At 43.2% G+C, this 71,686-nt stretch overlaps 4 protein-coding genes across 4 annotated transcripts; 2 read left to right on the top strand and 2 right to left on the bottom strand.

The window, feature by feature from the left end:
• Positions 1-22,716: 22,716 nt before the first annotated feature.
• Positions 22,717-27,112, bottom strand: LOC120057582 (wiskott-Aldrich syndrome protein family member 3-like). Its single transcript, XM_039006159.1, has 8 exons — positions 26,977-27,112; positions 24,882-25,016; positions 24,527-24,680; positions 24,327-24,444; positions 23,862-24,043; positions 23,500-23,739; positions 23,050-23,351; positions 22,717-22,931 (listed from the first exon to the last, which is right to left on the bottom strand). The coding sequence occupies exons 1-8, from the start codon at positions 27,107-27,109 to the stop codon at positions 22,774-22,776; spliced, it is 1,422 nt and encodes a 473-aa protein (XP_038862087.1). The 5' UTR covers positions 27,110-27,112; the 3' UTR covers positions 22,717-22,773.
• Positions 27,113-33,898: 6,786 nt separating this feature from the next.
• LOC120057295 (V-type proton ATPase catalytic subunit A-like) lies at positions 33,899-40,136 on the top strand. The gene is made up of 15 exons (XM_039005862.1): positions 33,899-34,009; positions 34,575-34,656; positions 35,347-35,475; positions 35,646-35,860; positions 35,979-36,116; positions 36,233-36,384; positions 36,519-36,681; positions 36,833-36,941; positions 37,495-37,617; positions 37,725-37,839; positions 38,045-38,108; positions 38,200-38,403; positions 38,528-38,622; positions 38,721-38,892; positions 39,052-40,136. The coding sequence occupies exons 2-15, from the start codon at positions 34,575-34,577 to the stop codon at positions 39,142-39,144; spliced, it is 1,854 nt and encodes a 617-aa protein (XP_038861790.1). The 5' UTR covers positions 33,899-34,009; the 3' UTR covers positions 39,145-40,136.
• Positions 40,137-49,791: 9,655 nt separating this feature from the next.
• On the top strand, positions 49,792-52,835 carry LOC120056625 (palmitoyltransferase ZDHHC23-A-like). Its single transcript, XM_039004826.1, has 4 exons — positions 49,792-50,301; positions 50,422-51,093; positions 51,617-51,784; positions 52,128-52,835. The coding sequence occupies exons 1-4, from the start codon at positions 50,183-50,185 to the stop codon at positions 52,399-52,401; spliced, it is 1,233 nt and encodes a 410-aa protein (XP_038860754.1). The 5' UTR covers positions 49,792-50,182; the 3' UTR covers positions 52,402-52,835.
• A 1,911-nt stretch (positions 52,836-54,746) lies between these two features.
• Positions 54,747-68,695, bottom strand: LOC120056624 (thiosulfate:glutathione sulfurtransferase-like). Its single transcript, XM_039004825.1, has 4 exons — positions 68,394-68,695; positions 55,815-55,937; positions 55,454-55,616; positions 54,747-55,339 (listed from the first exon to the last, which is right to left on the bottom strand). The coding sequence occupies exons 1-4, from the start codon at positions 68,518-68,520 to the stop codon at positions 55,276-55,278; spliced, it is 477 nt and encodes a 158-aa protein (XP_038860753.1). The 5' UTR covers positions 68,521-68,695; the 3' UTR covers positions 54,747-55,275.
• Between the last annotated feature and the right edge of the window lie 2,991 nt (positions 68,696-71,686).

Genomic DNA, 71,686 nt, shown 5'->3' with positions numbered 1-71,686 from the left:
GAGTGCGATTGAGATTGCGTCATCTGTGGATTTGTTGGGGTGGTATGCAAATTGGAGTGGGTCTCGGGTTTCCAGGATGATGGTGTTGATGTGAGCCATGACCAGTCTTTTAAAGCACTTTATTGCTACCGACGTGAGTGCTACGGGGCGGTAGTCATTTAGGCAGGTCACCTTTGCTTTCTTGGGCACAGGGACTATGGTGGTCTGTTTGAAATATGCAGGTATTACAGACTGGATCAGGCAGAGGTTGAAAATGTCAGTCAAGACACTTGCCAGTTGGTCTGCCCATGCTCCGAGTATGCGTCCTGGTAATCCGTCTGGCCCTGCGGCCTTGTGAATGTTGACCTGTTTTAAGGTCTTGCTCACATCAGCTTTCCACAGAACAGCTGGTGCTCTCATGCATGCTTCAGTGTTGCTTGCCTCGAAGCAAGCATAAAAGGCATTTAGCCCGTCTGGTAGGCTCGCGTCACTGGGCAGCTCGCGGCTGAGTTTCCCTTTGTAGCCCGTAATAGTTTGCAAGCCCTGCCACATCCGACGAGCGTCAGAGACGGTGTAGTAGGATTCAATCTTAGTCCTGTCTTGATGCTTTTCCTGTTTGATGGTTTATCTAAGGGCATTCAGACTTTTAAGAGTCCGGATTATTGTCCCGCTCCTTGAAAGCGGCAGCTCTAGCCTTTAGCTTGGTGCGGATGTTGCCTGTAATCCATGGCTTCTGGTTTGGATATGTACTTACGGTCACTGTGGGGACAACGTCGTCGATGCACTTATTGATGAAGCTGGTGACTGAGGTGGTATACTCCTCAATGCCATTGGATGAATCCCGGGAACATATTCCAGTCTGTTTTAGCAAAACAGTCCTGTAGCGTAGCATCCATGTCATCTGACCACTTCTGTATTGAGCGAGTCACTGGTACTTCCTGTTTTAGTTTTTGCTTGTAAGCAGGAATCAGGAGGATAGAATTAAGATCAGATTTACCAAATGGAGGGCGAGGGAGAGCTTTGTATGCTTCTCTGTGTGTGGAGTAAAGGTGGTCTAGAGTTTTTTTCCCTCTGGTTGCACATGTGACATGCTGGTAGAAATTAGGTAATATGGATTTGTTGCCCTGCATTAAAGTCCCCGGACACTAGGAGCGCCGCTTCTTGTTTGCTTATGGCCTTATACAGTTCGTTGAGAGCGGTCTTAGTGCCAGCATCGGTTTGTGGTGATAAATAGACAGCTACGAAAAATATAGATGAGAACTCTCTTGGTAGATAGTGTAGTCTACAGCTTATCATGAAGTACTCTACCTTAGGCGAGCAATAAGACTTCCTTAACATTAGACATCGCGCACCAGATGTTATTGACAAATAGACACACACCACCCCTCGTCTTACCGGACGTAGCAGTTCTGTCCTGACGATGCACGGAAAACCCAGCCAACTGTATATTGTCTGTGTCGTTGTTCAGCCACGACTCGGTGAAACATAAGATTTTACCGTTTTTAATGTCCCATTGGTCGGATAGTCTTGAACAGAGCTCATCCAGTTTATTCTCCAGTGATTGCACATTGGCCAATAGAACGGATGGTAGAGGCGGGTTACCCACTCGCCGACAAATTCTCACAAGGCTCCCCAATCTCCGCCCTCTGTACCTCTGTATTTTCTTCACGCGAATGACAGGGATTTGGGCCTGGTCTCAGAGAAACAGTATAACCTTAAAGAAATAAACTTTGTTCAGTTTTAGGTGAGTAATCACTGTTCTGATATTCAGAAGCTCTTCTCGGTCATAAGAGACGGTAGCAGCAACATTATGTACAAATAAGTTAAACAATGCGAAAAAACACAAAATAGCACAGCTGGTTAGAAGCCCGTAAAACGGCAGCCATTCCTCTGGCGCCATTATGGTTATCCATATACTTATACACATACTATTCTAAAAGCAATCTGCCAATCATGAGGTATGAGACGGCATACATTTCTGTAGTTCTCTCCTATGCTTAGTATACTCCGTCCAGGGCATTCCAATGAAAGAACAGCCATCTTCTTCACAGGGGTAGCCTGTGTGAGATAAAACAACAATTTAGCAGTTTGTCTCCTACAGGGCTCAGTGTCACTCCCAGACAAGCCAGCTGCAGGATCAGGAGATACATCTTACCTCTGTGCACTTTCTCATGAAGCCAGAGTTTATTGGGGAAGTGAATTGTTTCTCGCATCCCTCAAAGGTGCATTTATAAAGCCAATGAGTGAGAAAGACGAAAAGGCAGATATTAGTATCAAAATCTTGCACTGATCCCTCTGAAAGTGTTCTTCTCTAGACCACAAAGCTAGGAGTACCAGGCATGTTCTGTACTTGGTTAAAATATGCATCGATATTCAGTTCACAGGGCTCAAATCTGTCATATTTAAAAGGAATATTTATTCACTCCAGGACATCCCTGTTTAACCAACAACATGGGATAATACCATTAGTAAACCAATCTCCTTCATTTACTCACTGAAAAGAAGGTAGTTTGGTCTGTTGCTGGCACTCGTGACTTGAGCTGAATGCTTTTCCTGAATGCCCAGAGTGACCAGGAGTGGGCTTGTTCTGATTAATTTTGTTTCTGAAGAACAGAAGAAGAGTGCATTGGGCATCACAAAAATCTTGACATCCGAAGTAACGTGCTTTGAACTTCGGAGTAGGGCGCCTGTTAAAGGAGTAATCTCCGGGTTGTCGTAGAAGTTAAGGCTGAATACATCAAGAATCATGTCCCAGATGTGGTTGGTGCCTGTCGCCTTACCTGCATGGTGAATGGAGAAAGGGAGGAAAGTTTGTCGGGTCTGTTTTTAGATTAAGAGAACCTCCCTACACGTGTAAAGATAGGCTATGTAAGGCATTATGTAAGAGAATTGGTCCCCAAACCACTACAATTTAAACTATAAATGATTTGGCCATGTTTCAAATGTTTGCAGACGGATGGAGTATGATGTAGATCGGAGTGAAGAAGGTCAGTGTTGTACTTGTGATGGGGATCATGACCCAGAGTCCCTGGTGTGCCCTGTAAGGGCCCTACTGAAAGAAAACAGCATACATTGACTGTACAAAACATTTAGGACACCTCCCCCCATGTGGACTCTGCAAGGTGTTGAAAGTGTTCCACAGCAATGTTGGCCCATGTTGACTGAATGCTTCCCACAGTTGTGTCAAGTTGGCTAGATGTCCTTTGGGTGGTGGGCCATTTTTGATAGACACGGAAACTGTTGAGCGTGAAAAACCCAGCAGCATTGCAGTTCTTGACATAAATAGGTGCGCCTGGCATTTACTACTGTTGTGAAAATTCTTACACAGGGACACTCAAAGTCAATCTTAATTGAATAATTGTTTATTATCAGCACACTGGAGAGGTTACAACAAATTTGATGCACCATAGTGAACGTCTGTCAGGAGCTCTAATGGGGCAGTCCCGTTAGTTCCCTTATATACTGACAAGTTATATTTGCATGATTTAGCTTATTCATCATTCATAATGAATGTTTGCTTCATTCATATGACGACCAAGACTGGGTCATGCATGTGACAGACCAATACCTCACAAGGCTTCTTCTCTCTCAGCTGAGCCCTTGAAACTGAGATATCCCTTTCTTCCCAATAGAAGACCTTCTCAATCTTCTACTACTAATACACATGGATCACTCTCAAACAACATTCTGCTTTTCCCCCTATTGCAAGTTTTAAAACAAAACTAACAAACATGATAACTTTCTCCATATTGGAAGGCACTGTTTTCATTTTAGTCTACCCTAACAATGTTACTCTTAATATTTTTTTCAAATTTCTGTTGGATATTCACTTTCTGCTTCACACTTATTAAATGTCTATTTTAAGATTCATATGTAATGTGCCAAAATTATTAAATACATTGGTCAATTCAGAAGGGGAGAGATAGGCAGTGCTAGCCCAGTTATAATAACTGTTTATCAGTCCACTGTCATTGGAATGTTCTATCCGTAAGGTTCCTGGCGCCTGAGACAAAATAAACTGGGAAGCAGTGTCAGACCCCCACTCCTCCTGGAGGAGTGGTTCAATTTTCCTGCTTACTCATTGGTTTAATATTTTATTTATCCAGGTAAGTTGACTGAGAACACATTCTCATTTACAGCAACAACCTGGGGAATAGTTACAGGGGATGGGGGATGAATGAGCCAATAGTAAACTGGGGATTATTAGGTGACTGTGATGGAATTTAGCCAGGGTTAACACCCCTACTCTTACAATAAGTGCCATGAGATCTTTAATGACATCAGAGAGTCAGGACACCCATTTAACATCCCATCCTAAAGACAGCACCCTACACAGGGCAGGGGAACTGCCCTGGGGAATTGGGATATGTTTTTAGACCAGAGGAAAGAGTGCCTCCTACTGGCCCTCCAACACCACTTCCAGCAGCACCTGGTCTCCCATCCAGGGACTGACCAGGACCAACCCTGCTCAGCTTCAGAAGCAAGCCAGCAGTGGTATGCAGGGTTGTATGCTGCTGGCAATAATATTTCATTAATATCTCATCATTTGGGATATCAACGAAAACTCCATCAGGAGTACAATAAATTGTACCCTTAAGTTTACTTAACAGAAAATCATGTTCAACATTCATTGTATATATAGTATTTATAGTTGTATTGGTTAGGGGTAAGTCAAGTCCCGTACAATGCTTTAACCTTATCAAACCTCAAATGATCCATAAAGAGACCACTCTGAACATTTCTCAGAATACTTTTTACACCACTTATGTACATGTATGTGTGAGTGTGCAAGTTGTATTTATATATATTTTCTATTGTTACTTCATCAGATCTCTAGTAACCCATTATACAAATGTTATGTTACTTTATCTCTAGTAACCCATTATACACTTGTGTTACATCACAAATTCCTCCTCAACACCAGTGTTCTATTCATACAGGGGTTTGAATATTCACTCTAGTGTTCTATTTAACAGCATATTCGGGAATAGTACTTTCTCCTTTCATTTCTCCACATACATAATAACGTTATACCATCAAACTCCACTGATGTTATCCTCATGTAATCTAAAGTCATGTTACCCTCAGAGATATTTTATCCTCGTTACTAATAAGACACATGTTATCATGTTATCTCTAATGAGACGTGATCATGTTATCCTCATTACTAACGAGACATGTTATCCTCTACCTGTAGATCCAACGGCGGTGTTGGACAGACCCTAGATATCGTTACAGATCGAAAAACTCAGCTCACAGAAGTGTTTGGGGCATTCATTCACCTATTTCACACGTGAGCTGACAGCTCTTATTCGCTCAGCAATTTATAGCTACATTTCAATCAGCAATCACACGTGAGCTAGTCCCCTAACAGCTCTCATTCACTCAATAATTTATAGCAAAATTATAGCTATCTCTTATTATCCAAATTTCAATCAGCTTATTATCCATATTTCAATCGTTATAGCAAAATTTCAATCACTTTAATATCAACATTTCAATCAAAATTTCAATCTTAATAGTACTAATTTCAATCCATTTATTATCCAAATTTCAATCAGCTAAATTTCAATCAGCTTAATATATCATATCTCACAACTTTCACATCCACATTCACTTAGTACTATTCCCAAACACACTTGGTAATCTCCCTTATTACCCATGTGCATCTTCAACGATTCTGTTGTTGTTACTTGCAATCTCCTGTACATATTTAATAACACCACGTATTCAAAAACACCTTGTGTTATTTGTAGTGGCTGCAGACCACGTAGACATTTCTTATAAATGCCTACAGACAGCTGTCAGCGGGGCTTTCCATGGTACCGTTATGCCCTCGCTCTAGTCTTCTCATAAAACTAGTGAATAGCCTTTTCTCTATAAGACTACGGGTAACGTTTTAATGCGTTTCTCTCGCCTTGATGACATTTTTTATCATTTTTATACAGATTCATTTAAATTGACTTACTGAAATCAGTTGCCGTCCCTCAATTGTTCGCAGATGATTTGTCTCCTCCTGGGCAGCTCACAGTAAGGGTCTGGTCTGGGCGGGTCTCGTCTTTTGGTCAGACGATAATTTCCCTCACGCTTTATAAAATGCGCCACCGGTTTACCTCGCAAACCCCCACTGGAAAGCTCTGCAGGCAAAATCAATCATCCAGTTCGTAACGACAAAATGTTGTGGAAATTCTTACACAGGGACACTCGTAGTCAATCTTAAATGAATCAGCGCGCTGGAGAGGTTCCGACAAACTTGATGCACCATAGTGAACGGGGCAGTCCCGTTAGTTCCCTTATATACTGACAAGTTATATTTGCATGATTTAACTTTTTCATCATTCTTAATGAATGTTTGCTTCATTAATGTGTTGACCAATATTGGGTCATACATGTGACAGACTAATACCTTACAATGCTTTTCTCTCTAAGCTGAGACCTTGAGACCTTGAAACTGAGATATCCCTTTCTCTAAACAAGGTTCTGGGTGTACTGCCAAATTGCAGATATTGTAAGGTAGTTGTAAGGTTCTGTGTTTATTTTCTTAGTCAACCTTGCATTCTGTTTCTTTGTGTTCTTATCCCCTATCTATCCCGGAAAATGAGGGAATGGAGAACTACATTGATGAAACACTCAAACAGTTTAATTCGTCCTTCTTCTCCCCCGGCTGCGTCCAGCTTCTTCTTCGTTGTAAAAAAGGACGGTGGTCTCCGTCCATGTATTGATTACCATTCCCTGAATGACGTCACAGTCAAGAACTGTTTTCCTCTGATCCCAGCGACCCTTGAACAAGTGGGCCACGCCAACGTCTATATTAAACTCGACCTGTGAAGTGAATATAACCTTGTCCGTATACGTGAAGGCGACGAATGGAAGACAGCCTTTATCATCGCACGAGGGCACTGCAAATACCTGGTCATGCCCTACGGCCTTACTAACGCCCCCGCCGTCTTCCAATCCGTTATGAACAAGGTTTTCCAGGAAATGATCAACCGCTTTCTCATCGTCTACATTGATGACATCCTGATTTTCTCCCACTCCCTGAAGGAACACATACAGCATGTGCAAAAGGTTCTTCAACGGCTCCTTGACCATATCCTTTATGTGAAGACTGAAAAGAGCACCTTCCATGTAACCTCAGTAAACTTCCTCGGTTTCATACTGACACCTGGAGGGGTCAGCATGGATGAGAACAAAGTCACCGCCGTCGTAACTGGCCCAAACCCACCACCGTTAAGGAACGTTTCATTGGGTTCTCCAACTACTATCGCCGGTTCTTTCAGAACTTCAGTTCTAATGCCGCTCCCCTCACTGCCCTTACCAGCCAAAAGACCCGGACCCTTCAATGGACTGATACCGCCCTGACTGCTTTCAACAACTTGAAACGCCTCTTCACCTCAGCTCCTGTCCTTCGCCAACCTGATCCGACCATTCCTTTCACCCTGGAGGTGAATGCCTCCGAAGTAGGAGCCATACTCTCTCAGCGGGTGGGAACACCTCCAAAATCACATCCCTGTGCCTTCTTCTCCAGGAAGTTATCCTCTGCTGAGAGGAATTACGATGTGGGGAACAGAACTCTTCGCCATCTAGCTGACCCTTGAGGAGTGGCACCACTGGTTGGAGGGTGCACAACATCCCTTTCTCGTCCTAACAGATCATCGTAATCTGGAATATATCAGAGGGGCCAAGAGGTTAAACTCCAGACAAGCCTGCTGGGCTCTCTTCTTCACATGTTTCCATTTTGATCGTACTTACATCCCTGGAAAGAAAACCGTAAAAGCTGATGCTCTCTCCCGCCAGTTTGACCTTCCGACCAGTAACTCAGACCCTACACCCATTCTTCCTTCCTCTTGTATTATGGGACCGGTACAGTGGGAGGTTCACTCTGCCGTACAAGAAGCCCTAACCTCAGACCCAGCTCCTCCTGAGACACCAGCTGGGAAGAGTTACGTACCAGCCGCTGTTAGACCCCAACTGATGGAATGGTGTCACACGTCCTTGAGGTCAGAACATCTGCGCATGACACAAACCACCGAACATCTAGCCCGTACGTTCTGGTGGTCCTCACTGGCATCCAACGTAAGGGATTACATACTCTCCTGTCCAGTCTGCGCCTGAACCAAAAGCCCTCGTCATCTCCCTTCCGATAAGCTTCAACCTTTGCCAATCCCTCACAGACCCTTGTCCCACACAGCTGTTGACTTCATCACAGACATTTCTGAATCCTCTGGTAACACCACCATCCTTGTCATAGTAGACCATTTTTCAAAAATGTGTCATCAGGTTCCTCGTCCTCATTTACCTACAGTTGAAGTCGGGAGTTTACATATACCTTAGCCAAATACATTTCAACTCAGTTTTTCACAATTCCTGACATTTAATCCTAGTAAAAATTCACTGTCTTAGGTCAGTTAGCATCACCACTATATTTTAAGAATGTGAAATGTCAGAATAATAGTAGAAAGAATAATTTCTTTCAGCTTTTATTTCTTTCATCACATTCCCAGTGGGTCAGAAGTTTACATACACTCAATTAGTATTTGGTAGCATTGCCTTTAAATTGTTTAACTTGGGTCAAACGTTTCAGGTAGCCTTCCACAATCTTCCCACAATAAGTTGGGTGAATGTTGGCCCATTCCCCCTGACAGAGCTGGTGTAACTGAGTCAGGTTTGTAGGCCTCCTTGCTCGCACACACTTTTTCAGTTCTGCTCACACATTCTCTATAGGATTGAGGTCGGGGCTTTGTGATGGCCACTCCAATACCTTGACTTTCTCCTTAAGTCATTTTGCTACAACTTTGAAAGTATGCTTGGGGTCATTGTCTATTTGGAAGACCCATTTGCCACCAAGCTTTAACTTCCTGATTGATGTCTTGAGATGTTGCTTCAATATATCCACATAATTGTCCTTCCTCTTGATGCCATCTATTTGGTGAAGTGCACCAGTCCCTCCTGCAGCAAAGCACCCCCACAACATGATGCTGCCACCCCCGTGCTTCACGGTTGGGATGGTGTTCTTCGGCTTGCAAGCATCTCCCTTTTTCCTCCCAACATACCAATGGTCATTATGGACAAACAGTTCTATTTTTGTTTCATCAGACCAGAGGACATTTCTCCAAAAAGCACGATCTTTGTCCCCATGTGCAGTTGCAAACCATAGTCTGGCTTTTTTTATGGTGGTTTTGGAGCAGTGGCTTCTTCCTTGCTGAGCGGCCTTTCAGCTTATCTTGATATAGGACTCGTTTTACTGTGGAGATACTTTTGTACCTGTTTCCTCTAGCATCTTCACAACATTTCCACGTGAATTCACATTTTGAGAGTGTGTTGAATAATGGTCTGAAATAGGGATGTGACAAATGGAAAATATTTCTTAACGTTTAAACGTCCATTTTTTAAGTTGGTTTTCTGTTAAAACTATACGAAAATGTATACATTTCCACGTGAATTCACAACCAGCTATTGTGTTTTGCTGTATGTTACAAGCTACTCATTTGCAGTAACAATACAGGTGTTGAGTAAATGAGGGATACAAAGTGTATTGAAAGCAGATGCTTCCACACACGTGTGGTTCCTGAGTTATTTAAGCAATTAACATCCCATCTTTCTTACGGTCATGTATAAAAATGCCAAGTTGCCCATTATTTTGGCTACCATGGCTAGAAAAGGATGTCTCAGTGACTTTGAAAGAGGGATGTCAAAGGAGCAGAGTGAGTTTAAAAGGGTTGTGTGTGTGTTTCAGTCACCAGATCTCAACCCAATTGAACACTTACAGGAGATTGGTAATAAATATGTACCTGGTGGCACTGCTGAAACATGAATGCACTTTGGGAAAAAATGCAAGTCCAATTCAAGACCATGATTGTAATTGTGTCAAATTGCCACCCTAATAAGAGTTCAAGATGTCCAGTATTTCTGTGTTCATATTTCAGAAGAACATATGGATTCTTTAGACCAGGGGTTTGTAAACCTTTTCAGTCTGGGACCCAAATGAGAAATTCAGTGTTTTCCTGGGACCCAAGCTCATGAACACATACCCCCTTTTGGGGTTCCTAAGTGAGATCTGGTTGGGGGGCCCCCCCCCACCTTGCGGGCAAAACATTTTAGTGGCTCCCCTATTGACAGTGGAGAAAGAATGTTTTAAGTACATTTCCTGCAATTCTACACATTTTACCATGCCTTATGCTATGTTAATATGATATCTGAGTTAGAGTGACTAACAAAATCAATGTGGGACCCCTGGAGGTCACAGCCCCTGTGCACGTGCGGTGCTTACCCAGTCGGTGTTCGTCCATGATAACTACAAGTTTAGATAGCTGGCAAGACCAACTTATCAATCTAAAAATTGTTAGCTAACATGGTTAATTGAGTGGCTGTCAGTGACTGACATAAGAGAAAAACTACTGCTGCACAACCATATTCTACCTACGGTTCTAGGTGAAGTGTGTGGTCCTTTGTAGCTCAGTTGGTAGAGCATGGTGCTTGTAGTATCCTGGTAGTGGGTTTGATTCCCGGGACCACCCATATGTATGTACGCATGACTGTAAGTTGCTTTGGAGAAATGGTATATATTCTAACTCTCAACAGTAATTTGAGACCCCAACTGTTTAAAAAAAAAACATATCTGCGACCCATACTTTAAGAAAGGCTGCTTTAGACATTCTAAATGGTGATAAAATGCATGCTGAGGGCTATTAGAGAGCCACTCTACAACTGATCACTAACCCAAACAGGTCTATAATAGATAAAAAGACAAAATATGTTACAACTTCCCCGGTCTCCCCTTACTAATAGTGAGCACTCAACTTTCCAGCAATTTCCCCCACTCTTCACTACCAGCGAATTAAGGAAGTTCTGACGAGGGCGACAAAGTTTGAGGATATTTTAAAACTAAAGTAAAGAACATTAATGTTACGAGTAAAGTAGGAAGCCCAGGTTTCGATAGGCGATAACTTATTAATGTGTCATGAATAGAGTGTGGATATTTGTCAAGGCAGTTTTATGCACTGAATGAATGGGAGCTGATAATTATGAGGTTTTTACTCCGCTGGTCTCGGGAAGAAATTCCTCATTGTCCGAGCCCGAGTCATGACCAAGTAAAAATGTATCCGACAACCGAGACACTCAATATGTCGTCTCGAGACCGGACTCGAGACTGAGAATACTCTGCTACAACGAAGGCTGGTCAACAGCAAAAACACAACGAAGGCTGGTCTATGCTGTGTTTTTTTTCTCCAGCAGGGGGTGAAGGAGATTGAAGTGGCAAAAGTCAGGGCAGTCCATTGGATCTCCTTTGCAGAGGCAATCAAAAGAATTTAGAAATAAAATTATGCTAGTGTTGAAGATATGGTCATGGATGCACCACAGCCATTAGTGAATGTTTGTCAATCAAAAGAACCGGACACACTGTGTGAAAAATAAGAAAACCAAATACCATTCCATTCACCAATCCCGTCTCTAAAATGTATGTTTTTGTTAAGAAATTGTTTTACTATGTTGAAATTGACACGTTGTTGCTGTGTTTTATTGACACTTAGGTATTTTTTTTCAATGTTTAAAGTCTATTGATCCAGCAAAAACACAGCCCACGCCAGTGCGCTTGTTTAGCCAGACGGTGTGCCCTGTTTTTGACCCGGCATTCTCGGCGCCTGTGGCTACATGGAGTGACTTGCTCAGTATTTATTTTAACCCAACTAAAAAAGCAGAACGCATTGTTGAGACAAACATATATTGTTGCTCAAAAAAGTCATATTGTTGCTGATCATTCATAATGCAGGCTAGACCAATGATGTAAACATGTTATGCTTTTTGTGTAAATTATTTATTAGTAGACTAGAGACAGCCTACTCATACAGACATCTACAGCAGCACTCGAAAATCTTTCTTCTCCGTATTAGGTAGTGTTTTCAGTGGTTACATTTGCCAACGCTTGGTTCCCTGTGAACTACAATTTTGACGCTGTGTTTTAACGTTTAAAAACGTCAATAATCCTCGCTTTGAAATGGCTTTCGAACATATGCTGATATGCCCCTATTCTTTCATGTCAGCAAGAAATAATCTTTCAAATAAAAAAGATACACTTAGTGTAGCAGTTTTACACAGATCCATACACAGTGTGTGTGCCTCCAGTTGACCAACCACACTTCCTCCACAGGTGTGGCATGTCAAGAAGCTGATTAAACAGTATGATCATTACACAGGTGCACCTTGTGCTGGGGACAATAAAAGGCCACTCTAAAATGTGCAGTTCTGTCACAAAACACAATGCCACAGATGTTAATTTCTCTACCATAAGCCTTCAACATATTTGTAGAGAATTTGCCAGTATTCAACGTATTTGTAGAGAATATGGCAGTACGTCCAACCGACCTCACAACCGTAGATCACCTATAACCACGCCTCCACATCCAGCTTCTTCACCGGCTGTCTGACACCAGCCACCCGGACAGCTGATCCACCCGGACAGCTGATGAAACTGTGAAGTATTTCTGTCTGTAATAAAGCCCGTTTGTGGGGAAAAACTCATTCTGATTGGCTGGGCCTGGCTCCCCAGAGCCCAGTCATGTGAAATCCATAAAATAGTGTTACTATTATATCAAATATGAATAGGTTAATAGTTTTGTCACACAAAACACAAAAATCAAGTAGATATGTGCCGCTGCCTGCTGATATAAGGCTATGGAATCAGGCCTACTCAACACTGCCATCAAGTGGCTAATTTGGGCAAGTTATAATGGCAAGGACATATTCTCGAGGCAAAACCAGAACTGCAGGCCTATGTATTTTTCAATCTCTCACACTTGTTCATTCTATTGAAAGTGTGTGGGTATATCAGATTGATGATCTCCATATTGTAACTCTGTTGTGTAATGGGCTCCCGAGTGGCGCAGCGGTCTAAGGCACTGCCATATGGCAGCGCTCAGTGTTGTCTGGCGTAGGCCGTCATTGTAAATAAGGATTTGTTCTTAACTGACTTGTGTAGTTAAATAAAAACTGTATAACATCATTTTGATAAATGATGTTCGCATAAAAAAATACAGAATGAATTAGTTGTTTTGCATAGCAGCCACTAGTCAGTTTCCCATATGCAAATGTGTATTACTGGAATTTTGCTTTGCCAAATTCCATGGCTATGAAGCTCATTTCTCTTTGAAATGAGTAACAGAACACTTTTTGAGTAATATCTTTTTCATTATGCCTGGATCCCATTATATACCGTGTACACCAATATAGTGTACACTGAGTGTACAAACCATTATGAACACCTGCTCTTTCCATGACATAGACTGACCAGGTAAATCCAGGTGAAAGTTATGATCCCTTATTGATGTCACTTGTTAAATCCACTTCAATCAGTGTAGATAAAGGGGAGGAGACAGGTTAAAGAATGATTTTTAAGCCTTGAGACAATTGAGACATAGATTGTGTATGTGTGACATTCAGTGAATGAATGGGCAAGACAAAAGATTTAATTGCCTTTGAACAGGGTATGGTAGTAGGTGTTAGGTGCACCGTTTTGTGTCAAGAACTGCAACGATGCTGGGTCTTTCACGCTCAACAGTTTTCAGTGTGTATCAAGAATGGTCCACCACCCAAAGGACATTCAGCCAACTTGACACAACTGTGGGAAGCACTGGAATCAACATGGGCCAGCAACCCAAGTGGAACACTTTCGACACCTTGTAGAGTCCATGCCCCGACAAATGTATGCTTTTCTGAGGGCGAAAATTGTGAGAGGGGGGGGGGGGGGGGGGGGGGGGGGGCAACACAGTATTAGGAAGGTGTCCTTAATGTTTTGTACACTCGGTGTATGCTGTGTTAATATAGCTATTTGTCTTCTCCAACCCCCACACTTACGCACACGATGAGATTCCTCAAAGCACACGGTCACAGGCTTTTAGACACTCATTAGCCCATATTAATACAATAAGTGTCAGCTCCCATTACACGGTGTTGTGTTTTATTTTGGGATTGGGACACTCCCTAACTCTATACATGGGGTGTTACCCTCTTCCCACACAGCACTGCTTCTCACAGACACAATATATGGATTATTTTCTCTCACTGTTGCCTTTGTCTCACACTGACGTACACACACTGACATTTAAACTCATATATACACACACTCTCTCTCTCTGTTTTGCTCTCTCTCAAGTCCACAAACAAGAATCCCAGACTGCATATATTCACAGACTGCATTTGAACACAACCCCCCAAGGTTCCATCATGACATGGACATGCAGAGACATAGACATGACATAGACATACAGAGACATAGACATGCAGAGGATCATCAGAGGTTGGTGCGGGACAGGCAGCTGTTTAAGGAACCTCCCTACCCCACTCTGTCCCCGTTGCGTTGTCTCGTATATAGACAGCACACGCTGAGTTGTTACAAAATCTTAATTAAGGCTCTTAATCCTCCGTGCCATCGCCTGGCCAATGCTGTGCACTCACGTGAAATACTGCAAAACCCAGCATGGGGGGGGTGGGTCGAACATAGCTGTCCTCTTCTGCATTGGCATTCAGTTGGGTAGGGGTAGAGGGTGTCTTTTGTCCAGACTAGTCTTCAAAAACACAAATAAAATTCAACAGGCTAGGTCTAGTAGAAATGTGTTACTGTTACAGCATTGCCACATTCTAGAGCAGTCCAAAATATTTACTGTTGGTTTAGTTTAGTTCCAGAACAACATTTTATAATGCAGGGATGAAAATGTAGACACAGGTTCTGCAACACTCAGAACCTGTGCCACATTCTGTAAAATATCTGACAGTACAACCGTGAATATCTCCTTGTGTCAGGCGTCTTGACAGCTTGCCACACACATATGTTTGTATGTTGTAGGCGAAACAAGGGTCTTGACTGAAAATGCCCACCCAGCGACATCCTCAGTCAATTGCGCAACTTTTTTTAGTTATCAAAGTTAGTCACTGTCCATGAAGCATTATTTTTGGCTGGTACAGACAAGCATACACATTTGGTTTGAAATGCATTCATATAGAGATAGGTTGTGATATACTTTTGTAGGACTGCATAAGGAGACTTTACAAATTGGGCAGACATCTTAGAGATATCAGCAAACATTTGATTTCAAGTGTGATATGGGTTTAGGGGACAACCTTGTGGTACTCCACAATCAACTGCTACTGCTATGGGTTCTGAGTACTGACCACTGACACAACAGACTTCTGTCCACCAGTGAGGTAACTTTCAAACCAAGATATGTGTAACACCCTGATCAGTTTCACCTATCCTCGCTATTGTCTCCACCCCCTCCAGGTGTCGCTTGTTTTCCCCAGTGTATTTATCCCTGTGTTTTCTGTCTCTCTGTGCCAGTTCGTCTTGTATGTTCCAAGTCTACCAGTATTTTTTCCTGTATGCCTGCCTTCACTATTCTCTTTTTTCTAGTCCTCCCGGTTTTGACCCTTTCCTGTTCTGGACTCTGTACCTGCCTGCCTTGACCACGAGCCTTTCTGCCACTCTGTACCTCCTGGACTCTGATCTGGTTTTGACCTTTTGCCTGTCCACGACCATTCTCTTGCCTACTCCTTTTGGATTATTAAACATTAAGACTCCAACCATCTGCCTCCTGTTTCTGCATCTGGGTCTCGCCTTGTGTCATGATAGTACGAACTGGCCATGACCGACCCAGCAGACTTGGACCAGCTCCGCCATGCTGTCTCCCTGCAGAGAGCCACCATTGGGAGACATGAGGAGTTGTTACAGGGCCTTCTGGAAGGGCTCAGTTCCTTGACGGAACGCCACGAACATGGGTTGAAGGCTATTATGGAGCAAATCAGGGAGTTAGCTCAGAGGCTGCCTGCCACCTCTGGGGGAAAAAACAATCACCCAGTAATTTGTTTTCCCTCTCTGTGGTGAGTTGGTACAGCCTATCCCGGCTCCCCAAGAACCCCGCTTACCACCTCTGGAGCGATATTCAGGGAATCCTGGTGCCTGCCGGGGTTTTCTTTCTCAGTGCTCGCTTATTTTTGAGCTACAGCCATCTTCGTTTCCTTCAGACCGATCAAAGATGGTGTATATCATTACGCTAATGTCGGGAAGGGTGCTCTCCTGGGCTACGGCAGTTTGGGAACAACAATCTGCAATTTGGAGGAATTTATGGCAGAGGTGAGAAAGGTATTTGAGTATCTGAGAGAAAGGGGGCCAGTAAACTGCTTGACTTACGTCAACTCCTGTAGTGTGGCTGACTACGTGGTTGATTTTCGCACATTGGCTGCCGAGAGTGTCTGGAATCCGTAGTCTCTTTTCGATACTTTTCTGTACGGATTATCTGAGGATGTAAAGGATGACCTAGCTGCTCGGGAATTACCGGTGGACCTTGACTCCCTAATTGCCCTAATGATCAAAATCAATGGACGCTTAAGGGAACGTAGGAGTGAGGAGGTCTGGTCTTGTGCACACTTGTGGATGCGCTATGGCTCGTTCACCTTCGAGGGAATCCGTAAGTTTCCAAAGGCAGCTTTTCCGAGAGGATTCGAAGCCACCTGAGCCCTCTCGTGAATCTACGATGGGTTAGTTGGATATTCCTGAGCCTATGCAGTTGGGAAGAGCTAGGTTGTCAGTTGGGGAACGCTCACGGAGGATGAACAGTAACTGTTGTCTGTACTTTGGAGGGGCAGGACATTTTATAGCTACCTGTCCTATTAGGAAACCCTTGTCTCTAGTGGGTACCAGCACCAAGGTGAGTCAAACTGGGAGTTCCCTAATTCCCATCACCTGCACACCCTTGTTTGTACTTGTGCTGTGGGGAGACCAATCCAAGTTTCTCCGAGTGCTCATTGACTCTGGGGCTGATGAATGTCCACGATAACTTGGTATTCCCACTCAGCCTCTGTTCCCATGGATGCTAGGGCACTGGACGGCCGCTCTATATGGGAAGTCACCCATAGTACTGTGCCCATTCAATTACGGGTTTCTGGTAACCACAGTGAGACCATACAGTTCCTCCTCATTGCATCTCCCCATGTTCCAGTCGTTTTGGGATTTTCCTGGCTACAAAAACACAATCCTGTGATTGACTGGATCACAAGCTCCATCCTGGGTTGGAGCCCATTTTTGCCATTCCCACTGCCTTCAAGCAGCACAGCCTTCCCCAAGTCATCTTCCTCAGGACGTTAGCAAGACTGTGGATCTCTCTGCCATTCCCACGGAGTATCATAACCTCCTGGAGGTCTTCAGTAAGGCACGTGCTACTTCCCTTCCCCCACACCGTCCTTATGACTGCCATTGATCTTCTCCCAGGCACTACACCACCTCAGGGTCGGTTGTATTCTCTGTCCGGACCAGAGACCAAAGCTATGGAGGAGTCTCTGGCCACTGGGGCCGTCCATCCGTCTGCATCTCCTGCCGGAACAAGGTTTTTCTTGGTGGAGACGGTCAAGATCCTGTGTCCGTGCATTGACTACTGGGGACTTAACGACATTACTTTCAAGAATCGTTACCCCCCTACCTCTCCTTTCTTCAGCGTTTGAACCTCTCCAGGGGGCCACCATATTTTCAAGATGGACCTTCTGAATGCCTACCACCTGGCTCAGATACACGAGGGGGATGAGTGGAAGACAGCCTTCAACACAGCAAGTGGTCATTATGAGTACCAGGTCATGCCATTTGGACTCACCAACGCCCCTGCTGTTTTCCAGGCTTTGGTCAATGATGTGCTTCGGGACATGCTAAACAGGTTTGTGTTCGTGTACCTTGACGACATCCTGTCCCCCCCCCCCCCCCCCCCCCAATCTGCACAAGAAAATGTTCTTCATGTCAGACAGGTCCTTCAGCTCCTCCTGGAGAACAAACTGTTTGTGAAAGCTGAGAAGTGAGTTCCACCGCTCTACTATCACCTTTCTGGGATATGCCATTGCTGAGGACGATGTTCAGATGGATCCTGGAACGGTGAAAGCAGTGGTGGATTGGCCTCAACCAACATCCAGGGTGCAGTTGCAATGGTTTCTTGGTTTTGTTAACTTCTACCGCTGTTTCATTTGGGACTACAGCACCCTGGCGGCCCCCCTCTCGGCACTCACCTCTCCCAAGGTACGTTCAAATGATCTCCAGCTGTCGACAAAGTATTTGACCTGAAGCATCGGTTCACAACCGCACCCATCCTCATCCATCCGGACCCCTCGCGTCAATTTGTGGTGGAAGTTGATGCTTCGGCTGTTGGAGTGGGGGCCATCCTGTCCCAGCGATCTGCCCAGGACCAAAAGCTTCATCCCTGTGCCTTCCTGTCCCATCGTCTCAATCCTGTAGAGAGGAACTATGATGTCGGCAACCGAGAACTCCTGGCGGTTAAGATGGCGTTGGAAGAGTGGAGGAACTGGCTGGAAGGAGCAGAACAGCCATTCTTGGTCAGGACCGACCATAACTTGGAATATCTCTGTACAGCCAAGCGCCTCAACTCCAGGCAGGCCCGGTGGGCCCTCCTGTTTACCAGATTCAACTTCACCATTTCCTACCACCCAGGGTAAAAAAAATGTGAAGCTTGACGCTCTCTCCCGCCTATACAGTTCCTCTGCCACACCCTCGACCTCCAAAACCCTTCTCCCTACCTCATGCCTTGCTGCCACTGTGAATTGAGAACCTGGTTCGCGAGGCACAACACTCGCAGCCTGGACCTGAAGGTGGCCCGGCTAACCGGCTGTTTGTCCCTAACCCAGTCCGGTCCCGGGTCCTGGAATGGGCTCTGTCATCCAGGGTCCCGTCGTACACTAGCCTTCCTCCGACAACATTTCTGGTGGCTCACCATGGCTCCTGATGTCTCTGCCTTCTTCGCCGCGTGCACAGTATGTGCTCAGAACAAGACTCCACGGCAAGCTCCTTCTGGCCTCCTTCAGCCTCTACAGGTCCCTGGTCTCATAGATCACTGGGCTCCCTCTGTCTGGTGGCAACACTGTCATTCTGACAGTGGCCCCTTCGGGTAGTGTCCTGCAAACTGTCCCCTCGTTTCATTGGTCCTTTTCCCATCTCCGGAGTCCCGAGTTCCACTGCTGTCCATCTTGTTACCCAGTACCCTCCGTATTCACCCTACTTTCCATGTGTCTAGGATTTAAGCCCGTGTCTCACTGTTCTTTGTCTTCTGCCCCCTCTCCCCGTGTCACTGATGGCCATCTGGCCTACACGGTAAAACGTCTCCTGGGTGTTTGACCACGGGGCAGGGGTTTCCAGTACCTGGTTGACTGGGAGGGTTACGGCCCGGAGGAGAGGTGCTGGGTTCCCACTAGAGGCATCCTGGATCCAGCTCTCATCACCGACTTCCACCGCCGACACCCTGGTCAACCAGGTATGCACCCAGGTAGGATGCCAGGTGGCGTCCCTAGGGAGGGGGGGGGGGGGGGTACTGTCACACCCTGATCAGTTTCACCTGTCCTCGTTATTGTCTCCACCCCCTCCAGGTGTTGCTTGTTTTCCCCAGTGTATTTATTCCTGTTTTCTGTCTCTCTGTGCCAGTTCGTCTTGTATGTTCCAAGTCAACCAGCTTTTTTTATTTTAGATTTTTTCCCCCCCGTATTCCTGCCTATGCTATTCTCTTTTCTAGTCCTCCCGGTTTTGACCCTTGCCTGTTCTGGACTCTTTTGCCTGTCCACGACCATTCTCTTGCCTACCCCTTTAGGACTACTAAACATTAAGAATCCAACCATCTGCCTCCTGTGTCTGGGTCTCGCCTTGTGTCATGATAATATGGGGCAAATACTGAAACAATGGCTTTCAACACCAAAGGCTATTTTCTCTAAACAGAAAGGTGTTTGATGCTCTGAGTATTTACTTTTGTCCTTGGGAAGGCGTTTATTCATCAGATAAGCTTTTTATTCAGTGGGGTGGTAAAGGCCATGTGGTTAGGGAGACCTAGTGCCCCACCTATTTTTAAGGAACAGATGCCATGATGGAAAACTTGTGACAGACAAGTCGAACATGAGCGTGACATGTGTTAAACAGGCGCATTCACATAACGCTGAGGTCTGACAAGATGATGGGCAGAATCAATCATTACTACTTTCACTTAAGCCTGTGATGAATATTCAGTACTGCTTTTTTTAAAAGACATCTATAAATGTCAGGATGCAAATGGTTTGAACAGATTGTCAGTAGTCGACACATCAATGGTATAATAATCTGCATTCCATTGTCAAGTATTTATAAGCTTTTACTGAGATTTGATAATCGCTATAATCGGCTTGATAGATATCTGAGAGGAAAGATCACTTAGACTATTCCTAGTAGACTAAGCATGGACCAAATGCATGCAAATTTTAAATGACTCATTTCCAACAATGTATGTTATCACAAGCTCCGAGCTGGGTGAGGATTACATGATACATCTATATGTGGACGTGTATCAGATTAAATGGATACCAAAATTAATTGAATCATTCATGAATTCTACACACTTTCAGAAAGTTCTTTCAGTCACTGGTACTTCTCACTTTCATACACACCAGCCCATCCAATCTTACAAAGGTGCCAAAGACAGCGAGTAAGGCCTGGGGAGGGACATGCCAGGGAGGTGCCCCCCCCCCCCCCCCCCCCCCCCCTTAATTACCCTCCAGAACTGTGCGGACCACAGGGGCTGGGTTAATCACATTAGAGGCCCGGGGGAGAGATGGGAAGTAGACAGTACCGTGACAGCCGGGGGAGCACTGGCACGACTAATCCCGTTAGACCAGGGAAAAAGGGGGACGCCATCACTCCTACTAGGCTGAGAAAAAAACGTTTTTCCCAGGAATGAGTTCACCTGTATGGTAACACAGAAAAGTTGGCCTTTTGATGCCTACTAGAATGAGACAATTACACTTGGCACATACAAATGTTTTTTTATCCTGGGCATCACTTATTGATGATGCATGAAAAGAAATCGGCGACAGTGGCATTGCATGAGATCCTCTTTCATGCCATAGTAAAGCAGCCCTTTTAAACCCAGCATAACCAGCCTCTCTAACAGTGAGAAGATGGGAAGGGCTGCTGTTAGAAGGATAGAGCTTACTTCATCTGCTATTGTAAGTGCACCCGAGTTCAACCTTAATGTAAACCTTTGCAGGCGGGATAAGAATGGGATGCTCTCTATGAAAATATAGCCTGCTGGGTAATCCGGCAGATGGCCACAACAGCGGACACTAATAGAGCGGCTGGCTACTGCAGAGGCAACTGGGAACGTCCGATCACCAGCCACTCTCCGGCCTGGGAGGTTTGAAATCAAGATTCCTCACTCCCCTTAGCAACACTGGGAAACTGAGCCGTCAATTTGCATCCATCAAGTTTCTACTTAAATCTCACACTCCACTTCTCTCCATTTTGTATCTTTCTCTTTGTTGTGGAGATTAAGCTGAGTGGTAAAACAGTGATTTGATGATCTTTCCATGGCTGTGTGCACCACTTAAACCATGAGACAAAAAAGCTGAGGCATTCTGGGAGTCACCCTCTCTGAAGACAGCGCTTGGGGAACTGTGTGAGACTTTTGATACAGTTGAAGCTCTGGGGGATTTTATTCCATCTATGGTCTGGTTTGCTCTGAACTGGTCTGGGAAAAAAATTACTTGGTAAATAATGAATTATGCACCAGGTTTATAAGGCTTTTACTTTTTTGTGTAAAAGCACAGAGAGCTAACATTTAATTACAGGTATGAATGTTTTTGTATAATAATAAACATTGGTTATCCAATGGTTGTCTTTTGCCATCGTACAATTTTTTAACCAAATTCAGTTATTCAATATAAGAATTTACTAAATATAAAATTGTTTCTGACATTCTTACTGAATTTGAATCAATTCAGAGTTATCGGTTTTGTGGGTTGCAATAGCACAGAAATGGGGCTATTATGCAAACATCAAAATTTGCCCTTGTTAACTATTGTTTTTCACTGCAAACAAACATTTATTCCCACTATTCCATTTGTACGTATGGAATTCATGCACAGGTGTCACAGCAGTACATCTAGTCAAATAGGAGCCTGTCCATACAGTATATTAGAGACCTCATCAGTTTGAGGTCTATTTAAGGTCATCTACTCACATTGTCACCCTGTCACTCTTCACTCAACATTTCAGCATGATGCAAACATTTGCAGTTTGTTGATAGCTAGTCATCTAGAATTATTTTTAAATTTTTAATTGTCGAATCTCAAAAAGAAATCATTCAAATAGTGAGCATTAAACGTGAGCACAGTGCCACTCAGTGGTCAGCTTGCTGATCTGCATATCATATCAAATGTATTTCTAGAATACATGTGAAGAGACATGTTTACATTGACAAGCAATTCATAATTATTGTCACTGGTTGCACTGCACCCCATCTTAAACACAGTCGGGCTGGAACGTACCCGCTATGTCTGTTCAGAGCCAGTCTATGCTACAGAGAGAACCTCGAGCCTTTCTAGTGGTTTCTAAATCCAGATCAAATCATACATGAGGTTAGTGACATTGAGAAGACAGTGTTGGTGATCTGTGTCAGATGAAATGGTAACGTTGTTGTCTGATAAAGAGAGATTAGACAGCTCTGTAGGGAAAAGGGAAATGCACTACTTGGTTATTTGGTCCGTATACCTTTGAGTGATTTCAGCTGAATCTCAGTTCATCAGGAACACTAATTTGCCTTCATTTTAAGTCCAGTCCACTCACCTACAGGACTTACACTAAAATGCAAGTGGGTTCTCAGCCTATACCCGTTTAATGCATACTGAAAATATGACTCCCATAATTCATCTGTACTGCATCATCACCATTGTGGGATAGTTGGGCTGGAGGAGTGATGTGTCCATGGTGTGAGGTCACTGTGAAGGATGGGGTCAGGGTCAGTCGGACCAGTCGTTCTCTTCCAGTTCGGAGTCGTCCTCCGAGTCGCTGTACTCCACTGCGATGCGACGGGACAGGATGGTGGCCACGTCATTCCCCACAGGCTCCCGCTTGGCCTGCTGCTCCTGCTGCTCCTGCACCTTCTTCAACTGGATACCTGAGGAACACAAACACACACAGACACATTCACACACAGTCTAAACTCATTTATACTGTATAAAACAACTCTGCCATCTCCAGAAGAAGAGTAAACGTCTGACTGCAGCAAAACTCACCCATGCGAATAGCTGACAGAAGGTCACTTCGAGGCTGGATGTCCTGTCTCTTCCTGTCACCGAGTCTTGCCAGTTGGGGGGGGGCAGGGGGTACTGGTGGTGGAGGGGGACCTGGGGGAGGTGGAATCATGCGAGGTCCTGGGGGAGGTAGAGGTGGGAGACCATAGCCTGTGGCCCCTGGCCTAGGTCCAGTAAGGGGGGTGGGGGATACCACGGGAGAGCCAAAGGCTGTCTGTGCGGATGGGATAAGAGGGGCTGGGGGAGGGGGTGGTGGTCCAGAACTGGCATAGTACTCCATTATACTGAGAGAGAGAGAGAGAGAAAGTCAGAGAGAAGGTTTTCAGTTTCTGAACGCAGAATTTAAGCTAACAACACATTAGTATTTACAAATCAGAGTTACCAATCTACATTCCAGATTTCTTGTACTGAGAGTTGTTACAATAACAGTACCTGTAGTCCGCAGGTGGAAGCGTCATAGTGCCATTTATTCTCTCAGTGGAGCGATGCAGAGGTGGGGAGTGGTGTGTGCGGTTGAGAGTCCCTTCTCTGTAACTGACTCCGATGCTGTGGTACTCATGCTCTACAGACTCTTGAATGTCTGCAGGCGGGTAGGGGTGAGCCAGGGCATGGTTGGATGCAGAATGTGGAAGACCTGGAGCAGTTGGGTAGTCTGGCAGGTCATGACCATATCTAAACAACAACAAAAAGTCATTGTGATTAACTCTTTACACTAACACGACAAGTTAATATGCCATCTGCAAAACAAATGGTGAAGGAAGCTGATTCAGACGACAATGGTCCTAATCACTGACCTGCTCTCTGGGGAGAGGGAGCCCTCAGACGACGCCCCCCGGTGGAGAGAGTGAGGGTGGCGGTGGTCTGGGCGGAGCTCTTTGTCGAACGCCATCATGTTCCACTCCTGACGGCGGTTTCTGGCTTTACGAACCTTCTTCACCTCGCGCTGAAGTGTGCCGTCAACACATCGCTTCTGCTCCTGAGAGAGGAAGAGAAAGAGAGAGAGAGAGAGAGAGAGAGAGAGAGAAAGAAAGAAAGAGAAAAAGAGAGAGAGAGGGGGATAGAGAGAGAAAGAAAGAGAGAGAGAGGAAAAGACAGAGGAAGGGAGAGAGAGAGGAAAAGAGAGGGGGTCATTTTGCTGATACTGTAGATGTAGAGTTATACAGGATATTGTATACACAAGTTGCACCAAAGAAATGAGTTGTTATTAAGAAGCAAAATGCATGAGGCTTTCTGAAAGGGTGACATTAAAAGGCTCTCACGCGTTGTCTTCTTCTCTCCTTCCTCTTGTCCTCCGTGTCCTGCAGCATCTTCTCCTTCCACAGGTCAAAGAAGTAGGACGGGTCCGTGTAGAACTTCATCCCATCGGTATGGTCATCTCTGTGTCAAAAGAGAGACTAGTTAGCTAGATGTCACAACTGCAGGTTAATGCTCGTCTGATGGGTGTATCTGTGCAGTGTACCTGTAAGCAGAGAGGATGCTGAGAGAAGGAGGCTTGTCGCTGGTGTTGTACATGTCCTCCACAGGGTTGGACGTGCTGCTCTTGGACACCACCTGCTGGTCCTGGACTGTAGAGCTTTTAAACGCCTTGCGCATGTTGATGTCCTGCAGAGAGACTGGAAAGCATTACAGTGAATGTGAGATTGATAGGAAGATGAACAGGAATAAGGAATAAGAAGATGCTGAGATAGAAAACAATAAGTAGATGATGGGCCATGCAGAACCAAAGAGGAGCAGGAGAACTAATGACTTAGTTGTCTTTCAACATTAGAGAGAATTATTATTTTATTTGTTCTTATTCCCTGACCCCAACTGACCCTCCTCCACAGTGGAATCCAGCTGGGTGACCTTGACAGCCAAGCGGTCGATGCGGTCTTGGAGACCGTTGGCACGCACATAAAATGTGTTAGCCTCACTAAAAAGCTCTCCAAAGACGTCCTCCGCATGTTTACCTGAGTTATGAAGAGAGGAGCCAAGGACAAATTAACTTTTTTTTAACCAAATCTCTAATTTTGATGTAAAGACACAATTTTTTACAATTTCAATTGGTTTTGAGAAACTTGCCCCACCACCAGTAGACTTCCTCATTGCTATTTCTGCAGTATGGGGGCTACGGATAAACATTAACAAAGGCTCCAAAAACACTCAAATTACATCCTTTTACAAATTGAAAAGCTCTCAGTATAGTGATGCAAGTCTTTAGATGTTGTACACATGAAAATGTGCAATTTGGAACTTTATCCGCAACATTGTATTCCATTTTGTTGGACTCGAGCGATACTTTTCCATGTGCAACAGTACGTAGCGCAGTTTCGCGGGGCCCGCCAGGTCTTTCTATATATTTTTGTAGGATTATTTATTAACATTTGGTCATGTGGCAGAGAGCAAAAATTGCTGTTTTATAGCTAATCTCATGCTATTCTACACAGTTTGCCATCAAAATAGTGCAGTTTTAAAGCTAATTTCCTGTAGTAGTAATAATCATTTAAAAAATAATGTCTTATGACATGTTCCATGCCTATGCCATCTGGGGGGCCCAACCTCCGGTTTTTAGGTTGGGCAGTGGTGTAAGTACTACTTAAGTCGTTTTTTGGGGTATCTGTACTTTAGTATTTATATTTTTGACAACTTTTACTTCACTACATTCCTATAGAAATAATGTACTTTTTACTCCATACATTTTCCCTGACACACAAAAGTACTCATTACATTTTGAATGCTTGGCAGGACAGGGAAACTGTCAAATTCACGCACTTATCAATAGAACGTCAATGGTCATCCCCCCTACTGCTTCTGATCTGTAGGACTCACTAAACACAAATGTTTCATTTGTAAATGAGGTCTGAGTGTTGGAGTGTGCTCATGGCTATCCATAAATAAATAAAAATCAGAAAAATTGTGCAGTCTGGTTTGCTAAATTTGAGGAATTTGAAATGATTTATACTTTTACTTTTGATACTGCAGTATATTTAAAACCAAATACTTTTAGTATTTTCCTGGGTGACTTAACATTTTCTGTTAAAGGTATCTTTACTTTTACTCGAGTATGACAATTGGGTACTTTTTCCACCACTAAGGGTGGTTTCTCAAAACCAAGTGAAATCGCAAAAAAAGTGTCTGAACACTTTGATAAGATGAAATTTACATTTAAAAAAAATGTAGATTTGGTAAAAACATTTGAACATGTCCTTTAATACAGACATTCACCTGTGTCCAACTGGTCAGACAAAGTCATGGGAGAAGTACATGTCGTAATTCACAGAAAAGAGCAAAGAGATTTGTTGAGGTCAAGTTGAACAGACAGGAGTAACTTAGTGATGGAGATTTGCACATGTCTGATGGGCCGGGAAACCAACCAAATGATTGAGATTTGCACATTTCAAACAACACTGAGTGAAGAGCATGTGACTGTGAAATCTGTCTCCATACTCTATCTCTTTCTCTACCTCCCTCACTCTCTCCTTTATCTGTTTCTGTGACACTAAGCTCTACGTTAAGCTCTAATCTCCAGTGACTTCATAAAACCCTACCCCACACAAACAAACACACACAAACAGCATGCAGACACACACACTGTAATGTGGGTATATATAGGACAGATGTCTGGTAAATTCTCCTACTCTAATTCTCTCTCTCCCTCCCCACACTCAAACACGCACACACACACACACACACACACCACATCTGTCAATATCAAATGTATTTTACCAAATAGAATTGAATCAATAAAAACACTTAAATGTACTGACTTAATGTATCTGCCTAAGCTGATCAGTTTTCCAGTGTAACACTGATGGATGAGGCTGTATAGGTCACTATTCTAGAGTATGCTGGCATAAGGCTGGTTAAGTGATAGGTGACTGCTTAATGCATATGATGAGGGGTTGTGACTGTGTGGAAGGTATGTCTTACTTAGACTGCTGAGCTGGCGTATGATGGCAGAGAGGGTGTTGTTGGTGACACACTCCAGCTCACTGCCAATCCCCTCGGGCAGCCCCCCTCGACAGAGATGCCGGGGCTCTATGTTCCTCTTGACCAGGGGCATGACCTCCCCTCACACCGCGCCACACCACCACCTGCTGGGACACACAGCCGCTGACAATGACAGTCACGTTCCGCACAGCCAGACACAAACAATCAATTCAGACCAGATTAAATCATGAGGCAGAGACAATCGACCCAAACCTCTCCGGATTACATTACTAACCAAATCCCACTCGTCTTACGTAATGCCATCAGGACACGTACAGGTTTCACCAGGCCACAAACGACTCTTTACTTCACCCCACAGCCTTTCATTTCATTCATGGAAAATTCATTAGAGGCAATTCATTGTATTACTCAACACCCCTTCAATCAAGACTTGTTTCCAGACCTATAACTGCATGAAAAGAGTTACAGATAGCATTCCATCACAAGAGAGTCCCACTGAGTGACTATAGGCTCAAACTATGCTTATTGTAAACAACCGGGAATCAAACCCCATTTCTGGGATTTTCAAGATTGTGTTGTTCAACTGAGCTAAAGCCCACGTTACCTCTGGGAGACGCAGGTTTTAGCATTCAGTCAAGGCAAGCATACTCATGCAACTGTTTAATAGTTATGCTATTATAAATGATGATTTGGCTTATCTAAGGGAAGGATATATGAGTTAAGTCATATTTGACGTAAGGACTATGCTAAATTTGAAAGTTAGGGGCCTTTCTGCAAATATTATGAATGGTGGCACATGCCACACAAGACTGGGATGAAGTTTAGCTATGTTAAAATCCCTAAACAATAGAACAAACAGAATGACATCGATTATCATGGCAAGCTTGATCACACATTTATTAACAACAACCCTTAAAGGCAAAGCATCTAACAGCCCTGAGCAATAGATTTCGCACGCATAGCAAGGTTGTCCCAACCAAAAGCTCTGTGGTGATTAGGAGAGACAATAAGTCTCAACTGTGCGAACAGTGAGTGCATTATTGATAGGCCTACTTTGTTTCAAACCACTTTAGAGCGATGCCATATCTTGATACATAGTAATAATTAAGTGCCTGCAACTCCAGGTGGACCGGTTTATTATCAAAGAGCGGTGGTCTGTGACCCGTGACTGAGGGTTTTTAAATAGCATCATCCTAATTGTAGTATATATATAAAATAGACTTAAACAGACATAACAAGAGAGGGGAGACATGGGGATATGATTAACAACATGATAAAGACGGAAAGCTCACCAAAAGTGTCCTTTCAGCTGCGGTCCACCGGTCGAGTTGCCATCCTGTCCCCTCATCTCACCAGAGCCGGATTCTTTCTGTGAGGAGCAATCTCCTGCACAAATCAGCATCCAGGCTCCGAGATTTAATTAGTAGATTTATTTGTGCCGTCCAATCAGGTTCGCCCAAAAACATCCATCATGATAACCATTGACAGCACGACGAGTGAGTTATTGGGATGCATTATTAGGCGTATGCGTCTTTGATTTAGCCCAGTTATTCTGAAATGTATTATAAACAAGCATTTCGCTACACTCGCATTAACATCTGCTAACCATGTGTATGTGACAAATAAAATTTTATTTAATTTGATTTAAACGCTGAAGAATGTGTCTGAATATATTACCACTTTCGGGCCGTCAATTAATAGTTCCAGAAGAGAATGGATGCAGCCAGCGGGTGACCGCTCATGACCCCCCCAGCCCACTGCGGGCATCGCAACCCCACGACGGTCACACCCCATTGTCAGACGACCTATTTTCTCACTTGTAGGCCTATGAATTCGTTTTTTGATACATTCAAGCGTTTTTTGTCTAGCAGCTCTCCAAATAGTTCATCTCAAATTGTCACGATTAGTGAGCTTTGTGATTTAGTTGTAATAATGATTGATTATGGAATTTTACAGTTGAATGACAAATTGTTATAAAATAGATTTTTCAACGTTTCAGACCACATGATCAGCCTTCTAGTTATGGAATCTCCTCTTAAACTCTTATTCTTCTACCAAATTGATATAACCAGTGCAATTCCATATTGCACACAGGTGAGTAATTACCTACGGATGCCTTTCTCCATTTGGTTTCTCTCCTTCTCTTCAGTCCAGCTGGATACTGTCTCTCAGGAGAACCACATGAGTGGGTTCCAGCCAGGTACCACCTTATGGTTTGTTTGGGCATAAGCCCCACCTTTTCAGATTAGCCCATCCTGACAGATGGCACATGAACCATGGAAGTGGGATGGAGGTCTGGGGGCTTAAAGGCACAGTGATTCTTGCTGCTGTGGCTTTAATGGAGGTCTGTAGATCACTGTACGAAAGACATCATCGGTGCGCTAATGCATGTTCTGATGGCAGGGAGGGGCCTCGATATGAACTCAATGGCATAATGGGTTCGCTTTTCGAAGGAAGAGTAACATATTGGGGCTTCTGTGATTCAAACAGAGCCCTAATCTTTGGCCAGCTCAACCTTATTAACCCTAATACAGTATTTACCCTCAATGACAATGCCACTGTTGACCTCAATGTTTTCACACATCACTATCACTGCACCCATTTACACCCCCAGCCACTAATACCTCTATTATCCATGACACTGAGCCCCCAGACACTATCACATTTATCTCTTTGTTTTTCCTCTGGGATGATTATAGCTAGGTCTGTTATACCATCACATTACCCCACAATTATCCTAGGGTTCCCTGATTCATTACCAATTCCAAGTAGTTTCATATGGGCATGTGGGGGATGGGGCTACTATTTGTGTGTGACTTGTAGCTTGTTTCCCACTGCGTTTTCTATGTTTTGTGTATGTCATTTGTGAGCTGTGCAAAGATTTTCCTCTTGTAGGACAATAAACGTGATTCTGATTCTGATTGACTATGCCTATAACGGTCTCCCTAATAAGATAGCCTAGCCTAAAGCTGAAGATGCATGCTTCCGATGGACACATGGAAGTATGGAATTAAGTCTGAAAATGGGAGGTAAAAACAATGTTGTAACTTCAATTGTAAAAGCTGCAGTTGGTAAAAGAGGTCTAGCTAGACGCGCAAACATTCAGTACCATGGACATTCAACCCCCAGAGTGAATTCTATTCATGTATAAAGATCACGGGGAAGAATGTTTCAGATAAAGAGTGGTGAATGAGTGAGTCATGATATCATGTGATGGGGTTATGTACAGAGTTTAGCAGCTGCATCAGAAATACTTAACAATAATATAACTCTATTATGGACAAAACACCCGAAATAGGTCAGCAATTTATTACTTTCCATTTTCTAGGCTTATTAATATTTTCATATTTGAATACCCAAATACTCCGCACTGGAGTCTGTAAATGTCAAAGCCACGAATTATATGATCACTTCAGTGTGTCTGGGTTTAGTACTGGTATAGCCAGATGGGGGGCAGGGAGATGGTAGAAGACGCCTTCCCTCTTGTGAGGTATACAAAGTAGGCATTTGAGCCATATAAGGATGCATTATGGAAAGGTGAAGCATGGAGGGGTGAACCAGGGTGGAAAACACCATGGAGGGGTGCATGGTAGAAGGTTGAGCCATGGAGGGTTGTAGGCTGGTGGGAGTTTCCTGCCTCTGTAAGGTTTGGTGGACACATGAGGGTCCAGTTGGACAGGCTTGGCTGGCATTGGGAGGGTAGAGAGATGAAGAGGAACCACAGGACATCCCTGTACTCACAGTCATGGGTACAGCCTCCTGCTGCTGCTTTCCACTCCCACCTTGGGGCCCAGCAGCACCTTCTGGGCTTTGGGAGATCTCCTGTTTACGACTCAGACAGACACCCATGGCCACCATGGAGCCCAGAAAAATAAAGGCCAGAAACGAAGAGCCCACAATCACAAAGGGAACATAGACAGGTACTACAGAGTGAAAAGAAAACACAAAAATTAAGAGGGCAGGGGGCAGGAGAGAAGTGGAAGGGAAGATAGAGTGAAAAGGAAAGACATTTTAAGGATTACCTTCCTGTGTACATAGTTGTATAGACTATGCACATTCATGTGACTCCCCTGCTCTTCAGTTCTCGCAAGGTCAGGGATGTGTCCATATTCCAATTTGCTCAAGAGTAGAACATTCTAACAGGGTAAGTCAGTAAACTGTGCAAAACATGCAACACTAAAAACAAACAGTTCATTGAAAAGCTCCTTGGCAGCAGATCAAGTCTTAACATGATTCTCCGAATGTGCAGGAGTAGGCTAACTGCACGTTGAAGAGTTTAATAAATGCTTGGACATGAGGCCACACTTCAAGGCAATTTGGTGGGTTGGATGGATTCAAGCACACACTGCATTAGGCTTTCTCCTTCACCAATACAATTTAGGCTACAAGGAATCTCACGGTGTGTGTTATCAAGGAATAACCACTGGGCACAGACGTCAATTCAACGTCTATTCCACGTTGGTTCAACACAACGTTGATTCAACCCGTGTGTGACCAGCGAGGACATGCCTAAAAAGCCTAGGCCTTATATAGCCAGCATATTAGGCCTTTATGATAATAACCATGCAAGGATCAACATCGAAGTATTTGGTCCTATTTCAGTAGCCTAGGCTACAACTTACCTGCGCTCTTGGCAACTTTCTTGTCATCAGAAGTGCCAGGCTGTTGAACTTGCTCCTGGTTGTTGCAGTTTCCCTGATCCAGTCTTGCTCCCATGAGTGCGCAACAGTAGCGCAGCCCACAAGCTCCGCAGCAGATCACCGCTTCTCTTTGATCGTTGCGCTCGGGACAGTGGAAACCCTCTTGCCAGGTAGATTGCGCGTCCTTCCAACCATGGCAATATTCACCATTCGTCCTCTGGTGCGTCATGCCCACTTGGAGAATCAGACTGATAAAAGTCCCAACAGCAAAACGCTCGGTCCTCATTCCAACTGGAGATAGGAATCCTGTGTCCGTATTTGTTGTTATTACAAAATACATTCTAAAAGAAGATAAATGACTATAAGGCTCAATCGATCACCCTTTCTGCGATAGGATAGGATCACTGCTAGGCTTAGCCTGTGACAAGGCTATTTAAAATGAGCAAAATGTATGAGCGCAGTGCTTGCTCCCATGTCAAAAGGGCAAGTAGACATATCCAGAATAGGCTAATAAAAATAATCATACAGGGAAGATATGTAAAATGAACTCATAGGCTTACAGTTGGATTCACGCCGTGTGATGCATCATAACATGAGTGCGTTCTGCTCTGTGGATTTGTTCTCTCCATAATTTGTGTCATGGGACACAGTCATTTTAGACCACTAATATAAATCCTTATAGAGGCTAGCGTACTACACGAGCACACACGACTATAGATATGCATTTTGCTGATCAAATAGCCTATCATAGCTAGGCCAATTGAATAATATAATTTTTGCTGGGCACTTTATTTGGCTAATAGGTATTACATTTACATTTACATTTAAGTCATTTAGCAGACGCTCTTATCCAGAGCGACCTACAAATTGGAAAGTTCATACATATTCATCCTGGTCCCATCCAGGTATCCGAAGTGTATTTTTCCAATGTTGGCCTATCACAGTAAAAATAGGCTTAGTGATTGTATATCAATAAGCCTATGCCAGCAGCATATCCCCCTGCAATTCCACTGCTGGCTTGCTTCTGAAGCTAAGCAGGGTTGGTCCTGGTTGTCCCTGGATGGGAAACCAGGTGCTGCTGGAAGTGGTGTTTGAGGGTCAGTAGGAGGCAACCTTTCCTCTGATCTAAAAAATATTAAATACCCCAGGGCCAGTGTTAGTGACTTTGTCGCTATATTTAGCGAGTATTCAGACCCCTCTAGCGACACATTTTCAAAAAAGCTACGCGACAAATCTAGCAACTTTTTCTGGTGTTATTGGAGACTTTGAGACTCTGATGTGAAAGCACGTATCGTTCTTACTCTTCTCAACGAGCAGCGGGGGCTGCCGTGGGCCCCACACCGTCCCAAAGCACTCACAGGCGCCCAGTCCTCACGCAGCAGTCCCTCCCAGCTGCAGTCAGAGCAGGAGATGTTCACCCCTCCTTGTCCAGACTGCAAATAAACCGCGCATGCGGGATGCCACCGCTGACTGATCCCGCCCTGGCTTACATTCAGGGCAGGATGTAAATGTAAAAAAAAATAAAAAAAATAAAAAATAAAAATAAAATAAGAAATAAAATACGAAGTAACTCCGCCAGAGTGTCTCTTTTGGGTCACTTTTGCCAGTCCCAAGCCCGGATAAAGGAGAAGGGTTGGAATTGTGACATAAAAAAAACAAGAATGACAGAAGAAAGTTCATTTGTAGTTCTAAACATATTTAGGGTGTTTTTTAACTCACTTTCTGTCTCTCCCACGATGTTATTCCTCTGTCCTACAGCATCCATCACAATTACATGCACATGGCCAATTATGCAAATTAGGCGATGCCGTCATTTGGCGACTTTTAGGACAGCCAATAGCTATTTTCCTTACTGAGGAGTTGGCAACACTGATTAGGAGCATTTATCGTAAGAGTAGGGGTGTTAACCCCGGTGTCCTGGCCTTCATACCATCATGGCTACCTAATAATTTACAATTGGCTCATTCATCCCCCTCCACTCCCCTGTAACTATTCCCCAGGTTGTTGCTGTAAATGAGAATGTGTTCTCAGTCAATTTACCGGGTATAAAAATAGAGTATATAATTTAACTAAGCTGCTATGCAAAGAAATAGTTTGACTCTGACTGTATCCTTGTAAACTATGTCATTGAGGAAATAACCTCAAGGATATTAGAACGCAGCCCCAGCCGCGTTCGAGCTAAAGGAATGAAACTGTGGCGCTGTTACGCCATTTTGACTCCCACAGCCCGTCTTTCCTAATGTAAAACAGGGCTTTGAGCCAAAATGGTTATTGTTTCCCAAGATAGTCTTGTGTTGGTCAGCTGATCACGGCTCATCCCCTTCGGAAATACATTTTCTTAAGGGCCCTGGAACATTTCACAGTAAGAGAAGGTAATCAAACCGAATCGTATTATTCGAATTTAGTTTGCTAACATGAATGTCAATTCATTGCAACTGGCTAGTAAATGATATACCACGCAGATTAGCTAACCTTAGCTAGCTAACGTTAGCTGTTACCTTTCTGTTCTGTCAGTGTCACCTGACTGACTCTACGACTAGGTTAGCTAACCAGTAACTAACGTTACGTTATATTATGTTTGTGATAAACAACTAAAACTGTGTTTCGTACTTTTTTGGCTTTGTAATATGGTATGTAGAGGCTAGTTAATTAGCTAGCTTCCTGAATCCTAGCTTGTTTGTTTCCTGCTTTAGCGAAGCAAAAGCTTCGCTCGGGTTTTAGGTTTTAGGACCTGAGCAAGCTAGTTTACCTAGTTACATGTATCTACCAATGAATGAAATGTGTCTTGATTCTGTGTGTTCATGGTGAATTATTTTAAATCCATTAAGTAATTTGATTTATTGAAACAGTTAAGTAACTATAGCTAAGTGTCATGCACCATCATTATAGTGAAGTGTCACATGATTGATCTCTCATTTTCCTCTGTACACTTTGCAGATGAACACTTCCAAGCTTCCTAAAATCCGTGATGAGGAGAGGGAAAGCGAGTTTGGATATGTACATGGAGTTTCTGGTCCAGGTTTGTCTAAACATTAGACTTTTACTATGGTTACTCCATGGATATCAGTCTGAAATACGTGGCCGTAAAAAAGACGTGATAGTCTCTACAAGCCAGAATGTTGAATACAATGATATGTAAACTTACTTTACCGCTTGTCCATGCTGTTGGTCCTTTTGGTGGTAAGAAGTGAAGATGGGTAAACAACACTTTCCCGTGGTTACCCTGACATTTTGCGGCACCGGAATGTTCTGTTGCTTGTATTTTACATCTCCTGACGCATTTCACGCGATGCACAATATGTAAACATTAACCGAATGTAACTGACTGTTGTCTACTGAAACGCGTTCTGGATATTTTGTATCAGATTATCTCCTACATAAGGACAAAATCAGCTGACAACGGGTAAAGTACGTTCAAATTAAGTTTATTCAACAGTCTGACTTGTGATGGGACTGTTCACAAAAAGTGAGCCTACATGTTAGAGATGAGAGAGGAGTCTTCCACTCTCTGGTTAGTAGAGGCTAGGTCCAGGTCAGTGTCTGAATTTCCAATCAAGGATCCCAGGCTCTGGCCCGGGAGTGGTCTGCTCTGTTCCAATATGGCAAAAATATGATTTATTTAGACTTGATCATGTAGCCAAACTCAGTGCTACTTGCAAATAACATGTTTTCTGTCATCTGTTCTTTGTCTAACCTGTTTAACCAACAGTGGTGACAGCCACCGCCATGGCAGGAGCGGCCATGTACGAGCTTGTGCGTGTGGGCCACAGTGAGCTGGTGGGAGAGATCATCAGGCTGGAGGGAGACATGGCAACCATTCAGGTCTACGAGGAGACCTGTATCCTTTTCAGTCATACCTGCTCTACTGCTAAACATACCGTTACACCCACCTTCACTTAACGTTGATGGTTCACTTACTCTTGTGTACTTCTATTCAGATGTGTTCTAGCCTTTCCTCTTATAAGGCATATAGGCTATATGGTTAGGTTTCCTGAATGTATGCTGCAGCTGGTGTGTCTGTCGGAGACCCTGTCCTTCGGACAGGAAAGCCCCTGTCTGTAGAGTTGGGGCCGGGAATCATGGGGTCCATCTTTGATGGTATCCAGCGTCCCCTCAAAGACATCAATGACCTCACTCAAAGCATTTATATCCCTAGAGGAGTCAACATTGGAGCCCTCAATCGTGACCTCAAGTGGGAGTTTACACCTGGCCAGAGTCTTCGAGTAAGAAAACAATGTATTTTCATTGAGTGTGTGTAAGGTGTGTCCCCATTGAAATATGATCCATCTCCTAAATCTACATATTATGTCCTCTTCCTCCCCCTGTCCATCTCTACCTCAGACCGGCAGTCACATAACAGGTGGGGATATCTATGGCACGGTGTTTGAGAACTCCCTGATCAAGCACAAGTTGATGCTCCCACCCCGGAGCAGAGGCACTGTCACCTACGTGGCCCCACCTGGAAACTATGATGTCAATGTGAGTCACCCTCCGCCTACAAACGTCTTTGCAGCTGAATAATACAAAATTGATGTGAATGGCATAATCCCATACTCTTGTCTCTGTTTTGGTCAATTGTGTTTGTGTATCGGCAGGATGTGGTGCTGGAACTGGAGTTTGAGGGTTTGAAGGAGAAGTTTACCATGATCCAGGTCTGGCCAGTGCGACAGATTCGCCCGGTCACAGAGAAGCTGCCTGCCAATCACCCCCTGCTTACTGGCCAGAGAGTGTTGGATGCCCTCTTCCCGTGAGTTATACCTATCTCTACTTTATTTACCTTTTTTTCTACTCACTCCATTTTATATCCTTTCCTCCTGACACTTCCTTGGCGTGAACCCTCTAACAAGCCATCTGCTTCTGGCTCTGTGCTTGTTCTCACAGGTGTGTCCAGGGAGGCACCACCGCTATCCCAGGAGCCTTTGGTTGTGGCAAGACTGTGATCTCACAGTCCCTGTCCAAGTATTCCAACAGTGATGTCATCATCTATGTGGGCTGCGGAGAGCGTGGAAATGAGATGTCTGAAGTGCTGAGAGATTTCCCTGAGGTTAGTGGCCGTACGCGTGTCAAATTGTAATAATTGACGACGTGGTTCATGACATTACAGGGAATTTCACTACTAGGGTGTCTGGTAGAGCCGATCACCAGTTTGTGATGTGTCCTCAGTCTGATTAATGGTGTTCCTCCCTGCTCCATAGCTTACAATGGAAGTGGATGGAAAGGTGGAAAGTATCATGAAGAGAACAGCGCTAGTGGCCAACACTTCCAATATGCCTGTCGCTGCTAGAGAGGCCTCCATTTACACAGGTACCAGGCAACCACATTACAACACTGAACGAAAATATACACGCAACATGCAAGAATTTCAAAGATTTTACTGAGTTACACTTCATGTAAGGAAATCAGTCAATTGAAATAAATTCATTACTTGAGACATCTGTGGCATTGTGTTTGATAACGAAACTACACATTTTAGTGGCCTTTTATTGTCCCCAGCACGAGGTGCACTTGTGTAATGATCATGCGGTTTAATCAGCTTCTTGATTTGCCACACCTGTCAGGTGAATGGATTATATTGGCAAAGGAGAAATGCTCACTAACAGGGATGTAAAAAATGTGTGCACAAAATTTGAGAAATTCGCTTTTTGTGATTTTGTTTCCGCTCATGAAACATGGGACCAACACTTGTTGTGTTTATATTTTTGTTCAGTATAGCTGGAGTTTACAGTTGTAAATAATTTTTGTTGGTAGTTGTGAATCCTTTGTTCTAGACGGTTGGGGGATGAGTCACCACTTACTCATAACCTTGTATTGACTCTGATTCTGTGCTTTTGAGTCTTACTTGTGTGTGCCACTGCAGGAATCACTCTGTCCGAGTACTTCAGAGACATGGGCTACAACGTCAGTATGATGGCCGACTCCACCTCCCGATGGGCAGAGGCTCTCAGGGAGATCTCAGGACGATTAGCTGAGATGCCTGCTGGTGAGTACACAGCCAATAGCAATGGAGGATGGTTGTCTGTAAACCTATCACAGAAACATGTCTGCCATTTTGAGCCAGTCAGAGCTCTGCGTGCTGTTTGTCCACAGACAGCGGGTACCCTGCCTACCTGGGAGCCAGACTGGCCTCCTTCTATGAACGTGCTGGCAGGGTGAAGTGCCTGGGCAACCCAGAGAGAGAGGGCAGTGTCAGCATTGTTGGAGCGTGAGTACTACATCATTCTACCAGCAGGGGGAACCTCTATCACCCTCCCTCCTGACTCTAAGGGTCAGACAGGTTCTGACCTGTACCAGTCCTGCAACACCAGATACCTGGACCATGTAGTGTAATCCTCATTGGAACTTACAGTATGATACAGTGATGGCAGACTGTAGTGTCTGAATAACTTGGCCTTGTTATTTCCCCCTAGTGTGTCTCCCCCTGGTGGAGACTTCTCGGATCCTGTTACTTCAGCTACGCTGGGTATTGTACAGGTAATGCCTCAGTTGTATATATTAAAGTTTGGACAATTTAAACTTGTACCCTTCCTCCTCCTCATTCCTGTTTTTTATCTCTGTCTGACAGGTGTTCTGGGGTCTGGATAAGAAGCTGGCGCAGAGAAAGCATTTCCCCTCAGTGAACTGGCTGATCAGCTACAGCAAGTACACGCGGGCGCTGGACGAGTACTACGACAAGCACTTCCCTGAGTTTGTGCCGCTTCGCACCAAGACCAAGGAGATCCTGCAGGAGGAGGAGGATCTGGCTGAGATTGTGCAGCTTGTGGGAAAGGTGAGGCAGGGGCCAATGTGAGTAAAGGTTATGGGTCGATTTCATATATACGGCCTAGGTTGACGGTGAGCATGTGTATGCACGCACTATGCACTAATTTCTGTGCCCCCTCCCACCTCAACAGGCATCTCTCGCTGAGACCGACAAGATCACATTGGAGGTTGCTAAACTACTCAAGGATGACTTCCTGCAGCAGAATGGCTATACTCCATACGACAGGTAAATACACACACATCTGTGTGTCATAGACATACTAAATTGACTTAATCGTCGGTTATTAAGCGCGAATTGATTGACTTTTTCACCCCTTCCTGAAGGTTCTGCCCTTTCTACAAAACGGTGGGCATCCTCTCCAATACGATTGCGTTCTACGACTTGGCGCGACATGCAGTGGAGACCACGGCTCAGAGTGACAACAGGATCACCTGGTCCATGATCCGGGAGCACATGGGAGAGATCCTCTACAGGCTCAGCTCCATGAAGTTCAAGGTACATGCTTGTTCAGCCCCTTGCTTTAACCAACTTCCCCAGTCCCTCTACCACCTCTGGTTTTCTTTGTACATCCAATGTTGTACTTTGTCTTTGAGTGTCATTGCACTTCGCTGTGTCTCCTAAGCCCAGTGTCTCTGTATACCTCTGTTGTTTCAGGACCCAGTGAAGGAGGGCGAGGTCAAAATCAAAGCAGACTACGCCCAGCTACTGGAGGACATGCAGAACGCCTTCCGTACCCTGGAGGACTGAGCTCTCACCTCCCCTCTGAGCCCCCCCCCAGTCCCTGTGCTGTGCCGTGCAGTATCTCAGTGGCCCCTGTTTTGTGAAACCTTGCTGCAGTGACCGTCACACCTCAGTCATTCCTAAGTGTTCATTCCTCTACATTCCAACACTATGTTCAAGCCCCTCGTTTACAACCCTTGCTTTTTTTATTTTACCATATTGTCTTGTACGAGGCTACTGGAATATTTTCTCCTGAGTGGTGCTACGGTCTAATGCACTACATCTCAGTGCAAGGGGTGTCACTACAGTCCCTGGTTCGATTCCATGCTGTATCACATCCGCCCATGCTTGGGAGTCCCATAGGGCGGCGCACAATTGGCCCAGCGTCGTCCGGGGTAGGCCGTCATTGTAAATAAGAATTTGTTCTTAACTGACTTGCCTAGTTAAATAAGAGTTCAATTTGAATTTTTTAAACTTGAATTCATTGATACCAAATCTCACCATTAGTTTATTAACATTACAATACCATCATCCCTGACCACATCGCATGGATGTGCTGCTCCTCTCCCTTCAGCCCCCTCGTCATCCATGAGCACACTACTACAGCCGTTATTGCAGGCCAATAATCATTGGGCCCCGATCAGGTGCTACACTTGCACTTAACTACTAGCTGCAACACAGGGCCTCTCAAGTGGAGTGTCACTTTCATCTCCCAGGTGTGACCACCAACAATAGATTGTTAACAAAAATGGGAATGTACACATGGTTAAAGGGACAGAGGCACCTTGTTTATTTCAGGAGGTTGAGGCCCTCTTCCTCTCCCCGCCTCACAGATGTGATTTTTGCTCTTCCATCTCTCTGTGGATATATTGATGTTGTTGACGTTAATGCTGTTTTTGTGTTGTGTGGATGTGTGCGACGGAGACGGTGTGTATGTTAGAATCGGTTGTCTCCACAAAGGTATATTTATGTCACATGTATTGTATGGAGTCTAAAGAAAATAAATGAATGAGGAACAATTTGCCTGGTGTTTTATTCTGGATGGAGATAGTGAAATAATATTGACTTAAATGTATTGGTGACATGTTTCTAAGATGTAATTACAGCTAGCAACCTTGATGTCACCAAGGACAATCATTTCCCAAACCATATTTATCTTTCTCATATACTTTTACTTATGTTTTTATTCTTTCATAAACATTTCTTGCATGAATCCAAAATGGAAAAAAGTTATGGGCATAGAAGCTCCTTATTCATACTGTTACTGTTTCTAGTGCAACCATTTGAAACACTAGAGGCCAGTCAGTCATCATAGCAGCTGTTTCCCCCCCCCAAAATAAAAAAATATCCTATCTTGAAAGAATGCAGTTTCTTTACAGCGAAGCCAAAATACATAAATAATTGAAAATAGTTGGAAAACAAGAATAAGTATTTTTGAAATTGTATCAAAATCCGTTTATGTAAATCCTAAACAAACGTGCAATGTAATCCTATTAGCCATCAGTTTCCCACGGTTTCAAATGTTTTGAAAAGGAACACACAGGACAACATAAGTAATTGTCCTGATATGGAGTTGGTCACTCAGGATGAGGTTGACTTTTGATTGGAAGACGTATGCCCAGAAGCAGTCAGGCAGAAACCGTAGCAAGTTAGTAAATCTGTCTTGTACCACTGAGAAGGTGAATTATTTTGATACTTGAACAAACCAGGAAATAAAGGGGAACTGTTTCACCAAACTCAAGACAATGAGTTATATTGGTTATATTGGTATTATATTACCCTATTAGTTATATTGTGGTTGATGCTCATACCTAGAGACCATCCATCCACTGACTTGGTTTTAGATGTTGGTCCAATTTAAGTGATAAATTCTGAGGAACTGGTGTTCGGGGGATATATTGGCACGGGTGTTGTTAGGCCCGAGATGAAGTCAAGGTCCAGCAAACTGTACCAGTATATTCTCCAAACACCAGCTTCGATGGCATTATCACTTTTATACAACGGGTTACCAGCATGTTCAAATAATGATTGACATATCTTAAATAAAAGCATTATTTTGATGAATTTATTCATACTATTTCATCCTTCCACAATATATAGTCCCGACACAAATCTAGGGTTCTATCGGTTTGGTTGCCAGAGACTTGACCCAGTCGTTCAGTCTTTTTGTTCTGTATCTATAGACGTGACCCAGTCGTTCAGTCTTTTTGTTCTGTATCTATAGACGCGACCCAGTCGTTCAGTCTTTTTGTTCTGTATCTATAGACGCGACCCAGTCGTTCAGTCTTTTTGTTCTGTATCTATAGACGTGACCCAGTCGTTCAGTCTTTTTGTTCTGTATCTATAGACGCGACCCAGTCGTTCAGTCTTTTTGTTCTGTATCTATAGACGTGACCCAGTCGTTCAGTCTTTTTGTTCTGTATCTATGGTTGCAGCCCAGTCGTTCGTTCTAAATGTTCCATTGCCATACTTGCTGGTAACGTTCTTATCCCTTACTTGCTAGCTAGCCAACTATGGCTAACTTAGTCACGTCAAAAAGTGCAGCCAGAATAACAGCAAAGTAGCTGCATTTGCATAAGCTGTTTTCTAGTGACATTTATTTGGAGACATCCATAACAATGAGCTGATGAGGCGCGATATTATCTTTGTCTCCACATGTGAAGAGAAGTGCACAGGACAGATTAAACCAATGAAATTAACATAATTCCCAATCACTCTCTCTTTATTTCTGTTGCCTGTTCCTGTCCATGGTCCTGGAGTCTATCTTGCAATAGTCTCTCTTGTGACAGACTGAGTAGCATAGAGATTTGGTTCTGTGTGCTGATATTAGTCTGACACTGTGTGTTTAAATTACAGTTCCTCTCCATCTAAGCTGCCAAATGAACAAACTGTCCCAGTGGGAGCGCTATCTGTGAGGCTTAGTCAGTAGCGCACGGTGCTAGCAATGCCAAGGGCCAGGGGTCCAATTCCTGCTGGGGCCACCCATAAGTAAAACATATATGACTGTTTGTTGCTTTGGATAAAAGTGTCTGCTAAATGGCATACAGTATATTATCTCATTCTACCTGACGTGTTATTTTGGGGGGTTTCCTCCCCTCACATGGATACATACCCACAGTTCACTCTCTCACCTGATAAGCGCACCTTCTCACTTCTTCAGGCATGGCAGCTTCTCATTAAACTGCGTCAATGTCACAGCGCTTAGCCCCCCCACCACACCAACTACTGCCGTGATGATGCCCACCATCCTGACCTATGGAGGGAGACCTGGTGAGAATCAAAACTGAACAACAAAGACTACTCTAGAATTGTGCCAAATGCCATTTTTGGTACTCATATCAATGTGCTTTGAACCGGATTGTGTCAAGACAGATCTATTTATACATATCCAGATACTTTACAGAACTGACCCAGTTACTCTGTTTCGTCTGGCTACATGTGTTTTTACACTGCTGAGTTTGTATCCTCAAGCAGCACACTAGCATTCAGTACTGTCCCAGGTCCTCGTGGATGCTTTGCTTGGTCCCACTCCCATCCACAGTGGTGCCATTTATGGGGAATGAGGAGACAGTGGTAAACGCCGCAGTCCACTCTCGAGACGTTCCTCAGCATCATGGATGAGTCCCCAGCAGTGAGGTTCCCGGAGAGGAATGCCCGGCCTGCAAACGCATCGTCAGACGTCTGGTTGCCCTCTAGTACGGTGTGCCTGTCCAGTCTGGTTGCCCTCCAGTATGGTGTGCCTGTCCAGTCTGGTTGCCCTCCAGTATGGTGTGCCTCTCCTTGTGCCCATGGACCACCCACTGCACCCCCATCCCCTCTGGGTCACTTCCATACAGCAAGCAGGAGAAGACCACATCGTCTCCCGACATTGCCTTCTCTTTATCGGGCTGCTGTTGCACCACATGGCCCCCTTCCTCCACAGGGACATCAGTAGGGACATCAGTAGACAGTGAGGTGTTTTCTGTCTCAGAGCCAGGCGCTGATAGTGCCGACACTGCCATGGTGTCTGTTACAGGGCCTTCGGTATGGGCAGCATCTTGAGTGGGGTTAGGCAGAGTAGCACCATCGCAGACTAAACAGAAAGAGAGAATCCCCCCTGTCAAACAGAGAGGCACAATTTAGACACACACACACACACACACACACACACACACACACACACACACACACACACACACACACACACACACACACACACACACACACACACACACACACACACACACACAGCTCCAGTCTGGCAGCTGAAAATATTCTGGGTAGAGTAGTGACACCAAATCTCCTCTAAAATTAGAGATACAAAAATCCCATGGATTAAAGTATCACTGTGCTGCTGTGCTGAGGTACAGGGCCCAGCAAAAACTTTCCATCACAACACGAGTGATTCAGGCAGAAACCAAGCAAATTCAAAATCAATTCAGAGAAGTTTATGGGGCATTAGACAAACACATCAGATAAACACAAAACACCTGAATCATCAAACATACTCTATTGACCTGATGTAAGGTTTCTAGTGTTTGTTAAGGCTGCTTAGGCCTGCAGTATATTATACAGTGAACATACAGTGAACATTTAATAAAGTAGCCTATAACAGTGATATAACTGATTATTAACAATGCCATCAGAGTAAGACAAAAGCATGTGTGTATGGTGTGGTGTGGGTTTTATGGTAGTGTCTGTCTCTCATCTGTGGGCCTGCATTGCTACAGTATGTGTTGAGATTGTGGTTTGTGTTGGTACTAGTATGTCTACCTGTGTGCATGTGTATGTATGTGTATGTGTATCACAGGAGGTTGGTGGCACCTGAATTGGGGAGGACGGGCTCGTGGTAATGGCTGGAGCGGAAAAGGTGGAATGGTATCAAATACATCAAACACATGGTTTCTATGAGTTTGATGCCATTCCATTTGCTCCGTTCCAGCCATTATCATGAGCCGTCCTCCCCTCACCAACCTCCACTGGTTGGTATGTATACTTATGTCTACATGTTTGTGCATGTGTCTTATAGTCATGTCTGAGTGTGTGGATATACGTGTGATGATGTGTGTGAGTGAGATGAGGGGTGAGCAGAAGTTCTTACCTGCAAGTGTGGCGACCAGTAGGTGAGCGAGGATGAGCGGGGGTGGGGAGAAAGACAAGAGGCCCGTAATCCTCTCAGATCTCAGCAGCACTGACAGATATGTTGAAGAGGAGTGCCTCTAAATCAGCCCCCCGCCCTCTGGTGCCGCTCTCCCCCCCTCTGACAACCCAACACAAGCACATAGAACCTAACACCCTCACCCACTAACATACCCTCATACACACACACCCTCTACAGAGATATTGCTCTTCCAACAGTTCACTTTCACTTGGCACGCAACTCTGCTAGTAAAGACAACACGGACACTAAGGATTTACACAGAAATAATCTGAGAATAGACAGCCTAGAGACATCACAGCCATTCTAAGTGTCAAAATAAAAAATTAAACCTGTTCACAAGGACTTACAACAGATCCACAGTATGTGCTGCATACCGAAATTATTTGCATAAGCAATACCTTTTTTATCTTCACATTTTGATGGGATATCAAAGGAAAGGTTACCATCAAGCTGCTTTACTGAAACGCCACTCATGGTAGAACTGCATTAAGATGACTTTATTGGTCAATTGCACACAAGGTCCAACCGAAAGGTGTCTTCCGCGTTTAACCCAACCCACCGAAAGACACACGCACACACATAGACAGATTTTAAAAACGTGTATTATCCCGTGTGTGTACGAAGAAGACGATGTTACGATGAAATTAAAAATGTCACATGGATCTGGGGCCCCCCAGTGGTAGCTTTAAGTCATCACACACAGGCAGAAGCCATACAATACCCTCCTTAACTCTATTATGACTCTACACATAGGCCGACACTAGTTCATTCTACTTTTGCTGACAACAGTTGTAAACGCTAGTCAGACGTTGCCTTTGTTATTGTCTGCGACTGACTGCATTAACCCTACCAAAATAGATTAGAGAGTCTGTATCTGATTGAGTTTATGGTCCAGGCTTTTTAACTGCTGCTTGGTTCTGGACTACAGCTTGACTAATGGGAGCATACCCTATAGGGGCAGAGGGAGCTTCATCCTGTGTATTGATTCAGTCCGTCTACACAGCATCACCAGAGTGGACATTACTGTAAAGAGAAGATTCAGCTGTCTCCCAATATCCGAATTAACCTGTAATGTGTGTGTGTGTGTGTGTGTGTGTGCGTGTGTGCGTGTGTGCGTGCGTGCATGCGTTTGTGTGTGCATGGATATTGTGTGATAATTGGGAATTACTTTCACAAATGAAATCTATATCAGCCTATAATAGTGCAATCTAAATAAGCACACTTCCAACATTTTACTTCACGTCAATGATTATAATGTTTTTTCATAACCCTATAATCAAAATCCATGTCAACTGGTACAAATTACATAATTGTTTTGTAATTGTTTGTGTACATTGTGAGTTGCACTCACAATTGTCTGTCGGTATACAATGCCTGTTTTGGTTGTTGGCTGCTCATTGTTGCGATACACACGCCTGGGGCACGGTTCACTCAGACACCCCATTTAGGTTTGAGTTATAATTAGTCACCTCTGAATATGCACATAACCCTTATTTGTCAAAAGTCAATTATCATTTTATTTAGTTTGAGTATAACGATCAGCTCACACACCATCTCTGTATCAGACCATTTACATTAGAAAGCGCTGCTTTATTACTCTACCTATACAAACATGTACAAGGCATAGATAAACATAGAGTTGGACTCCTGCTTCCCATCAGGCACACGCTTGACTCTTCTAGAGTCTTCTCTGTGAGTGGAGGGGACGGGGGACGGGGAGGGGGGTGGACGGGTCATATTGCTGGCTGGAGGAAATATGATGCCGAAGGGTGGGGCTGTACCACAGATCTTCCCACTCCCTCCTCTTGCATGACTGCATATCATCTGTCTGGCTCCCCCACTAACCCCCACTCAACAGTGTAGATTATCAGGGCTGTTGTTTGTCTTTTTAACACCTCAGTATTATCATCCGTGGAAATGGTCAACAATACCCACACTCTTCATGTAGCTACAGCAGCATTAGGCAAAGGTGGCAGCAAAACAAAACAGCACACCAGTTTACCAAGCCAACAATTTGGCAGCAGTAAAACCAAAATGGTATCAGAGTAACTAAAGGCCATTAAAGCAAGGGCTAGAGAAGGGTGGTTGACCTATAACACATGGCAGCACAGGGTGACGGTAGCGTAATGTCAGGGGTGAGGTCTATGCTCAATTAAATTAGTTCTATGCTCAATGAAGGCAATTTCACTATAGTCTAATATCAGGTCTTTCTACAGACTTTGATAAACATCCTGGTCTCATAGACTAGATGTAACATAGTAAATGTAAACCCGGGACACTCAAATTAGTATATGTTACATTTGGTATGGTTACATAAGCGAGACGGTGGTTGATCGGGGTGGATGGGTGGGCGTATAACGCAAACGTTTAGCAACCCAAAAGTTATGAGTTTGAATCTCATCACAGACAACTTTATCATTTTAGCTAATTAGAACTTTGCAACTACTTAGCATGTTAGCTAACCCCTCCCCTAAACCTAACCTTAACCCTTCCCCTAACCTTAACACTTTAAGATAACCCTTCCCCTAACCCTAACCTTAACAATTTAACTTAACTCCTCAACTTAACCCTAACCCCTAGCCTAGCTAACTTTATCAATCAAGTTTCAATCAAGTTTATTTTATATAGCCCTTCGTACATCAGCTAATATCTCGAAGTGCTGTACAGAAACCCAGCCTAAAACCCCAAACAGCAAGCAATGCAGGTGTAGAAGCACGGCGGCTAGGAAAAACTCCCTAGAAAGGCCAAAACCTAGGAAGAAACCTAGAGAGGAACCAGGCTATGAGGGGTGGCCAGTCCTCTTCTGGCTGTGCCGGGTGGAGATTATAACAGAACATGGCCAAGATGTTCAAATGTTCATAAATGACCAGCATGGTCAAATAATAATCAGGAGTAAATGTCAGTTGGCTTTTCATAGCCGATCATTAAGAGTATCTCTACCGCTCCTGCGGTCTCTAGAGAGTTGAAAACAGCAGGTCTGGGACAGGTAGCAGTCCGTGGACAGGTCAGGGTTCCATAGCCGCAGGCAGAACAGTTGAAAACTGTTAGGCTAGCCAGCTAGCCTAACCACCTAGCTAGAATTCCTTTTTGCAAATTTGTAACATATTGTACATTTAGAAAATTCGTAACATATTGTACTTTTTGTAAATTCGTACCATATAATACAATTGTAATTTGTAGCATATCATACGAAGTGGGTGATGGACATCCACAAATTAATACATACCATACGAAACATATCATACTCAAAGGAACATCTCGGCTTTCGAAATGCTCTGAGACCAAGTTGTGATAAATTATAGATAAGCAAGCTATTCAATGTCTCAGGTGCAGAACATTGACTTTGACAGGACGAACAGCCTCAGCCATATGCAGCACTAAGCGGAGGTAAGGGATATGTGGTGAGAAACAAGTACATTTTGTTAATGACCAACAAAGCGTTTAGCCTCCTGTTTACATCAGCACATTTAAAAGAATACCATCCCCCATGCTGTATTGCAATTCCAATAGACCATTTGATCTATTCAAATTATCCCGGCGCAGTGGTGACGCTGTCCTCCTGAGAATCCGCGAAATGCATACCACCTCCTAACGCTGCCACACGCTGTCGCTGGGTGCCACTGCAAGGCATGCCAATTTCCTTTTTCAACACTGTCACCCAACCCAATCAGGCTACTCCTCTCATAATAAACCGTGTGCTCCTCTTCAATGACCGATGTTGCTTTCCCAACGAAATGATGAGGAATAGAAGATAATCAAGCTCTTCCCCTAAAACTGCTGGATTACAGGATATTAAACGATAAAAAGTTTTTTTTAACTGAAAGGGATATCACACCTGCCAACGCTTACCGGATACCCTGGTACCTGGAATTCGCCGCCACATAATTAGTTCGGACGGAAGTTTATTGTAGTGTGATGATACGGATCTCCTATTTGACAGGGAAAGTCTGAAATATATTACAGGAAAAACATAAATGAAATAAGAAATAATAGATGTTCGTTTAACAAGGATCTGTAGTCTAGTCTTCGAGGGAAAGGTGCATTATCCCAAAAAACCTACAGTCCAGGTAAATGTAGGCTATGCAATTATTATTTTCTCAAAAAGGTAAGTTAGATGCACACCATTTTCAACCTGGTCTCAAAGCAAAACATATTATATTTGACTAAAATCCGTGCGACTCTATGTAGTATGATATTGTAGCGACCCAGGTTTATAATTGCAGACATCTACTCTGCCAATTGAGCATGCTTTTATGGCACAGTCGATAGCGCGCTGGGCTTCAGCCTGTTTCATTACAATATGTTACATTACATTAGGTTACATTACATTGGCCTACCAATGTAATAGTGGTCAGACAATATAATATGAATTGTAGGAAGTATAGTATCCTACATCTTGATTGTTTAGTATGATATATTATGTTCTACTGCTTTAGTATGATATGCTACGTTCAACTGCTTTGGTAGGATATATAAACATTTGACTGCTTTAGTACGATATATTACATTTGATTGCTTTAGTATGATATGCTACATTAGGCTAGGGGTTAAGGTTAGGGTTAGGAGTTATCTTACAGAGTTAGGGTTAGCTACCATGCTAAGTAGTTGAAAAGTAGCTAAAAGTAGTAAGTAGTTACAAAACGTATGATATGTTACGAATTTTAGCTAGGTGGTTAGGTGGTTAACGTTAGCTAGGCTAGGGGTTAGGGAGTCAGGTTATCAGGGTTAAGTTTAGGAGTCAGGTTAAAGGGTTTAAGGTAATGTGTTTATTGGTATGCGGTACCCCATTCCTTTAGAATATTGAATTGAAACATTGATTTGTCATATTTAGTTAATAAAAAATATATTCATTTTTGTTCAGCTTTCCCTTTAGAATGTGACTATAGTCTACAGTTATTTTAAGTTCACTTATTAAGAAATAAAATATTGTAGGTAGTCAATATTTAGACTGTCGAAGAGCTGGGCTATATTTGAAGTAGTATGTCAGATGACAAAGCCAACACTGGCAGTCATTCCAACAATGCACGTTCCATCTCCCCATATGATAGGCGTATTTGGAGAACCGGGTTTAGTTGGCCCAGATAGGTCTTCCCTAGGGACATGGTGGCCTTATTTCTAAAAGCCAATTTTATATTAGAGGAAAGTAATTGTATTGTAAAACTTGTTAAAATCAAAAGCTATTTTAATCGATTCCATTAACGACCTAAAAAAGTTGTTTATTAAACTTCTTGTCACTTTCATGAGGCAGATGTTGGTCTAGTAGGCATATCCCTAGTTGGTAGTGTGTGTGTGTGTGTGTGTGTGTGTGTGTGTGTGTGTGTGTGTGTGTGTGTGTGTACATGCGCACGTGCTGTCAATGTGAGTGTGTTAATGCAAGTAATGAGTACCTTTTCAGATAGCTTAACCTTAATGTCTTCATTATGATGAACAATTGTCTGTGGGACATCAATACAAAGGTTTCCTTTAACTCCATTAATTAGACTGTCTAAGAGAGTACTCAAGTCAAATGTGATTGATTATTGGCACCCAGACATACCCCTCATCTGGTGTGCCAGTCAGTCCCTGAATCAGTCCTGCGCACCTTGAGGTCCAAATTTGAGAAAGGGGACCCCCCCACCCCAACCATACAAACCACTAAAGCAACAAGCTAGCTTTACATATAGGAGGCAACTGTTGACATCCGGCCTTGACAAAGGTGATGTCACCATGCAAATGTAAGATGTTGTGTAACCTCAACCTCAGTGGTGGAATAAAATTTCCAACACAGTCCATATTACTGAAGCACTTCACTGAATGAAGAATGAAGACCACTCTCCACACACCCTTACCACACCCAGAGAGAAGCTATTAATAGTTTGACTGTGTCTCTTTACTGTCACAGTTTTTTTTGCACAGGACCTTCAAGTGGATCCGTGAACAGTCAGAATGAAATGGGAGAAGTTTAAACCTCCAGAGCCAGATGATCCCATGTGCTGTTGTGAGTGTGATGTAGACCCACATGGATGCTGCTGTGACTGTGACGATCTGGACGAAGCTTGCAGCAGGTGAGGGGGGTGGAATGAGGAGGAGGATCATGGCAGGACTCAGCAGTCCGCGTTCAGGTCTAACCCACTGCCCTCTCTGTGTTCCCCTCTCTGTCATCCCTAACCTCATGTCTTTTCCAGGTGGTTAAAGGGTGAGCCTCAGAAACCTGACTGTGTGTTGCCTGTGTTTGGCGCAGTGATGGACCGGCTGAGGGTGAGACTGTTACCAGGGGACAGGCGGGTGGAGCTCTCCATGGTCCCAGCTCTAGTGTTGCTTCCTCTGCTATTGCGTCTGGCAGCCCTGCACTTCCTGTTGGGCTTGGTCATTCTGACAGCCCTACCTGGCCTGGTGCTGTGGTACTACTACGCCACACACCGGAAGAAGGGCCGCACCCTCTTCTTCCTCAGCCTGGCGCTCTTCTCCCTAGCCTACATGTACTTCCTCTTTGTCACAGAGATCTTACCTCGTGGGGATGTAAGTCACCTGCAGCTTGTGACCGTGACAACGGGTGTGGTTCTCACTCTCATCTCCCTTGTGCGCACTAAGAGGGGGCCAGGCTTCGTGCAGCCTTCCCTGGCTGACATACACAGCACCAATCAAAGCCAACTGCCTGACAAACACTCTGCCTCTCAGAATGGAGTGGACCAGTCGATGATGCCAGCATCCCCAGCCAAACCAGTGGAACAGCAGACACAGTCCCTGACAGCGAAGGGGGGCACTTGTCCTCTGTGCAAAGTGGTGCGTCCCCCGCGGGCGGGACATTGCCGGATCTGTGGAGGCTGTGTCCAGCGCCTGGACCACCACTGTATCTGGTGGGTTTCATTAAACTTCTTTGTCTGTTGTGGAGGACGTGAGTATTATTATGCTATTATTTGTGCAACAACAGGATAAAAAATACCTTCTGCAACACAAAAGTGACTAAAGCCTTATCATATCTGCCTACATTTCCCTATATACAAACACACAATATTTGAATCTCTCAGACCCTCACACTTATATCCACTCAACAATACTCTTCTACACATAATCATGATCTCACTAAGTGTCACACTGTCAGGCCAAGAAGACGTCACTAAAGCAGACCAGGCTGTAGAGACATGTGCAGGGCCCACAGGGGTTCACCCTTCAGCAGGGTGAGGCGACCTCAAACCAGGACAATCTGTTACTTGTGGCATTTAGATAGATAATTTAGATAGATACACAACCAGACACAGAGTATGTGCTCATTACCTCACATTCATACTAATTGTGCTTTCACATGTTCTACCACAGCAGAACTTGGTCATTTGAACTGAGGGTGTATTGTCTGTGTTGTGTCTGTCACTGCGGAGGCAGGATAAACAGCTGTGTCGGCAAGGCCAATCATCGCAACTTCCTGCTGACCCTGCTCCTCTTTCTGTTGACCTCTCTGTATGGGATCAGTCTGGTACTGCGGAGCGTGTGTCCCCGACAGAACCTGCTCACCGCCCTGCTCTACTGCCCTGGTGTCTACAATCAGTACAGGTACACTACGGTACCTGGTATTTGCTTAAAAATTGTACACACAAACAAAATGACAATTCAGAATTTATTTGGGTTTATTTGGGATTCATTGAAACAAGCACCACTTCATTGTCTACTGTTAGGCACCAGGTACCCATTGGGCAAAAACCGGTTGAATCAACGCTGTTTCCACATCATTTCAACCAAAATGATTTGTGCCCAGTGGCTAGTTACCAACTGTTTTGAGTTACTTGAAATAAGTCTTAAAAGATTTTGTTTAAAAATCTGCTAACTTAAACCAACTGAAATAGAACTGAAAGTGTTATGTTGTTTTCGTAGTGTAACTATGCGGATGTCTTTACAGCTCAGCCCTGTGCTTCACCTGTGCTTGGTACAGCAGTATTGTCACAGGAGGTCTGCTGCACCTGCTGCTGCTGCAAATGATCAATATCAGCTACAATTTGACGGAGCGGGAGGCACAACTTGCTCTGCGGAAGAAAAATGGCCAGAGTCGTGTGCGTGGCCTCGTTGTCGACACAGGGGTCTACTCACGTGGCTTCTGGCAGAACTGGGCTGAATTCCTGACCATGGGAGAACCTGCAGATAGACACCCCTCTGCCCTCACTGACTTGGTTTAGCCTTGGCTTAACACCATGCCACTCTGACCAACTAGTTCAACACTGCTGGGTTTCAACTAGAAACGCCTTTCCTCAACCATGATGGTGGGCTGTGTGGGACTGTGAGCATCTCTGAACTCTCAACTGCCCTTGGGTCACGCAAACTTATTGCAACTCAGAGATGTTCGTTTTGAATTGTTAAATAGACCTCTATATTCCAAACACTTAGGTAGAGAAAATAACCATGTTCCTCCAGGTTGTCATGGATATGACTATTAGTATTAGTTATAACATGGTGTAAATATAAAGGGCTGCTCTGCATATTTAATAAAGTTTTAACCTCTGACAAACATATGTTTGATTTAATAAAGTTCTAACCTCTGACAAATATCTGTTTGATTTTGCTGGCTACCTTTTTCCAAAAGGATGTAAAGATTCTTAACCATGACAGACTAAATAGCAATGGATGAATGGACATGCACGACTTAGAGAACATGTTTATGACGCTGTAAACTACACATTGCCATTTGGTGTGCCTGGCCATAAGGTGACACAGGCGAAGATTACTTTAAAGGGAAGAAAGCTGTGCATGTTCTGACAGACATGAGCAACACACATCCTCTCACCCACATACTCTTTGTAGTTAAATTTGATATTAAGTTTGCATGTGCAGTAAATGTCTTATATTTCAACTATCCTGTTCGCTGTAGAAGACTAAGACTCATGTTCCTTTGTATCTTGTTTATCATGCCAATAAAGCATATCAAATCCAACTGATGAGAGTGAGAGACAATGCTGGTTAGGGGGCCATAAAAAACCTTCATGCAAGTAGGCCAGGGCTTCTGGGGTTACTAAGAAAGTGGCTAGAGAGCTCAGGCCTCATCTGTGGCATCACCGCAACAAATCTACAGACTGAGAGCAAACTTGGTTACTGTTGAAGATATGCACATGCTGTCCCTCTCATAACTCAAAATCCTTTTTGCTGGTGTGGCTTCTGTTTCTTGGTTTTAAATCCTCCCCTTAATCTTCGGCGTTGACTCTGTCATTTCCTGTCAGTGCATATTCTTCAGAGATGTTCTCAATCACCCTCAACATTGATGTATTTCAGATCATGAGTGTCATTACTAACAAGTCTCTGCTCGTCCACTTATGGTCCACCGCACCAGTGGTCGTCCTGCTCCTCTGCTCTGGTAAGAGACCGAAATTCCAACTTGAGACTCAGTGTTGATAAATGTGTTATTAGACATTATGTTGTGAAAAGGGATTCTTCCTATGTGCACAAGAGACCATAGGAAAACGTCTTTGATCAGACATTAGTTTGTTTAATAAGGATTGCAACCCGGAGTACACACTTACAGTAATTTGCAAGCGAGACACTCCGTTCTCAAGATGGTGTTTTCCCTTTTTATCCCCTACTGAGGTTCACCCATCCCAGGGTGATGTCCCTTAACTTTAATACCATATACACTCATAATTATCAGTTGCTAATACAAAGTTGTCTCTGCTAGGCAGAGTTCAGCTTATTGTGTTATTGGCAGTTAGTTTCCAAATCCTTCTTCCTCTTATTGCTAACAGGAACTCTTAGTTCCCTTTATCCAGCCGATACCGAAAAGTATAGTTTCAACACAGGTATATGACTTTGTACAGTTTACCTCTTCATGCACTTGCAATGTGTCTACCACTGATTCTTAATCTCTAGCAAAACATCATTGTACTTTTGTAATCACACGTGTTCCTATAATGTACAGATATTATACAATTCCTTTCACTTGTGAGAAGTAACACTATATATTCTGTTTCTAGAGTGTATGAATATGCTTAAATTTGTGAGCTAATTAGTATATAGGCTATAATTCCATAAAGAATGGGAGAGGACATAGAAATTAATAACAAATACCACATAACAATGTAAACAAACTAAAGACTGGAAATCCAGTAGATTAAATTTGTATTTTTTTTTTATTTAACCTTTATTTAACCAGGAAGGGCTCATTGAGATTTAAAATCTATTTTTCAAGAGCGTCCTGGCCAAGATAGGCAGCACCAAGTCATTACAAAAATTACAGACAACATGAAAAACTACAAGTAATCTAGTAAAAACCATTGAATTCACAAGAGTATAACAAAATCAAAAACAGCAAATTAAAAACATTGACAGGTCAGGGAATCAGCCTCAAAATCATTCATCAGTGATTTAAAAACAACAATCGGGACAAGTTCTTCCAGTTTAAAAGTATTTTGTAAGGTGTTCCAAGACGATGGCGCAGAGTACATAAAAGCCCTTTTACCAAATTCAGTTCGGACATTTGGAACAGTTAGCAGGATAAAGTCCAGCGAACGAAGAGAGTACCCACCACATTTCTGAACAATAAAAATGCCCAAATAAAAAGGTAGTAAACCCAAAATGGCTTTGTAAATAAAAGTATACCAGTGACTGAGCCTACGAGTGACTAGAGAAGGCCGGGTCACTATCAACAGGGTCACTGTCACAAACAGCCGTATGTACAGCAATTAGGAACAAACTCAAACAGAGCTGAAATAACATGAACATTTTCAATATTCCACTTGAACAAAAAAATTCTAATAACATTTTTCATGAGGATAGAGAACAAAAAGTTAGAAGTGTATGTCGATGTCTAAATGTTGGTGTAAGATCCTTCAACACGATAAGATCATCCAAAAAGATTGTCAAAACCGACAATAACTGACCTTTATTTGGTTTGGGACAACCATTTCAAAAATCAATCAATTACTATTAAATAAGACTAGCATTGTGTTGTCATTTCCAGTGTAGCATTTCCCCTACTCTGAAGTAACGATTTAATGGCTATGCCTTCTAAATATCTTTTGTTCCAATAAGCAGAATTCAAACACACAGAATGGCCCTGCAGCAATTTACACACCTCCTTGCTCTTCACGCTGGACCCAGTCACTGTATCCTCCAGCATAGTGACGAGCTCTAGGAGAGAAAGAAGGAGATGAGTACATCGGTGTAGTTACAACTCATATGTATGGGTACGTCGCTCAGGTTATGATGCTAGCAGACAAAAAGGTGATTGCAAACGGTCGTCACCTGCTGAATCCCAGAGCCCACATTATGTCAAGTGCAGTAGCACTCCGTCTACCTCTCTGGCAGTAGACCACAATGCTGCTATCCTCCTTATGAGGGGCACGTACTCCAAACCTCTGTTTGAACTGGTCTGAACTCAGTCTCAGAGCCTCCTGGAGTTCCCCAACTGTTAGTAATAGTACAAGTATTTGACTTTATTGCCCCACAATGGGAAATTGGTTTAGAGCAGTTAAATTAAAAATAAAGTACATGACAACATGAATCATAACAGGAAAAAAAATACGAAACAAACAAAACATGACAGAGAAAAAGTGTGCACAGTGCTGCTTATGTCAAAATAAGTGGGTCGTTGTGTGTTACTCACGTGGGACATTGGTGGAGCCAGGAATATGTCCAGCCTCAAACTCATCTGGATTGCGGACGTCAAACAGTTGAATACTGCTGCTGGGAAACATAGTCTTCAACTGCTTGTACGACACCTCTGAATCTACACAAAACACATTCAAATCAGACAGTCAGCCATATACACTTTTGCCCTCAGTGCAGTCTCAATTCATCGGGACATGGACTCTACAAGGAGTCAAAAGCGTTCCACAGGGATGCTAGCCCATGTTGACTCCAATGCTTCCCACAGTTGTGTCAAGTTGGCTGGATGTCCTTTGGGTGGTGGACCAGTCTTGATACACACGAGCGTGAAAAACCCAGAAGCGTTGCAGTTCTTGACCCAAACCGATCCGCCTGGCACCTACTAACATACCCCCAAAGGCACTTAAATATTTTGTCTTGCCCATTCTCCCTCTGAATGTCACACAATCCATGTCTGAATTTTCAAGGCTTTTAAAATCATTATTTAAAAATCAGGTCTAAGCAGTGTCTAATTTTCTCACACACAACCGTTCAAATGTTTGGGGTCACTTAGAAATGTCCTTGTTTTTGAAAGAAAAGCACATTTTTTGTCCATTAAAATATCAAATTGATCAGAAATACAGTGTAGACATTTATAAATGACTATTGTAGCTGGAAATGGCTGATTTTTAATGGAATATCTACATGGGTGTACAGAGGCCCATTATCAGCAACCATAACTCCTGTGTTCCAATGGCACATTGTGTTAGCTAATCCAAGTTCATCATTTGAAAAGCCTAATTGCTCATTAGAAAACCATTTTGCAATTATGTTAGCACAGCTGACAACTGTTGTGCTGATTAAAGAAGCAATAAAACTGGCCTTCTTTAGACTAGTTGAGTATCTGGAGCTAGTTGAGTATCTGGAGCATCAGCATTTGTGGGTTTGATTACAGGCTCAAAATGGCCAGAAACAAAGACCTTTCTTCTGAAACTCAGTCCATTCTTGTTCTGAGAAATTGCGAGAAATTGCCAAGAAACTGAAGATCTCTTACAACGCTGTTTTCTACTCCCTTCACAGAACAGTGCAAACTGGCTCTAACCAGAATAGAAAGAGTGGGGGGCCCCGGTGCACAACTGAGCAAGACGACAAGTACATTAGTGTCTAGTTTGATAAACAGACGCCTCACAAGTCCTCAACTGGCAGCTTCATTAAATAGTACACACAAAACACCAGTCTCAACAGTGAAGAGGCGGACCCCGGGATGCTGGCCTTCTAGGCAGAGTTGTAAAGAAAAAGCCACATCTCAGACTGGCCAATAAAAATAAAACAGATTAAGATAGTCAAAAGAACAGACACTGGACAGAGGAACTCTGCCTAGAAGGCCAGCATTCTAATGATCAATTTGTTTTTTAAATGATAGCTAATCCAAGTTTAACACAATGCGTCATTGTAACACAGGAGTGATGGTTGCTGATAATGGGCTTCTGTACGCCTATGTAGATATTCCATAAAAATAAATAAAAATCTGCCGTTTCCAGCTACAATAGTCATGTATAAATGTCTACACTGTAATTCTGATCAATTTGATGTTGTTTTGAAATGGACAAAAAACAAGGACATTTCTAAGTGACCCCAAACTTGAACGGTAGTTTACCTCCATTTTTTCAACTGGTACCGGGGGACCTTCAGACAAGTCTTGTAAGTAATGCGGGTGTTCTAGAGCTAAATGTGTTCATGAGAGTCTCACCTTCCCACAGAGAGGTCATAGTGTGTATGCCAAACCGTTCGGACGCTACAGACGATGGTAGATGGCTGATTTTCGGGATCTCATGGTCTGACAAACGCCGCTCTAGCTCTGCCACCTTTCACCACATATGCAGAAGTGCAACATTGGTGGATGTGGTGGATTGAGACGCATCCAATGCAAATAAATAGATCTCTAGCTTAAACTGACAGATTTTTTATATTATTCAAATAAGATTTCCAATGGACATCGACTCTAGGGGTTTTTAACCGGTCTTCTCCCCTTCACCTACACTTCCCAAACTTGGTCCTCGGCACACCAAGGGATGCACGTTTTGGATTTTGCCTTAACACTACACAGCTAATTCAAATGATCAAAGCTTGATTAGTTGAATCGGCTGTGTAGTGCTAGGGAAAAAATCTAAACGTGCACCCACTTGGTCAGAGTTCGGGAAAGCCTGGTTGAAGTGGATTTAACAAGTGACATCAGTAAGGGATCATAGCTGTCACCTGAATTCACCTGGTCAGTTTGTCATGGAACGAGCAGATGTTCTTAACGTTTGGTATACTCCGTGTATAAACCATATCTAGCAGTGTGATTAAAGTTAGGTTTAAAAACAGATTTTAAGAGAAATTGTAGAAATAGTCAGGGTTTATGTAGCCGTGTTAAGTGACAACCCTGACAAAGTGAGTAACTTTCATTATTGAAGAATAAGTAAGATCCTTTTAGTTAGTTAAAGTTTGTGCTGCTGCCATGTTCCTTAGTACAATTTCCTGTCAGATCTATTCTCAGTTTGATGCATTTCAGTTATTTATCCCTTTTGCAATTGTCAGTCATGCTTGCATATTAACCTGCGTTTGTATCGCACTCTTGTATTTCCCTAGTAAAACCACAACATTATCCTGCAAGCTTTCTCCATGTGCTCCTGTGTCTGCAAGAAAAACCCAGTACTTGGATTTCTGCTCCCTCTCCTCATTCCTACATCCTGACTGATGATTTCTGCTCCCTCTCCTCATTCCTACATCCTGACTGATGATTTCTGCTCCCTCTCCTCATTCCTACATCCTGACTGATGATTTCTGCTCCCTCTCCTCATTCCTACATCCTGACTGATGATTTCTGCTCCCTCTCCTCATTCCTACATCCTGACTGATGATTTCTGCTCCCTCTCCTCATTCCTACATCCTGACTGATGATTTCTGCTCCCTCTCCTCATTCCTACATCCTGACTGATGCACCATGGCGATAGAAACAGTCCTGAACTTAGCCTGTCCACCTAATACTTTATCAGAGGGAGTCATAAGTAGAAACCCATGTGTCCTTTCCAAGGGGGTGTATTTGTGTACACATACACAGAGAGAACGAAGCAGTCATTGACCTCCATTACACAAGCTACTGGACTCTTTGGGACCAATACAAACACTTGTTTTCCTTCTGTATGTATTTTTTTATTTTGAGTGGCAGCCTAAGGAACATATTTCATAAATGTATAACGTACCTGAACCCCCCCCCCCCCCCCCCCCAAAAATACAACTTCCAGTCATTGTGTTAGTGCTAAACTCAGCAAAAAAAGAAATGTCCTCACTGTCAACTGTGTTTATTTTCAGCAAACTTAACATGTGCAAATATTTGTATGAACGTACGATTCAACAACAGACAAACTGAACAAGTTCCACAGACATGTGACTAACAGAAATGGAATATGTTCATTAATTATTTATGGTTCATTGAACAAGCATGGATAACAGTGTTAAAACCCTTTACAATGAACATCTGTGAAGTTTTGAATTTTTACAAATTATCATTGAAAGACAGGGTCCTGAAAAAGAGCCGTTTCTTTGTGCAACTTTATTCAAAATGCACTCAGAGACATAAAAATGGTATCCACAAGTTCATCTGACTGAGGAGGTAGATTGAATAAATAAAAGTAACATTAATTCAGGGTCTTATTCTCAATAGTGCCTTGAGAACAAACAATTCACAAATCAACATGATATTTAAATGAAAAAAAAAAAACTACAAGATACAGCAGTTACAGATACACATTTCAACAACACAAATACATTACAATAAACCAAAACACTCGCAAACGTCAATGAATTCATTCCTCAGTGTTCTAATCTGCCCTATTGGCACCAGAGAATCAAGATGTAATGAGGTTTGTAAATTATTCCAAACATGGGGGGGCGTTAAAACTAAAGGATGATTTACCTAGGTGGGCAGAGACACAAGGGACCTCAAGATTTAACCAACCCTGTGAGCAGGTTTGGTGCCCTTATCTCTTTATACTTGAACAGAGAAATTAGATATCTTGGAAACGTGTGCAGCTGAGCTTAGACAAAAAGACAAAAAGAAAATCAAATGTAAAAAAATGTTTAAAAAATAAATAAAAAAATGGGAGAAACAAAGTGATATGGGAATTTGGAGAGGTCCAGCCGACTTTCTGACAACAGATGTAGTGAGGAGTATTAAACCTGTCACCTGTGATAAAGTGAAGCGTGCTATGGTACACAGCATCCAAGGGTTTTGAGAGTAAACGCTTCTGCAATCTGATAAATGGTGTCACCATAATCAACAGCTGGCAGGAATGTTGCCTGTACAACCTGCTGTTTAGGGAGAGGCATGATCTATAAAATAAATCAACTGCCTTGCGCGCCCAGTCAGTATTTGGCCGTGATTACTACAAGTTTAGATAGACGGCTAGACAAACTAACGATCAAAAAATTGTTAGCTACCATGGCTAATTGAGTGACTGTCAGAAGGCAAGTTTCAGTTGACCCAGGTTTATTAGAACAAAAATAGTGTCGCCAAAAAAAACATTTTGCAACATGTGTAATGGAAACGAAAGATTGACAATATTCTGATCTGTTCAATAGGGGTGGATTTTTCATTTGTCTAACTTTCTTTATTACGACAAATCATGATGGAAACAGTGTTTTTCGATTATCCTGACTTTCAAGAATGGCGTCGCCTTGCTTTTTTGGTTGGCTGGATGCAAGTTTCACCATCCAATTATTTCAGGTGGTTAATCATTAGTGTGATACGTTGGCACATGAGAATTATTAGAATATGTCAAATATTATTCAATTATTGCCTTCTATCCATGCTGGCTTTCACGGGCTACCTGAGACATGAAACAGATCGGTGTGAGAGCATACAGGCTGTCACCAAATGTATTAATGCACAATTTACCTAAATGTGTAATGGAAACCCTTCAACTACTTTTTTTATTTTTTAAATACAGTTTTTATTTTTGGGGGTGGGACGCCATTACGTCCAGCTGTTTTTCATCGACACAAAATAGTTGTATGGAAACGCACCATTGCAGGCAATTGTATCCATTTTCCATGCAAACTTTCTAAATGTAAAAAAATGAATTCAAACACACTATTCAATGGACAGGTAAATGGAAACATAGCTACTGACTGACCTAAAAGAAAAACTGCAGATGCACAATAATTTTTTTTGAAATTGCACCTGGTGTATTCTACTATTCTCCCTCAACAGTAAGTGGAGACCCCGATTGGGGGCCCCCTAGCGGCCGGTGGCCCTAAGCAATCGACCACTCATGCCTGGAACTAGCCCTTCATGCGTCCACCCAATTCAGGTGGATGAATCATTGGTGTTGAATGGATGTTGAATGATAGTGGGTGTAGTTGATTGTTATTATGGTTGATGTACTGTCAAACGAGATAATGTGTGGTGCACTACATGACCAAAAGTATGTGGACACCTGCTCATCAAACATCTCATTCCAAAATCATAGGTATTAATATGGAGTTGGTCCCCCCTTTGCTGCTACAGCCTCAACTCTTCTGGGAATGCTTTCCACTAGATGTTGGAACATTGCTCCAGGAACTTGCTTCCATTCAGCCACAAGAGCATTAGTGAGGTCAGGCACTGATGTTGGGTGATTAGGCCTGGCTTGCAGTCGGCGTTCCAATTCAAGCCCAAAGGTGTTCGATGGGGTTGAGGTCAGGGCTCTGTGCAGGCCAGTCAAGTTCTTCCACAATGATCTCAACAAACCATTTCTTTATGGACTTTGCTTTTTGTGCACAGGGGCATTTTCATACTGAAACGGGAAAGGGCCTTCCCCAAAACTGTTGCCAGAAAGTTGGAAGCACAATCATCTAGAATGTCACTGTATGCTGTAGTGTTAAGATTTCCCCTTCACTGGAACTAAGGGGCCTAGCTCAAACCATTAAAAACTGCCCCAGACCGGGGAGCACGTGATGCCGCGGAGCTGAGCAGACGTTGACAAACCGAGCTCTTCAAAGTTATTCTATTATTACCTAAATAACAACGTTGAAACAATATTCTAACATCGGCTGATAAATTGTCAAGTACTTACCTTCCCAAAGAGCCATGGACCGCCGAAAGAGAGGCAAGAAGGACGACCAAAACGTCGTTGATTCCCAAGATAACGATAACGCTAGCAAGATTAGCATTAGCCCTCATAACTCAAACGACAGTTCCAGACTGTTGCTCTCGGCCTCTTGCGAGCCTGCCGACATGCTGGCTACTCTCCTCCGGGAAATTCAGGATGGTAACAAAGGTCTTTCTATGAAAATCGATAAGAGAACGGCTGAACTCCATTCTTCCATTGACGACCTGAAATCCTCCATGAATGATCTCCTTTTGAGAACGACTGAGGCAGAGTTGCGCATTAGCACAGTTGAAGACACCATCGCTCGACATGACCAGGTCTTGATACAACTGCAAAAGGACAATGCCTACCTCAAAAACAAGGTAGATCAGATGGAGAACCAGAGCAGACGTAGTAATATCCGTGTGGTGGGATTGAAAGAGGACAGCGAGGGCCGTGACCCGGTCCGTTTCTTTACTCAATGGATCCCGGATGTCCTAGGCACAATCAACTTCACCAAGTCACTGGAAATCGAACGCGCCCACAGAACATCAGCGCCGAAACCCCGGCCAGATGAGCCCCCACGGGCCGTCCTGATCAGGTTCCTCCGTTTCCAAGACAGAGAGAAGGTACTGCAACTCGCAAGAGCCAAAGGGGACATAACCATTGATGGCAAGAGGGTCAGCCTTTTCCCGGATATGAGCGCGGATCTCGCAAGACGTCGCAAGCAGTTCAGACCTGCCGCCAAAGCACTGAAGGAGAAGAACATCATCGGCTACCTCATCCACCCTGCGCGGATGAAAGTTCAGTACAAAGGCCGAAGCCATCTCTTCAACACGCCGGGAGAAGTGTACACTTTTCTCAAAGAACTGAGCAACGTCTGAGCCAGGACGGTCTCTTTGGGGGATAAGATGCAGTTTGTTTGTTTTCTCTTATCCGGACTGAACCGCTGATATCCTCCGGTCGCTATAATTGATTTGTACATTTTCAACTAACCGTATCTTTCCGGGGTGAGTTCTATTACATTTACAGGAGAGTATATTTTGGTTTAGTACATATCACTGGGCGAAGCAAATAAGTGGGTTTAGGCCCACTGCTTTCCCCCTCATTTATGTTAATCTTTCGAAAAGAGACTCAAGCAGCCCTTACCGTGGGCAGTAAATATTCAGCCATAAATATCTATTCACAACGTTTGTTTTCAATTTAGAGAGCTCGCAGGTTTTAGTTTACGCCAAGGTTTAGCTAGTAAGAGCAAGATGGAAAGCGAGCAGCAACGTATCTCTACAAGTGTATTCATGTTTGATTGTTGGGATTGTGGTTTTAGTCTAACAATCGGGGTGGGTGGGATTCTTTATTTTTTTCCCCTTTTTTCTATGTTTATTGTTTCCTTCCTAAAGAGACACATAGGTCACTTCTGTGTTCAAACCAAAGTTGAAACATTTCCTAACTATCTATATATGATAGATTTCCATTCAGTTACATATTTGAAACCCTACTATGCTTAATCCACTAAAATATGTCACATTCAACGTAAAAGGTCTTAACAGCCCGATTAAAAGGAAGAGAGTCTATACATACCTTAAGAAATTAAAGGCTGACATTGTGTTTTCACAAGAAACACATCTTACAGCCAGTGAACACAAGAAATTGAAGAGGGAATGGGTAGGACAAGTTTTTGCGTCCTCTTTTAACTCCAAAGCAAGAGGAACTGCAATTTTGATAAGTAGACACATCCCCTTCTGCGTCAGCAACACCATCTCTGATCCCTCTGGCAGGTTTGTTTTGGTGCAGGGGCATATGTTTTCAGAGTCTTGGACCCTATTGAATATCTATGCTCCTAACTTCGATGACCATATGTTTATTCAGAATGTCTTCCTTCAGGTCGCTCAAGCACCACCAGGATGGTTACTGGTTGGAGGAGATTTTAATTTTTGTTTAGATACAGTTCTTGATAGGTCCTCTGATAAACCCTCACTTCTTACCAAAGCCAGCAAGCTCACCATGTCATTCATGAAAGATCTCAATTTACTAGACATCTGGAGACAGTTGCACCCACAGGATAAGGACTACTCTTTTTATTCACACCCACACAAGACACACACACGCATAGATAACTTTTTACTGTCGACACAACTGTTTCATAGAGTGTTAGATGTCGAGTATCTCCCCAGATTGCTTAGTGACCATTCTCCCCTGGTATTATCAATCTCCATTCCTACCAAGGTAAATGGAGCATATAGATGGAGACTAAATTCTACACTCCTAAAGCAACCTGAATTTTGTGCATTCATCAAAGAGCAGATCAATATTTTCACTTTGACAAACAAACCCTCCGCTCCTGACAGTTTCATTCTTTGGGACACATTGAAGGCCTATCTGAGGGGACAGATCATTTCCTATACTAAAGGGCTGAAGAGAAAACACGGTGCGGAACTGAGTGCCCTTGAATCTGAAATCTCAGAGCTAGAGAAAACCTACCAAAGAGGCCCAACTAAAGATCTATACAGGCTTTTGGTAAATAAAAAACTGTAATATAATATTCTGAACACATATCAAGCTGAGAGGGCCATCACTAAATCAAAACAGCGTTATTACGAGCTTGGAGAGAAAGCACACAAAGTATTGGCATGGCAACTGAAAGCAGAGGAAAGTAAGAGGACAATTAATGCTATAGAAACTCTTACTAATGAGATATCTTTCGACCCTACTGAAATTAATAATACTTTTAAGAAATACTATGAAGACCTCTACACTTCCCAATCAAGCGATGATCTATCAGAGATCGACTCCTTTCTCTCCTCTCTCAACCTCCCATGCCTGTCAGGGGAAGACAGCGAGCGCCTGAGTGAACACTTCTCAGTTCCTGAATTGTTGGAGGCCATTAAATCCTTACCTTCTAATAAATCTCCTGGGGAGGATGGCTTCCCTCCAGAGTTCTATAAAGAATTTAGGGAGCTGTTGGTCCCCTACCTTATGGAGGTACTTAAAAAAGCCAGGGAAGACAACTGCTTTCCAGAGTCTCTCTCTCAAGCAGTGATTACTGTAATCCACAAGAAAGGGAAAAATCCACTAAAGTGCGCCTCATATAGACCAATCTCTCTCCTTAACACAGATTGTAAACTGGTCACCAAGATGCTATCTAAGAGACTGGAGTCATGTCTTCCCCTGTTGGTCAACCCAGATCAGACTGGCTTCATAATTAATAGATTGTCCTCCAATAATCTCAGAAGGTTCTTTGATATAATTCACCTTGCTAACAAAAACAAAATACCTAGTGTCGCAGTCTCCCTCGACGCTGAAAAAGCCTTTGATAGGGTTGAATGGCCATACCTCTTTCGCGTCTTGGAAAAGTTTGGTTTAGGTACCGGGTTTGTAAATTTGATAAAATCACTCTACAAATCTCCTAAAGCTAGGATTGCTACCAACGGGATTACTTCCTCCTCTTTCCCTCTCCATAGGGGGAACAGACAAGGTTGCCCAATTAGCCCCCACCTCTTTGCCCTCGCCATCGAACCGTTGGCTGAGGCTATTAGAACGTGCCCTGACATACATGGCTTTGAGCTGGGCCCCCATACCCATAAATTATCACTCTTTGCGGACGACCTTATCTTATTTCTAACAAACCCAGAACACTCCCTCTCTCACTTGCAGATCCTACTACAGTGTTATAGTTCTTTCTCTGGATATAAGGTCAATTTAGATAAAAGCGAAATCTTACCGTTGTCTGTCTTTGACCATCATACCATCAAGCACAAGTTTCCTTTTAGATGGTCGCCTATGGGCTTCACATATTTGGGCATAATGGTGGATGGTAACCTGAACAACCTCTATAAACTCAATCTGGCCAATTTGTTGCAAAAGGTGGAGGGTGACCTTTGTAAATGGATGGACTTACCTCTCACTCTACTGGGTAGAATCAATGTAATTAAAATGAATGTCCTGCCCAGATTTCTATATCTGTTTCAATCTCTCCCTATCCCTGTTCCCGCAGCATTCTTTTCCTCTCTCGACAAGATGACCAGACGGTTTATCTGGCACGGCAAAACCCCTAGGGTTGGCCTGGATAAACTGACCCTGGATTACAGTCAAGGGGGCTTAAACCTCCCCAATTTTAGAATGTACTACTGGGCAGCACAGTCTAGGTTTCTGGCTCAGAGGTTTGACAAGGGTCCCTCTCCCTCATGGTTGAACATTGAAAAGCTTGAGGTAAATGATGACACTGGGGCAGAATTGTTTTACAAATGGGACAGAAAATCTATAAAAACCATCACAGACAACCCTTTAATCATACATTCTGTCCTGGCATGGTGCAAACTGCATGAGCTGTTCGGACGAGGGGGATTCCTTTCCCCTAAAACCCCTTTATGGAACAATAGATTGATTCCTATGTTTTTCCAGAATAGTAACTTTAGACCATGGTCTGATAAGGGGATCACTCTTCTGGAACATTGTTACGAGGAGGGAGTTCTTATGTCTTTTGATCAGCTGAAACAGAAATACCACTTGCCTAACAGGGACTTCTTTAGCTACCTACAACTACGAAACTTTATTAGGGTGTCTCTCAAGGGACAATGGAACCTACCTAAGATGTCACCTATTGAACAACTCTGCCACGCAGACCAACCACTGTTCAAGACCATTTCCCGTGTTTACGATGCTCTTATGTCAGGACTAACACTGCCTGGGCTAGATAAACCCCGACTTAGATGGGAAAAAGATCTGGGTATTGATCTTGATGAGGGTCTATGGAGTGACCTATGCAGGGATGGTGTTACATCCACATTGAACTCCAGATACAGACTGATCCAGTTTAATTTTCTCCATCAGCTCTATATCACCCCATCTAGACTGCACAAGTTCAACCCTGATATCTCCTCCCTATGTTTTAGATGTGGCTCAGATGAAGGAACATTCCTCCATTCCACTTGGCAGTGTTCAAAACTACACGGTTTCTGGCAGGGGGTATGCGATACCATATCCTCAATTCATGGGGTTGCATTCCCTCTAGACCCGGAGGTCTGTCTACTGGGCAACTTTACTAACACCAATCTTAGGCAAAGCCATACTATAAAGCTAACAGAAATATTGCTAGCGATTGCCAAGAAATGTATCGCCTTGAAATGGAAAATGGATTCCCCCCTGCCAGTTGCAATGTGGCTATCAGAAGTTAATAGTTGTATCCCACTGGAGAAAATTACTTACCGCTTGAGGAATAAGTTAAATACATTTTACAGAATTTGGCAACCTTTTATTGACTATATGGAGAATCTCCCCCCACATCACATTGAATGAATCTCTATATTATCCTTATATAATGTTTCACACGTAACGTATAATATGTAGCCTACGGCAGGTGACCATATGATCCAATGTCTCATTATAATTTTTTTTTATTGTATGTCTGTATATATAATTATAATTTGTTTTATTTTTTCTTTCTTTGTTATGCTCATCTGTTATTGTCACTTTGTCCTATTGTTGTCTAATATCTTTTCACGTTTGTCTTGAATGTTGTTAATTGGAAAATGCAAAAAATAAATAAAAATAAATAAATAAATAAATAAAACTGCCCCAGACCATTATTCCTCCTCCACCAAACTGTACAGTTGGCACTATGCATTGGGGCAGGTAGCGTTCTCCTGGCATCCTCCAAACTCAGATTCATCCGCCAGACTGCAAAATGGTAAAACCTGATTCATCACGCCAGAGAATCCGTGTCCACTGCTCCAGAGTCCAATGGCGACGAGCTTTACACCACTCCAGCCAACACTTGGCATTGCGCATGGTGACCTTAGGCTTGTGTGCAGCTGCTCAGCCATGGAAACCCATGGCGGCTGAGACATTATTGCTCCTAGACGTTTCCACTTCACAATAACAGCACTTACAGTTGACCCGGGCAGCTCTAGCATGGCAGACATTTGACTAACTGACTTGTTGGAAAGGTGGCATCCTATAACAGTGCCACGTTGAAAGTCACTGAGGTCTTCAGTAAGGCCATTCTACTGCCAATGTTTGACTATGGAGATTGCATGGCTGTGTGCTCATTTTTAATACACCTGTCAGCAACGGGTGTGGTTGAAATAGCCACATCCACTCATTTGAAGTGGTGTCACACTTTTGTATATATAGTGTACATGTGAAATTGTACCCCCCCAAAAAATCCAATAACATTTAGGCAGTGGTGAAATCTTGAGTTTGTGTCACTCTGTTGGCCTTCACTTTATCAAAAATGACTGAGCACTTATTGATCTCCATTACCCACTCCATTGCTGACTCTTTGGAACTGATACAAATAGACTTGTCTACAACTATGCACACTTTTCAATTGAATCCATTTAGTGAATTGTTGGCTAATTTGTCTCGGTATAGTGTCCCAGATACCCTGGCTAGAAATGTGCATGGCATATTTGAAAATCAACAATACGCACAGTACTAGTTAGAATACCTTAGACGCTGCACCTGTCACGAGTCAAGAAATAGCCTACCTGTGATCGGTGGCTCCTTGTAGTAGACTGCCTCAGGTTTCACATCACACAATCGGTCGGGCGTGCCACCACAGTGCGTCTCCTGTGCCACGACCACCACCGACAGCGCGCATACCACGAGAAGCATCTTTGAACGTCGCTTGAAACAATGTCCAGAGTTATTAGTCTACGTGTCTAAGTGCATGCTTTCCCTCTATGTAGGCTATCTCCCCGCCCTGCAAGTGTGTCATTGGTGACTCATACAGTTTAACATTTAAAGATATTAATGAGCGACATCATTTCAAATAATTTTATCACTGGCTATGTCTCGCCCTTGTCCAGCCCAATGACTGTATGTACAAAAAAAAGTCAAATCTACGCAAACAAGATAGCCTATTAAATAAAACGGAAGTGAAGTCACATTCAACCAAAAGTTAAAGACATGCTCTAGTACTTTGGCGACTAAGAAAGTAATTTTAAACCTCCCGCTTTGGGCCGGATGTGTCTATGTGTTGTTCATAAAAGCATAATATATGAGCAGAATTATTGTTTTACATCAATTAGCCACGAAATCCCTAGTTTGAAAGCAAAGTTTTCTTGAAGCTGTGCCATGACTTTTTCGGCACATGGGCCAGATCCCTTGCAATTAGAGTGACGCCTGCCGAGCGTTATCCAATGACGTTGCAGGGCAGGCTCAGCAGACACAGCAGAGAGAGCGAGAGGACGAGAGAGAGCAATGACGTGATGCACATACACTACATGACAAAAATAATGTGGACACCTGCTCTTCGAACATCTCATCCCAAAATCATGGGCATTAATATGGAGTTGGTCCTTAGGCTTGCCTCACAGTCGTCGTTCTAATTCATCCCAAAGGTGTTCGATGGGGTTGAGGTCAGGGCTCTGTGCCGGCCAGTCAAGTTCTTCCACACCGATCTCGACAAACCATTTCTGTATGGACCTCAATTTGTGCGGGGGGCATTGACTAGCACAGGACTAGTACAGGACTCGTAAAGGCCCAGTGCACTACTTTTGTGATTTTTTTAAACTAAATGTATTTGAGTGTTTACCAGTATTTGTAACTTGAGTCTGATAATTATCTCTTCAAAACAGTTAATTTGATAATACTTGTGGAATATAAAATTACTTGTTTGATATGTTTTCCAGTTTCTTGAAATGCTTTTCAAATGCAACTTATTTCTATATGAAAACGGAAATGGTCTTTTCATTCCTTTTTAGTAGACACTCTTATCCAGAGCAATTTACAGTAGTGAGTGCATACTTTTTCATACTGGTCCTCCCCATGGGAATCAATCCCCCAACTCTAGCATTGCAAGCGCCATGCTCTACCAACTGAGCCACATCATCACATCACATCATCACAAACCACTTGATGCCTCAATGTACTCAGTTACTGTATTGGTCATTGTTTTTCTTTATGGTGATAGAAAGTCTGCAGGTACAAACCTAGATGACCAGCCTATGTACAATACAGTAATGTACATTTACATTAAGTGGTTTGTAAGGATAGTAAATTAATACTGCACAACAAAATGTGTGTTTTCCATGTTATTTGATCAAGATAACATTTGATCATTTTATGTGGAAGTTTTGTACATTTTGATGTAAGTGTTTGAGGACAGGATTTTGTTATTTCTGGATAGCATTAGAATGACAATCGCAAGAAAGGGACAGGGCAACAACTCTTACAATTCCAGCTATTGAATCCTGCAAGATTCTGTTCTTAATTATACAAGTACCTTTTTTCCAAAGCAGAGATGCTGATTTGTTTTGTTGCCGCCTGTGCTACAGAGGTCTATATTGGCCAGCTAATACTAGTAAAGGCCCAGTGCACTACTTTTGTGAAAAAATATTATTTTAGCACCCCTACTTCCTGCGGTCTCGGTTCCCATCACTATGAGTCATTATGCTCAGTGCCTCGGGGTACTGGGTGTGGAGCGATGCACTCGTGACGGAACCGCTTCCTGTAGCCTGAACTATTCCAAGGTTGAAGGGGGTTTTCAATTTTTATCCATCAACAAAAGAGCACCTTTCTGGTTATATACCCCCAATGACAAAATATATGATTTAAACATGTATTGGCTACAAATGTTAAAGATTGGTTAAGTACCCTATGTTTTTTGTGTTGATTATAGGCTTTATAGAGCAGCCATTTCTCCACTTATAATGGTACCTTTAAAAAAAAAAAAAAAATCATGTGATGTGACAATATAAACAAGGACGTGAAAATTAATTCGCTTAATCTTTAGTAGGTATTTTAAGCTGTAACTAACGTTCCAACTTCAACTATTCATGATGATGTGTGGTGCTGTTTCCCAGGTGAGCGATGCCACGCCCGAAGTGCAGCTGTAACGTCCTGACCAGAGTTCGTATGTGTTTTGCTTGTTTAGTGTTGGTCAGGACGTGAGCTGGGTGGGAATTCTATGTTGTGTGTCTAGTTTGTCTGTTTCTATGTTGGGTTAAATGTGTTGCCTGATATGGTTCTCAATTAGAGGCAGGTGTTTGACGTTTCCTCTGATTGAGAACCATATTAAGGTAGGCTGTTCTCACTGTTTGTTTGTGGGTGATTGTTCCTGTGTCAGTGCTACACGGGACTGTGACGGTTAGTGTGTTTTGTCAGTTTGTATAGTGTCTTGTTTTGTTTGATTAAATTCATTATGTCTAATTACCACGCTGCACATTGGTCCTCTGATCCTTCTCGCCTCTCTTCGTCCGAGGAGGAGGAAGAGCTAGACTGCCGTTACAGCAGCAAATATGCGATAAGGTGAGCATAATTACTTCATTTAGCCTGCGTAGTCTAACTGTCCAACTGAATATACTCTTCTTTCAACATAACACTCATGCAAGCTTGATGAAGGTTTAATCATCAACCTTAACGGTTATTGAATAATTACCTTGACAGTGTTATTCCATTCCAAACCTATAGGACTCAAGGTGTGCGTGTGCACAGGCTACATAGAATACATTTGGAATGCTGCCCGATTTGTCTTTTACATGTTTCTAGATGAAGCCACATGCAGAGAGAAACCTGGAAAGAAGTTTGATGTTTTCACTGCCAAAACATTCACAACCCAAGTTGTAGCTGGGACCAACTTCTCCAATTTTAAAATCGTTTTCTTTCTACTTTCTAGCCTATGTTTAGAAAAAATAAATGCCTCTGTTCCATTACAGCACTGTTTCCCAAACTCGGTGCACGTTTTGGTTTTTGCCCAAACACTATACAGCTGGTTCAAATAATGAACTAATCATAAAGTTTAAATCATAAACCAAAACGTGTACTGAGTTTGGGAAAG

Source organism: Salvelinus namaycush, chromosome 12 (assembly GCF_016432855.1).
Source record: "Salvelinus namaycush isolate Seneca chromosome 12, SaNama_1.0, whole genome shotgun sequence".
In the NCBI taxonomy this organism is placed as follows: Eukaryota; Metazoa; Chordata; class Actinopteri; order Salmoniformes; family Salmonidae; genus Salvelinus; species Salvelinus namaycush.
Note: the sequence above shows the minus strand (reverse complement) of the source record. Positions and strands in the feature narration are given on the sequence as shown.

Bases quoted from the DNA above. Each gene is read 5' to 3' on its own strand.
- LOC120057582 (XM_039006159.1), bottom strand. From the start codon at position 27,109: ATGCCCCTGGTCAAGAGGAACATAGAGCCCCGGCATCTCTGTCGAGGG. The intron at 24,681-24,881 runs GTCAGTTGGGGT...AATGCTTTCCAG, and splicing joins GGATTCCACTGTGGAGGAGG to TCTCTCTGCAGGACATCAAC. The intron at 22,932-23,049 runs GTGAGTTTTGCT...TGTGTTCCTCAG, and splicing joins TCTGTCAGCTATTCGCATGG to GTATCCAGTTGAAGAAGGTG.
- LOC120057295 (XM_039005862.1), top strand. From the start codon at position 34,575: ATGAACACTTCCAAGCTTCCTAAAATCCGTGATGAGGAGAGGGAAAGC. The intron at 34,657-35,346 runs GTTTGTCTAAAC...TTTAACCAACAG, and splicing joins ACATGGAGTTTCTGGTCCAG to TGGTGACAGCCACCGCCATG. The intron at 35,476-35,645 runs GTATCCTTTTCA...TGTATGCTGCAG, and splicing joins TCAGGTCTACGAGGAGACCT to CTGGTGTGTCTGTCGGAGAC.
- LOC120056625 (XM_039004826.1), top strand. From the start codon at position 50,183: ATGAAATGGGAGAAGTTTAAACCTCCAGAGCCAGATGATCCCATGTGC. The intron at 50,302-50,421 runs GTGAGGGGGGTG...TGTCTTTTCCAG, and splicing joins CTGGACGAAGCTTGCAGCAG to GTGGTTAAAGGGTGAGCCTC. The intron at 51,785-52,127 runs GTACACTACGGT...ATGTCTTTACAG, and splicing joins GGTGTCTACAATCAGTACAG to CTCAGCCCTGTGCTTCACCT.
- LOC120056624 (XM_039004825.1), bottom strand. From the start codon at position 68,520: ATGCTTCTCGTGGTATGCGCGCTGTCGGTGGTGGTCGTGGCACAGGAG. The intron at 55,617-55,814 runs GTGAGTAACACA...TATTACTAACAG, and splicing joins TGGCTCCACCAATGTCCCAC to TTGGGGAACTCCAGGAGGCT. The intron at 55,340-55,453 runs GTGACGACCGTT...TTTCTCTCCTAG, and splicing joins TGGGCTCTGGGATTCAGCAG to AGCTCGTCACTATGCTGGAG.